Source organism: Ochotona curzoniae, unplaced genomic scaffold, assembly GCF_017591425.1.
Source record: "Ochotona curzoniae isolate NIBS_2020 unplaced genomic scaffold, NIBS_Ocur_1.0 contig_3819, whole genome shotgun sequence".
In the NCBI taxonomy this organism is placed as follows: domain Eukaryota; kingdom Metazoa; phylum Chordata; class Mammalia; order Lagomorpha; family Ochotonidae; genus Ochotona; species Ochotona curzoniae.
In genome coordinates, this window is record NW_024466004.1 from 42179452 (window position 1) to 42251540 (window position 72089).

Sequence of the window (72089 nt, forward strand, 5' to 3'; positions counted from 1 at the left end):
ATCTAATGATTCACTCCCCAAGTGACCGCAACGGCCTGTGCTGTGCCAATCTGAAGCCAGGAACCAGGAACCTCTTCCGGGTCTCCCACATGGGTGCAGGGTCCCAAAGCTTTGGGCTGTCCTCGACTGCTTTCCCAGGCCACAAGCAGGGAGCTGGATGGGAAGTGGAGCTGCTGGGATGAGAACCAGCACCCATATGGGATCCTGGTGCGTTCAAGGTGAGGACTTCAGCTGCTAGGCCGCGCTGCTGGGCCCAAATAATTTGTGAACATTTTTAAGTTACGGATTTTTATAGTATAGAACTTTAATATCATAATGAGTGATTAGGATAAAAGTGAAAAAATAGGAACACATGCAAGCGTGTTGCTTAAAAGCATGTTTACCTGAACCGTGTGGTGGTCATGATGAATCTATAGTTAGGAAGAAAAGTAGCTTTAAAAATATTTTATTATTATGACAATATTTCGGTTAAAATACTTAATAATGATATAAATATATAGTATATTACAAACTTCAGTAAGATCTATAGATGTAGCATATATGTATGTATATGTGTAATCTATACACATCAGGAACTGGTGATACATGCATGTGTATGGATTTATGCGGATATCTTCATATTGAACATAAATTCTTTTAGGGTGGCAGGATTTTAGATGATTGGTATGTGCACATTATTCTTCAAATTTTGGATGAGATACTAATTTTTCAGTATGGTAAAATTATTTTTAAAAGTGTATTGAAAAACTGTATTTTGCATTTATCACTTAAATATCTATAATAACATGCTAATTATTTCTCATTTTGATCAATGGATTATCTTTCTTTTTTTTATTACACTACAAAAACAGAATGACTAGACTCTATTTTTTCAGACTTTTATAAAAATGTCTTTACTGAGTCATGAAAAACTTGTGTGCCCTCTGTTGCTTGGAGATTTGTCCATTGGCCTATTATATTTATGTCTTGGTAAAAAAGTAATTTTTGATGTTATCCACTGTACAACTCTGTCACCATAAATTCCTCTATGGGAAGAGTTGCAAAAAAAGTTTTGATTTTGTCAACAAAAGTTATTCTTTCCCTGTTGGCAGGGAAATAAAACAATGTAATGTAACAGGCTTCTTTTTGTATGTTAAACTCATCAAAAATTGAGATATTCTTTAATTATTGGAAGCATTGCATTTTTGGACTCAATTTGGAGTACAAATGAGTTGGTTTGTACTGTTTGAATATGTACATTATGTTGGTTTCAGAAATGGATGAAGCAAAAAGCTTTAACATGGGTCATACAAAGAACATACAGAAAAACCGTTCACACATTCCTTTCATTGTTTCATTGATTGATAAGCCAAAGCACCATTATATGGAAATGCATTGATGAGCAAAAGAGGAAGTGATCTATGCCCTTATGGAGTTGCCATTTCACAGAGAGAGCTCTAATAATAAGATAACGGATCAATTCATTCTGTACTAAGTTAGAATATGACAAACTGAAAAAATGGGCAAGGCAGGATATAAAGTATTAGAGTCTATAAAAATCTTTCAGTTATAGCAATGATATATAAAATTTTGTTATTTTCAAGAATCCTAGTTAACTGTAACAAAATGGGTGGATAAATGAATGCCTGTATTTGATTTCTGTTTATAATGTGTGAATTTTGCTATTGTAGAACACTTTTTAAAATCTTTATTTTTATTGAAAAGTCAGATAATACAGAGAGAAGGAGAGACAGAGAGAAAGATCTTCCATTTTCCATTTCACTCCCCAAGTAGTCACAATGGCAAGAGCTGAGCTGGTCTGAACCCAGGAGCCAGGAGATCCTTTCAGGTCTGCCACGTGGATTCAGGTGTCCAAGGCTTTGGGTCATCCTTTACTGATTTCCTAGGCCACAAGCAAGGAGATGAATGGAAAGTACAGCAACTGGAACACGAATCAGTGCTCATACGGGGTCCTGGTGCTTGTTTGGCTTTGGAGAAGATTAGCCAATTAAGCCCATCACAATGAGCACTAGAAGTGCTTTCTTGGAGCAGTTATATGCCATGCAACTATCCCAGGTGCTACAGGTAGAATGGCCATATGAACAATGCATTTTCTAGTCTCACAGAGTCCATATAATAAAACAGAAAAAGCACATAGAACTATAATATTATGGAGAAGGAGAAGTAATGGGGTTGTACAGAAGGTATGAGAGTATGAGGCTGGCACCATTGACCTTGTTTATTTAAACTTGACTGGCAGGTCCAGCCTGGTAGACTAGAGGCTAAAGTCCTTGTCTTGTACGCACATAGCTCCCATATAGAAGGTATTTCTCTCTGTATCTCCGCCTTTTTAATAAAACTATATATACATATATGATCTCTTTTAAAAACAATAAAACTTTAAAAAACAGAAGCTGAAGGGCTTCTCTTGAAACTAGAGATAGGATGTATGTGGTCCAGGAGTATACTGCTCTGTCTCTGGAAGTTGTAACTCTCGCATCCACAGCCATAGAGGTGAAATTGAGTAGGACAGATATTGAAGGAGTTAACAAGCAAAGAGTCTGGAGAAGAAAGCAACTTCCCAGATTTCGGATTAGGAAAAATTCTTAAGACACCTGAATGTGTTTGAGTTTATGCTAGTGGCAATGGAAAGAGACCAAATGTCTGAGATTACAAAAAGTCTTTTGAACAGCTGAAATGGACACCACCATTGCTTTCAGTTCAGTTCTCCCAACTAGCTCCTGCTCTGCTTTTAGAAGAATCTCAGTTTCTACAGATTTTCACCACCCTGAAGCACTACATAGATCAGCTTTATTTTTCTTTTTTAAAGTAACATAAGCCTTGATCTCATGTTCCTTCCATTCTCTGATTAGCCCATCTGACTTTGCTCTCTGGACCAAACTTGTCAGCGATGATCACGTTTGTTCTTAATTCCTTCCCCTCTCGATATGGTTCAGTCTGATGAAATCGGGCACCTATTACCCACATTCATACTGAAACTTTGTTCTCCATGACCATCTATGACAGCATTCTGTTTCAACTTGGTAGGCTAGCCTTCAGTAATGATTCAGCTCATCAAGGAGTTTGACATTTTTATTAATCCCTCCTTGAAATAATTTCTTTTCTTGGCTCACTTAACATATTTTTCTACATTTATTGGACCATTCCAGTTTCTTTTGTAGATCACCATTCTGTTCTTCTGAGTATTTGTTAAAGTATCATTGTTACTTGAGGATTTTTCCTGGGCTCATATGCTTCTCACTCCCCACCTTTGTCCTGGACAATTGTTCCCACTCCTGATTTCATTGACTGACCATATGACATTAAAAAAAAAAACTTTATCTCAGTATCCTCAGCCCAGAATGTTTGAAACAGCCATTGTTGAGAATTGGAGAGAGTGCAAAGGAGAGAAAGATAGCATGACACCTTGTTAGTATAGTGCTTCCACCTGATTTTGATGACTGTCTTGAGCATTTGAATATTTGCAATGAACTTTAGTGTGACAAACACTGGATTTGTAATGTGAGTAAACAATAAGACAGTAGGAAAAGGAAATTGATGACAAGGTCAGCAGCACTGTGAAGATAGGACAATGATGCTTGCAGCGGATTGGTAAAGACAGTGAGGAGGTTTGACTTTTGAATTGTGGGTCTTGAAGAACAGTCTATTTGTAGAAATGAATACTAGTTGTGACATACTAGGAAGTTGTGATGTGAGAGTAGCTTCTCTGGATGTGTTCTTTCATAAGTGTAGGAGAAGGTGCCTGTTATGGGGGCACAGAGTGGTTGCAAACACAGGAAAGAGACTTGTTGGAGATGGAAATGACAAGCAACCGAGAAGCCAAGTTACTGGATGAGGCTGCTCATGCCCATGGCATCTTGTGTACTGGATATTGTTTGATTCTGAGTTGAGGACAGGGTGTTGAATGGATGAAGAATGACCAGGAGGTCTGAATATGACACAGATAAATTTGTTGCGTTACTAATACATAGCAGCAAAAATATTTTGCTGAACAATATACTGGTGAGAGGTTTTTTTCCCATTTGCACACATTCTCTCTATTTTGTTGTGTTTCTAACAGGATAAAGTCAGAAGAGTGTGATATTTTCTGGCCATCTTAAAATAGCTGTTATACAATTAAGCACTGCAATTCCAAGGGTCTTTGCACAAGATACCAGAAAGTGTAAATAGCTTACCAGAATCTATTTAGAATCAACGCTTAAAAATATAGACTGCAAAATATCCTTCACTTGTGTGTATGCTTTCCCAAACTTGTGAAATGACTAGGAAATAGTTTCTGTTTCAGAACTGAGCCACTGTGGTTAAAAAGCTACACTGCTGAGGGAGAGAAACATTGTAGAATACACTTTAATGAGCCATTAAGAGAATTCGGAAAGAAAGTTCTTTAACAATGCTGCCTCAAAAAAACAACAACTTAAAGTTTTATTTTTGGATAGAGAGTGAGGCAAGAACCTCTATTTGGAGGAGCAAGGTCAGTGTGTTTTCCTATTGATTACATATTCCTGTGCATGTTGGCAAGAAGCCAAGTTATCTTGAATTCCAGCCATTAGTCTTCTGCTTAAGAAGGGGAAAGGAGCAGGGCACCCAAGAAGCTGGGCAATGTTTACAGCTAGTGGTAATATTAGGCATAGCATTACAATTTCAGGAAAATCTGATACACAGAGGCAACCACAACCATGATAGCAAGCACTATGCTTTCAGTAGACTACAGAGGAATGTTAGGATATCTCATTCTCCTAATAAAGGTTTTATGTGAACTGAAATGTCTTCCTGCATATCCATTCCCATAACGCTGCCAAGAGAGAGAAAGGATTGAAACATAAATCTCATCTTATTACCAAACTTAAATTGTTCCCTCTGATTCTGTCTCAGTGTCTGACTCTCGGCTGGTTCCCCTGGCATAATGAATTTCTTAACCTAGAGTCTTGATAAAATCCTCCATAATTTATTTTTATCTTAGAAGTTGTCATAAAAATTCACTGACAAGGCACAGCCCAAGGAGGTATGGAATGAGCTACCTTGATCTGTTTGTATAGATAGAGATACACTATTGCTCTCAGATGAAACACAGTGACTTTCTTCTTTGTTCCTAAAAAAGTACATCTATCAATTTCAGTGAGGTTTCAGAGTGGGAAAATATGTAAAAGTCTTTTTGCGTTTAGGAGTTAGGAAATGGAGCCAGAATGAAAATTTACTTATCTCTGTTAGTATGCTTGTTTACTTCATTTTGTGCAAGAGTGATATTAACATTTAAACAACCAAAGAAATCATGTAGGAATGAGATCTTCATACACACACACACACACACACACACACACACACACACACACACACACACATATGCTAAGCTGGTACAGCTAGAGTACTATTTTTAGAGTAATAAGCTTAGTGGTTAAAGTGTCATGCACTGAAGATTAACTACTGGAGGAAATTAATCGTGAGACAAGCACAGGGTTATGAAGCAGAAATCTCATGCTCTCATTAGTGGAGTCAATCAAGAATTTTCAAGGCACAGTTTTTATCCCTGGCATAATCTTGGAGTCCCTATCTTAAACTTCAGGGAATTTGTCCACATTTGTTATATTTATATCTTCTCTTAATTAAAAGTCTCAAGCCTCGAAGGATACAAAATTAGAAAACATCTTGAGGTTCTCTGTCCTCATGCTTCTGTCTTTCCACTGGGTCTGTTTGGGTGTCTGTGTGCCTCTATTTCCTGTCACTCCTTGTAAAATATGTCAAAGACATTTTCATCACTGTGGTTGAGTAAGTCTGATGGGGGCGGGGAGAGGAAGAAGGAAAGAAAGAATGAGGAAGAAAGCCAGGACACAAAACAAAAATCAAACAATCAAGCTAGCAACAGTTCTTTCCCAGGAAATATCAGAGCAGAATAAAACGATGAAGAATTAAGCCAGAGAGAACATGACGGATCTGGGATGGAAAGGTGATTTCCTTGTTTTGCCTTGTGGCATGTGATAATATTTTTCCTTACTTGCTTTCAAAATGAAGTACCTGGTTTTGGGGAGATGTTATTTGCACTTTGACACTGACTAAACCTTTTTGGCCTTGAGAAGTAAATGAATAATTGTGAAGAAACTGCTGAATAAAGACATTGAAATTCTTTGCTGTGTTTAAATGTATGGCTCAGGGCAGTCATTTGGCATAGCAGCTGAGTGCCCACTTGGAATGCATTTCGTACCTTGAACTCCATGATTTGACCTGGCTACTGTGCTCTGCTTCTGATCCAGCTACCTTCTAATGTGACCTTGACAGGTGGCAGACAAAATTAAGGCTCAACACTTGGGTCCCTGCCTTCTAAAAGAGAAACCTGGATTGAGTTCTGGTCTCCTAGCTTCGGCCTGTCCCTGTCCTTGCATTTGGGGTGTGAATAAATACATGAAAGATCTCTGTCTCTGCCTTCCAAATGAAAATGAAAAAAAAAAATTGTAAAGCTCTTTTTCGAAGTAATTCATGTGGTAGAGTATAAAATCTAAAAAAAAATAGATGTGTGTGGCTTCTGGTCAGGGAGTAGCACAGGAGTGAGAGTGCAGTGTCAGGTACCTAGGATGGCAGGGACTGTGGTAAATTGCACAGGCTTCAGAGAGAAGCTGATTGGTATTGTCTGTTGTCAAAGAAGATAACAGAATGAGCAGAAAGAGGTAGTTAGGTGGGTACTCTAGAAAGCACAGCCCCTTCCCAGGCATTTAACTTAGCTTTAGATCAGACTTTGCTTATGTCTGTTGTCAGCTCCTTGTTTTGCTATCTGAGAGTCTCTGAACTGATTTCCCTGCTTCGGTACCCTTAAATTCATTCTTGGGTCTGCCTTTGTGGGGCCGTGGACTGAGGTTCTGTTCCAGATGCTGTTATCTTATAGCACAGTGCCTGGGATTGAGCTGCACTGCTTCTTCCCACCCATCTTCTTGCTGATGTGCACTCAGGGTGCAGAAGAATATAGTACAAGCACTCAAAGCTCTGCCAGCTATGTGGGGAACCTAGGTGGAGTTCCTGCTCCTGACTTCTGCCTGGCCTGTTACTGGCATCTGAAAAGTGAACCACTGAATAGAAGATTACCGTTCTGTCAGACACACACATGCTCTCTCTCTGCCCACCTCTTTCTCTTCTTTCTTACTATATACCTTTGAAAGAAATAAATAAACTTTAAAAATGCATTTTTTTTTCAGTTTTCATTCTCTCACGAGAGCCACTTAAACCATTGTACAAAGGTCTTCAAAATGTTCATGGAAAACACAAATTGTGGAAAAAAAAATGCATGGGTTTCAAGAAAAAAAATTGCACCGAAATAAATTTATCTTTTCGTTCCATTGTCCATGAACTGTCTAAGGTGCCCTTGTGTTTCCCAGATTAAATTTCTATAATAGCCTTTTCCTGCAGGAAGAAGAAATCTCAGGAAAGCAAAAAAGCTTCTAAGTTACCCCACTTCTGATGGCTCCTCAACTTTGTTAGAATTCCCTCTTTGTCTCTTAGCTCTCTCGTATTACACACACTAGACCATCTGTGCACCTGCTTTCTATCGAATTCCCCTTGCTTGTCTATTATGGCTGTTACCTTTCTTTTACATTACACATGCTTGACATTTCCTCCAGGAAGTCTATTCTGATCCTCCTCCCTTAAGCCCCACTGCAATTGCAGCCAAATGCCCATCACTTTGTGCTTGCAAAGGAGCTTGTCTACTATGTCCAAGTCACTACAAAGGACCAGTGAGCTGTCTAAGGAACCTGGAGGGCAGGCAAGAACTTAGGTGGCGGTAGGATTTTTGTTGCTTGTTTTTGTCTGAAGTCTCCCTTTACCGAGCACAGAGCAGGAATGCTGTGATACAGAAAATGAAAATGGAAACTTTTGGTTTATGGCTGTAGCTGTTATTTTCTGAATCTAGCATTATTTGCCATTCTTCCTTTTAGGCATATACTCTTGAAAATCTCACTGAAAATTAATAGCCACTACTCCAAAATGCCTTCAGGCCAAGTTTTCACTGTATAGTATAATAATTTCTCAATATTTCATAGCCAATTTCCCATTATTTGAAAATTCATAGCAATTTTTCATGAAGTTTTCTTCTGTCTGTTGTAAAACATTTGTAGCATACTGTTGAAAAAATTACTTGAAATGTGGAAATAAGCAAAACAGAATACCAGAAATTGCTTTTTTAATTTTACCGTTCTTTTTATATTTTTCATGACATGTTTCCATAAACATGAAGATTCCCCCTGCAACCCCCATGCCTCCACTCCACTGACTTCTTAATATTATTACAATGGTATAGTCCTTCTATACAGGTGACAGGTCCAACATGCCGCTACTTAGTGTATCATGGTCTCATACGTGTATGCATGATGGTTGATAGGGTAGTAGATATGCTTTTCCAACAGGTTTGATTTTGTATTAATTGGCCCATTTAAAATAACATACTGTCAGAGGCTAACTTGTAGATTTTTTTATCAGGTAGAAAAGATAACCATAAAAGATTTTGTCAGGTAGTTCTTTTGGATATTAAACAATTTCATATCTAACTCAACAATCTATTACATTGCTGTTACACATTCCCTTCAATGATCTGTGCACCAGCTTATCATCTTACTGCTAACCTCAGTAATGAATGAATGATACTAAACCTTTGGAATGTATTTACTCTGTCTTGAATCATGATTTGACCCTTTTAAAAATGATTCCTTAGCAATTGGTTGATAAAGACTAGTTATTTGGAAACTAAAATACAGTTATGAATTTATACCAGTAGTTGTTTTACACAGAAGAACCTTAGTTTTTTATTCTGAAAAATGGGAGAATTTTCTCTTGGGAATAGGGTAGGGTTTCATTATGTAGCATTAATTTGTAAAGCATGAATTTAAACAAAAATTTTGCACTATTCTTTGTTATGTAACAACAACAGAAACAATTGTTGTTTCTGTATCATGTTGCTGAGATTTTATGTGATTTTTAATTCAATGAAACTGCATTTTAATGACAGCCTCAAGAAGCAGAGGAAAATTCAAAGAATCCAAATTAGAAGTATAATCGAACTAATTAATTTTCAATACTTCTCAATTTCCACAGCCATTGAATATAGGAATAATTTAAATAAATGAATTCATGTGAACTAAATGTTTCCTTTTGAAGAGAATCTTCCAACCATTGGTTTATTTCCTAAATGCTAGCAACAGCCAGGGTTGGGCCAGGCCAAAACCAACTTAGTCTAGATGTTCCACCTCCCAAGTCACCACCTACTGCCTCAGCAGTTACTCAGCGTCTGGAAGTTGGAACCAAGAACAGACCTTCTCCAGCCAAGGCACTCAGTTGGGTGCCCCAATTGCCTTCCCTGTGGTTATTTAAAAGAAAAAATACTTCTTTTTATTTTTATTGAAAAGGTAAATGTAAGGCGAGAAGGATATACAGATAGAAAGATCTTTCATCTGATGATTCACTGCCCATGTGGCCACTATGCCAGAGCTGAGCTGATCTGAAGCCAGGAAGCCAGGAGCTTCTTCCAGGACTCCCATGCGGGTATGGGGTCTCAAGGCTTTGGGCTTTCCTCTACTGCTTTCCTGGGCCACAAGCAGGGAACTGGATAGGAAGTGGAGTAGCTGGGACACAAACCAGAGTGCATATGGAATCCTGGTACGTGGAAGGTGAGGATTTAGCCACTAGGCTACCATGCCAGGCCTGGATATGTGTTTTAAGTATAAAATATCTATGACTGAATTGCTTAAGTGATGACTTCCTGAAAACCTTACTTTTTCTAGTTAGAACTGTTTGGATTGTATTCATTATTTGTTTTTCTGAGAGATCTCTGATTTCTAGCAGAATACTTTTCAAAAACAAGCTACTTTCTAACCTTGACATAACTGTGCCTTTTTGAAGGGCTCATTCTTCCTTTCTTTTAAATACCTCCTTTAAACTTCTGCCTGGTGCCCCTTCCTCTTGTAAGTTAATGTCACTTGCTGTTGCAGCAGGGAAATGCTCCTGCTAGGGTTCTGTGTGCTCCATTTCCTACAATGCACTGAACTGTTTTTGAGTTACAGGTGATCTATGTCTGTCTATATCTATCACCTGATAGGTAAATTAAGTATAGGTAAATTATATGTATATGTTTCTGTTAAGTATAAATATATTGGTAGTTATATATTTACATAAACACATCTTTATTTATGTACCTATTTTATAAATGCATATGTGGAATTATATGTTAAAATACATATTAATAAATATATTACATTTATCGATTGTTGTTTTTCTCGAGCGTAGCACTGTGGAGTAATATCTGATATGAATTCTTGGTCTTCACATGGCACAACCACAGGGTGGCTCTGCAATTGATGATCCAAAGCAGGTCTGCTAGGTGTGAAGGGATTACCCCACGGGATCACAGGCCTGCCCTAAGGCCCTTTTGGGGGAAACAGATGAATGGCTATCCAATATGGACAAGAGAGCAAAAAGACAAGAGGGGAGATGCTGATGTGATGCCCAAACAGTGGTTCTGCCTAGAGGGAGTCACATAGTGGTTAGAGGTCAGCTGTTCCCTATGCAGTCCTCCTATTTGAGAACAATCAGATATTAACTAACACTATTAATGCTGTGGAAAATGGAAGCAACAGAATATGGAAAAGGATATAACCTTGGGAGAACTTTTCACACTTGCAGGAATGAACCTCATTTCCTCTTAGGCATCAGCTTAATTCTAGGATAACAAGATTCAAGTGCAATGACCCATAGTAAGGTCTGGGAATTGGAGACATGGTTTTCTTTTTGCTTTTTAACGGTTATTGCACTTTTTTTTTCAGAAGAAATAACTCTAAGGTAATATAAGACATTTTAAAAGTAGCAACTTACAGGATTTATATTTGAGTAATGAAGGGTTTGGGAGAAAACACATGGCCATGCAGAAGATGAGGAAGGGCTATGTACGTGTAATTTCATGCATAAAGATTATGCATTTATTTCTAATTTATTAATTCATTTTATTTGAAAGGTGAAAGAGAGAGAGGCAGAGACAGAGATGGACATGGATCTCTCCCATTCACTGGTAACTCTTCAAATGATTGTAGTAAACATTGCTGGGCCAGGTTAAATTCGGGAACCTGGAACTCAATCTGGGACTCCACGGCAGGTTACAGGGACCCAAGTATGTGAACTGCTTTTTCTTCTTTTTTTTTTATATATCTTAGCAATGTTTTGTTGTTGTTGTTGCTTTTCCTTATGATGCAGTCCCTCAGGTTCAAGAATTTCCCCTTATTCCCTCCCCACTGTTTTCCCTATATTATTACAATAACATAATCCTTCAACAACAGTCACAAGCCCACCATTTTGCTGTTGAAGTGTGTCATGACATTGTAGGTACAGACAGTGAGAGAAAGTCTAGCATCCTGTGGTCATTATCTGTTGTCTCTCAAGATTTGCAATCACTGGAAGTACTAATTTTCCTCAAGAAAAGCTGAGACTTGAACTCAAATACTCCAATATGGGATCCCGGTATTCCCATTACATCTTAACTGCTATGCCAAATGTACACCTGTCATGCACGGACATTTTATTCCCTTATTTTAAAAAAAATCTAAAATGAAGGTTGTATGATATATGATTGAGGAAATAGATATGTTTTATTGTGACATATCAAAAGCAAGAAATTGAGGTTTTAAGATGTTTGCTTTTTAAATACATTCCCAATAATGTCAAATGAGTCAAAATTTTATTTTATGCTATAAATTATTTTTTCAGTCAAATTTTCTCTAGATTAACTGCTTAATTTCAGTAAGTGGCTTAAATGAGTGTCTTCCTTTCTCTCTCATAGTTTTACTGCACAATGACAGGGTAAGCACATTTATTTATATTGTTCTGCTCTCTCATGAATGTGAAAAACCAAATTCATCACAGCAAATTGGTCCCCTAAGAGTCTTCTAGCCGTGAGGTAGAGGAATATATATTTCATTCCATCAGCATTCAAAATCGAGATAATTTAACTCACAAATAAACACCTGGCCACAGTTGGGATATCAGCTAAACATCTAACTCTCTTGGTATTTCCCTTTAAATATGAAATGTCTAAACAATAACCATTTATCAAGTTTTCTGGATATGCCAGATATGTCCTACATGTGGATGCTATGAAGTAGGACAACCAGGAGGATTGCTATAAGCTCAAGAATTCCATCATCTACTCTAGCCAACCCTGCGTGTACTAGAGGAATGTTTGCCACTGCCAGTGTGAATTAGTAATGCATTCCAGCAGGCATTACATGGAGGGCAGTTTTGGTGTCCCGTAGAGTGTGATGTGGAGTAACCTTGAAATTCTGCTCTTATTTTTTCATTGTCCCTGTTACTGTGTGCAGATACGATGCCTGCCTGTTCCTTTGATTGATTTCTGATGTGGAAGAGGGCATTTATTGTGGAGAGGACTTTTACAGTTTGAGACTCAAGGTCAGGCAAGTTGAGTTTTTGACATAATGTTCAGAAATATGCGATACATTTTGGGGGTAGGAGTTAATTTTCCCTGTGAAAATTAGGAAGCATTGGGATAATTGTACTATGGCTGTAAATTTCAATTTCCTCTTATTTAGATAAAAATATTCTTTGCTTCTGATACTACTCTTCTACAAGCTGTAAAGAGAGGGACAGAGAGAGAGAGAGAAAGAGAGAGAGAGCTCTTGCTGACGTGAGAAAAGAGCAGGCAGAGTTGATTTCCCTCCTCTGTGTGGGTACTCCGAAGTCATAGATACAGTCCTCTACTTGGAATCCAATTAGTGAAGATTTAGGGCTCTAATCTTCCCCTGGTGATCCTAAAAACATGACTGCTCTCTGTAGCAAGGGTTTTACATGGATTTTGTTGCTGGCAAGAGTGACAGCAGCATCAGATTATCTGTAACTACAGCAGAAGCTTCCCTCTTGCCCAGCTGGGATCTGCCACAGCTGAAACTACCTGCTGTCCATATTTGACTTCCTAGAAGCACTGTATTTGAGCCTACTGCCAAATGATTCCAGACCAGTGAGCTAATACCCTGTCTTGTTTCCTGAGGCTTTCTGCTTGATTTATATCAAAGGTGTGACTGGAAACCTCCCACCTAAGACTTTTTCTCCCCCTTTGGCTGCTAAGTGCTTTCAGTTTTCCGGGAGTGCCGCCTGCCTGAACTAGAACTGATGATCCTGTTATATTTTTTTTCAGGATTTAAAAAGATAAGAAAGTTAAGTCATTGAAACATTAGATGCTTTTAAATCCAAATTAGGATATTTTCAGTTAGCAAAAGGAAGCCATCCTTTGATTCAAGTAATCAGGATGACTGACCAAACATGAGAATGCTCTATCCATAACAGAGGCTGCTTTTCCTTACTCTAGGTGTGTACTTCAAAAATTTACAAGTTATGATTTCTGAGGTTACATGGTATTCTGATTTTTAAAAAACATGTGAGGCATCAATGGATAGAGGAAGGTGGATGATAATGCTTGAGATTCAGAGATAATTCAACACATGCAAATAAATAGACATGATACAGTGCATCAACCCACCGAAGAATAAAAAACACACACTATCTCAATAGATGAAGGTGCTTGAAAAAATATTCTTTCATGACTTAAAAAAAAAGAAGCTTAACTAACTTGGGTATACAAGGAATATACGTGAGCAAGATCACGGCAAACTCATAGCCAGCCTCATTGAATGAGAAAAAGATAGAAGCATGTCCGTTGAGATAGAACCAAATCAGCATGTCCACTTTCACCATTATCTTCATTATAGTTCTAGAAGTTTTTTTTTTTTTTTTTATTGTTGCTTACATTATATTATGTAGTACAGTTTTATAGGCGCTGGGGATCCCCCCCACCCCTCCCATACCCCTCCCCCCATGGTGGATTCCTCCACCTTGTTGCATAACCATAGTTCAAGTTCAGTTGAGATTCATTGCTTGCAAACACATGCCTAGCATAAAGTTCAGCGTCTTATGAACCATCAAGCAAGAGAAAGAAACCACAGGGATACCAAGAGGAAAGGAGAAAACAACAACAACAACAACCAAATATATATATATATATATATATATATATATGATTGGTATGACCCCAATCATAACAGAACCAGTAAGAGACTATTGATACAATCTACTTGTAAGAAGGCTTACCAAAGTTGCAAGATACAAAATCAATACACAAAAATTAGTAGCCTGTATGTGCATAAACAATGCCATGGCTGAAAAAGTACTTGTAAAGAAGTCCTATTCGCAATAGCTCCAAAACCAAAGTTAAATACCTTGGGATAAACTTAACCAAGAATGTGAAAAATCCCTATAGTAAAAATTGTAGAACAATAGAGAAAAAAATAAAAAAGACATCAAAAATAGAAAAATAGAAAAATTGCCAGTTTTCATGGATGGGAGGACTTAATATCATCAAAACATCCATATTACCTAGAGCAGTTTATAGCTGCAGTGTGATCACAACCAAAACACCCAGGGCGTTCTTTTCAAATCTAGAAGAAAACAATCCTAAAATTCATGTAGGAACACAAGAGGCCTCAAGTAGCTAACACAATCTTAAACAATAAAAATAAAGCTGGAGGCAACAAAATAACAGATTTCAAAACATATTGCAATGCAATTATAATCAGTACAGCCTAGTAACAGCACAAAAATAGACATGTGAACCAAAGGAACTGAGTCGAAATCCCAGAAATTAATATGTGCATCTACAACCAACTGATCGTGGATCAAAGAGCTAAACTCACCTCTTGGAGCAAGGACGGCTTTTCAACAAATGCTGTGGGGAAACTGAGTCTACATATGCAAACGCATAAAATAAAACTCACACCTTAAATGTTATTAAAAAAAAATCACTCACAGTGGATCCAGAAACTAAACCCAAGACGAAAAGTGATTGAATTACAGGAGGAAAACATAGGGGAAACACTTCAGGACATCGGGCTGGGCAGACTTCTTGGACAAAGATGCAGAAGCTCAGTTCATAAAAAAGCAAAAATGAGCCACTAAGTTACACCAAGCTAAGAAGCCTTGGCACAGTAACATAAACCCTCAATAAAGTGAAGAGGCACCAGGAAGATGGAAGAAAATGTGTAGTATGGGACTAATATTCAGTATACATAAGGAACTTAAGAAATTCAATAATAGTAATGTAAACAATCGAGAAACTGGGTAAGGGTATGAGTAGGCATTTTTCTTTTCTTTCTTTTTTCTTAAAGATTTATTTTTTTTAAATCTATTTATTTTCTAAGGTTATTTTCTTTTTGTTGGAAAGTCAGATACACAGAGGAAGAGGCAGAGAGGAAGAGTTTCTGTTTGGTGATTCTCTCCCCAAGTGGTTGCACCAGTCATAGCTGAGCCAAACTTAAGCCAGGAGCCAGGAGCCAGGAGCCACCTTTTCCGGGTCTCCGACATGGCTGCAGCGTCCCAAGGCTTTGGGCCACCCTCGACTGCTTTCTCAGGCCGCAAGCAGGGAGCTGGATGGGAAGCAGAACCACCAGGACACAAACCGGTGCCCTTATGGGGTCCTGGCGCATGCAAGATAGGGACTTTAGTCTGTAGGCTACTGCACTGGGCCCATGAACGGGCATTTTCAAAGGATAAAGTAAAAAGGACCAGAACACAGATGAAAAGATGCATAAGATGCACAGATGAAAAGATCACTAACCTTCAGGAAAATAAAATAAAATAAAAACTGTTAGTAGGTTTCGCTGCACCTTGGTAAAAATGACTGTCATCCAAAATTTAAAAAAAGAAAAGTAATAGATACTGGTGACGATGTGAAGAAAATGCTGCTCCAAAACATTGTTGGTGGTAATGTAAACTAGTATAAAGATTATGGCAGTGGGCCCAGTATGATAGCCTAATGGCTGAAGTCCTCACCTTGTGCCTGGATCCCATATCAGCTTAAGTTTGTATGCCAGCTATTCTACTTCCCATACAGCTCCCTGCGTATAGCCTGGAAAAGCAGTGGAGGGATGGTTCAAAGCCTTGGGCCCCAGCATCCACATGGGAGACCCAGAAGAAGTTCATAGCTTTTGGCCTCGGACTGGCTCACTTACAGCAATTGCAGCCACTTGGGGAGTGAACCAGCAGATGAAAGATACTTGTCTCTGTGTCTCCTTCTCTCTGTATATCTGCCTTTCCCATAAAAATAAAAGCAAATATCTTTTTTTTTAAGTTTATGGCAGACAGTGTGGAGTTTCATCAAAAATATGAAAATAGGTCTGCCATAATATCCAGGCATAACTTCACATCTTGAAATTTACCCAAAGGAAATAGAATCAGCGTGTGAAGAGTTATGGACAAACCCTTGTTTGAGGCAGCTTAGTTCACAGCAGTTAAGATGTGCAGTCAACCCAAGTGGTCATCTACTGATTACTGATTAAAGACAATGTGGTAAACTACTCACCCACAAAGAAAAAGCAGTAAAATCCTTTCTTTCACCAAGAGAATGAGGGGATTAATAATTTAAAAAAAAACTCTTTTTGAATGAATGAAAATAAAAACAAGTATCCAAACCCTGAGATGTACCGCAGACCCTAGCATGAGGGTTGCCTTCTCTCAGGGAGTACATGCCACATTTGTCCTTTCGGGTTTGACTTGTTTCATTGAACTCTAGTTGGGATCATTTGGTTGCAAATGGTAAAATTTCGTTCTTTTTAATGGCTGAGTAGCATTCCATGGAATAAACAATAATTTCTTTACCCACTCTTCTTTTGATGGGATTCTGGGTTGTTTTCATGTCTTTGCTATTGTAGATTGTGTTGCTGTAAATATAGGATGACAAATCTTTTTCTCAAATGTGGATCTCATTTCCTTTGGATATATTTCCAGAAGTGGGATAGCTGGGTCATATGGCAGATCAGTTTTCAGTTCTCTTAGCAGTCTCCATGATGACTTCCAACAGCGAAGGAGAGTACTTTCTTCCCACATTCCTGCCAGCAGGTGTTGTTAGGGGAGTTCTGAAGGGATGCCAACTCCACTGTAGTTAGGTGGGAACCTCAGTGTAACTTTCATTTATATTTTTCTGACTACTAGGAAGCCTGGGCATTTTTTCATATGTCCATTAGCCATTTGAATTTGTTCTTTTGAAAAATGTCTGTTCGTTTCCTTCACCCCTTTCTTCACAGGGTTGTTTGCTTTACAGTTGTTGAGTTTCTCAAATTCTTTGTACATCCTAGATATTTGTCCCCAATCTGTTGTATAGTGTGCAAAGGTTTTCTCTGATTCTTTTGGTTACGTCTTCATTTTGTGGATCATTTCTTTTGCTGTACAGAAACTTCTGAGCTTGATATAGTCCCATATGTTTATTTTGGCTTTGGAGACCATTATGCTTAGTAAAAAAAAAATTCCAGTCCAACAAAGACAACTATCACGTTTTCTGTGATTTGTCATAATTAACAGTTTGAGTACAAAAATGCAATGTGTATGTGTGAAGTTGACATATTCACATTTGTTTATTGCTTTTAGCCCTCATCTATACTCCTGGGAAACAATGATCTTTAAACTTAGTACTTTTTGAATCCTTTATTTAGTGGAAGATTAAGCTTGTGATTATAATGTAAATTGAAAGCATGTCCTTGCAAAAATTAAAAGAAAAAAAAAAGGCAGGAAGGAGAAGTGAGGACGTGGAGAGAAAAGAATCATTATGTTGTTAGAATTTTATATTATAAAATACATAAATACATTCCCAATGAATAAATACATGCTCTACTAAAGGGAGAGGAAGAAAAAAGGTGAGAGGAAGAAAAAAATTCTAAAATGTGGAGAAGGAGCTTGTCAAAATGAAACATGTGGGAGTTAGCTTCACTGTTTAGGACTTTGGAACACAGACCAATAGAGTTTGAGAGGTTCTGTGAAAAGAGGTTAGGTTTCACACTTGCAACACTCATTCCCTGAAGTGACAATAAAGTTATACTGCCTGTTTCCATATTTGCCTTTTCTAAAAATGTAATTCCCAACAAGTATTTGGTGATATGCATCCCTAGAGACAGGATTGAACTCATCAAATTTATTTCTAGTTATGACCTAGTAAACGAGGATTTCCAATCAATTAAGACTGGAATGATTTGATTCAGGCATGCAAGCCGAATAAAATATTGAATAAGGCAAAGACTCCATAGATTTGTACTTTACTACCGTATCGAGTCTAAAGGGACAGAAAACTCATAACTTCACTTTTAAGATAGGAAAAAATATTGATAACGAGAGAAGACTGAAACAAATGAGAAACTTCTACTGTAATAAAAAGGGGAAAGATATTAAGACACGTTTCTAACAAAAGGGAATGGAAAATATTCTGAAGGATGTAAATGAAGAACGTGAATAGTGAAAGAATTTGTCTCTGATGAGCGCTTCTTTTGTTTCGGAATGATATTGCTTAAGAGAATCTGAGAATGCAGCCTCCCTCTGGCCTTTGGGTTTTCAAACCTCTTCAATATTATGAATAGATTTTAGACAGTGGTGAGATTGGAAAGGTGCTGGAAGGACAAAACACTGAATCACTGAAAGGAGATGCTGAAAGAAGAGAGGTGTTTTGGAATCAAGATTGCAAAAGCTATAGAAAATGCTTAGTGCATAAACTAAAGAACGTTTCCTAGCCATGATTTGTATTCGCCCATTCCAAATGTGGGTAAGCTAGTCTGTTAGAGGCGAAGTGGGCATTTTCAGTAGTGGTGGTCATTTCTGTAGTCGTCCAGCACAAGAGGCCTCTGATCTCCACGCCGCTGCCTGCTAGCTGTGTGGCTTTAGTTGAGTTCCTTTGCCTTTTAAGCCACAGGACCCAGGAAATGGAAAACATTATTGTCCTTGTAAGATGTGTCTTACAGAATTCTTGACATAGCCTTAGCACAATGCCCAGTAGACTCTTAACAAGTGGGAGAAGTTACCATTGTATTGTTACTATTCTGATCACAGAAAAGGGACCTGCCCAGATGCAGTCTGGTTCTTACTACTTCCTTTGATGCATGCTTGAGGTAAACAGTTTCTGAATATTTGTTCCCTGGGATGTCTCTGGGATCATAAGCTTAAATCTGCTCTCTGTGGTGACTGTGATGCTTGAGAGGGTAGATAAGAGAAATTTGTGATTGATTGGAAATATGATGTGCTAAACTAAAGTTCTTATGAATTCTTTGCTTATGCCAGCAGACCAGTTTGAGCTATTTGTTGGAATAATAACCTGTGACAAGAAGGCCTTTCACTTCTTCACAGTGAGTACCTTTACCCAGAACCCCTTAACTATGTAGATGGGAGAAGCAGTATCCGATAGCTGCTGTGTTGGAAAGGCAAGGCTCCCACTCAAGACCAAAGCCTGCCCCCGTCATGCTCTGAGGCTCCCTTGAGCGGTTATCTTTGCAAGTCACACTGCCTTTGATATGTCAATTTCTCTGGTATAAAATGAGGAGTTTAACTTCTACTTAGGAGTGTTTGGGGATAAAGTTTTAATGGCACAGGGTAAGCTCTTGACGGGAGCCTGCTCCCTCACTGCTTCCCATCAAGATACAGAACAACAGATCCCTGCAAATCATTTACTAAGGAAAGCAGTCCTGTGGCAGCTCATTGACATTTTTTTCTCAGGATTTCATAATACTTATTGGGCTTATGTGTCAGTACAGTTTCTGATAACGTGACTCGTGTTTTAAGGAGGAAGGGTTCTTAAACTCTAGTGAAGAAGTAACAACAGTTTGGATGTGGGAGTCTCTATTTTATTGTGATTGAGTTGGAAAAAGAATGAGATTATTTTATTAAACCCTACCTTTAGGAGGTTGAGAAAATATAAATCCTAAAAGCAATTTACAGTTTTCATGGCATTGAGCATTTCCTTTTTTCTTCATCATGACAGTGAAAGACTTTTGCAGGCTCTACACTGTTGTTCAATTTGAAGTTGACAGTTCGGATGTTTTTGTGTCTCCTGCTTTGAAGGAATTCTTGACCTACTTCAGAATTAGTTTTTCCAGCAAACCCAAGCTTTAGTGATTATCTAAGCCATAAATCTATCTTCAGATGACTCCTCCAAGATAAAAATATATCTTGACTAGGTTTCATCTATCTCAGTTGCTATTCTATTTGCTTTTTTTTAAACAATACAGGAAGCAAAAATAAATTATTTAAAATATTCCATCAGTTTTTATGTTGATGTTTTATTTTGTGTTTGTGTTTTTAAGAAAGCATACTATATTATATCATTCCTGTCATCATATTCTTGTTTTCATTGTGTCATAGCAGATTTTCCTACCTGAATGCTAAAACCCGACAAACCCAAATTTATAAATTTATAGTGAATTCTTATCCTTGTGTGTGTATGTATTTTTATAATATTTATTTTATTTAATCTGAAAGGCTGAGTTGCAGAGATGAGGAAAGACAAAGAGAAAGATCTTCCGTCAGCTGGTTCATTCCCCAATTTGATGGAACACCTGGAGCTAAACCCAACCAAAGACAATAGCCAGGAGCTTCATCTGGGGCTCACACACTGGTACAGGAGACAAGGGCTTGAACTTTTCTCTGCTGCTTTCCCATGCCACAAACAGGCAGCTGGATCAGAAGCAGAACAGCTGGGACACAAACTAATGACGATTTTGGATGCTGGCATCTCAGGTGAAATAGTTTGCTATGCTGTTGCATTGCCCTCTATCTTTGTGTATATAATGTAAAGTAGGAATATACTTATGGTTAATAGTTATGGGGATTATTATAAGTTGTATTTGAGAAGCGTGAGAGGAGAGAGAGAGAGAGAAAGAATAATCCACTTCCCATCCTGCAGTTGACTCTCCAGAGGTTCACAATATCTGAGCTGAATTCCAAGTCGAGTCCCAACACAATGCAGGTATACCATATGTGTGGCAGGAAACCAGTTTATTTGAGTTAACTCCGTTGCCTCCCAGGTATCACATTAACAGGTGTCAAGACAGAACCTTCTATCAACTGCAGTACTCTGATATAGGGTACAGACTTTAAAAATATTTATTTATTTATTTAAAAGTTAGAGAGGAAATAGAGGGAGAGGGAGAAGCCAGGTCAAAACTAGAACCTAAAAGTCCATCTGAATCTCCCACCTGCGAGGCAATGAGCCAGCCTTTGGGTCATCTTCTGTTGCTTTCTTAGGTGGTGCTTAGCAGGAGGTTTGATAGGAAGTGGAGCATCTGGGACTCAGCCTGGCACTCACTCAGACATTATAGGTGGTGGCATAATCTATTGTGTCGGCCTCAGGATACAGATATTTTTACAATTTTCCACAAGTCACAAGTTCATTGACTCATTTACCATGCCAAAGCAAGTAAATAGAATCATTAGTGAAAGGTACAATAACTTTACTACTGTGTTTAAGAAACATCTATTCATGCCACATTCATATATATATGCATATATATTTAAATCTAATTATCTGTATCTATATCTATATATATCTAGTAAAAGTTATGGGAAAGGACAATTCACATGTTACTCTTTCTACATATGCTGTAATACAACATAAATGGTGTAGAATAACGACAAAATAATTCTCAAATACAGACTTAAGCAACTGAAAGTTTGTACTACATGAAGGAAGCACTGATCCAGTGGTTAGTGAGATCAGGAATGACATTTGAAGGTGCTTGGATACAGACATCTCAACCAGCATCTCAATAGCGAGGATAAAAGCCTTCTTTAGCTGCAAAAGAGCGAAATGATTTGCCTCAAGTCTCAGTTAAAAACTTGTGACTTCTTAACTTCCAGGCAACTGAAAATTGCATGTATTTCCTCAATATCAATTTATCTACTGAATATATAAATTTGGAGTGCTGCAACTTATACTTTCACTTCTATTAGCTGCACTCATGTAGCTATCCTTTATAGGAAAAAAAAAATGATAACTCAGCATATGTAAAGATAAAAGAGAATTCTGAAGCGTCTGCCCTCCCCCAATTCCTAAAAAATTTATTGACCAGTAGAACGATGACTATGTCACGGAGTTCAGTTTCTTCCCAGTTCAGATATGATTCCTTGGAAATCCTTCCTAATGTGAGACCAGTATGGGTTTAGAAGTCCCAAAAGCTGAGGCTTTTATCAATTCTCTCGGGGGTTTATCTCTCAGAGTAGATGTTAGCATTCTGTATAGTTTCAGAAACCCAAAGTGAATTCATTTATTGCTGTTACTTTTGAGAGTTTGTTGCCTAAATGTAATTCTTTCTTCACAAATAGCCGCCTCCCCCATCAGCTGTTCATCTAGCTCTGGTTTTACATTATGTTGTTAGTTGTATATCCGTATGGAGTAGGGACATTGTCTCTTGCTAATAGCACTATTTACCTTCTAGTGAATTCTGAACCCCTCCCAAATAGTTTTTAGATAGGAAAGTTATTTCAGATTTTCGGTGGAAAAGCAGCAATTTGTGTAATGAAAGTATACATTTGACGTAGAAAATGTAGCCCAACTTTACCATGGTATTTGTCCAACGTATATACTTAATTTTTACACCTGTAGATTTAAAAGTTTGAATTCAATCTTTACTAGATTTGAAATTATTTCCATTATTAGTGTTTTGCTTGAGTAAAATATTTTTATATTTAACTTAGAAAGATTAAAATTAATTTCTACTTAAGAATCATTTTTTAAATGTCCCCATCTGCGTATGAATGTAGAATGACCTCACTTGCCCACCTTTCCAGGTTTGCTTGCTCCTTGCATTCTAGCCCAGTGGCTTTTGATGCATCCTAGACTAGCTCCTTTTGCTTCAAGTGTCAGCTTACAGTTCCTTCCTGTTTCATTGTTTTATTTTTTCGCCCTCTTTATTTACAAGCTATTTCCACTTATAACTAATAGTATTATTTTTTGTTTCCCTTTTAAGATTACAAAAAGCTTGGTAAGGGAACAGGAATTACACACTAGTTTCAATGTATCTTAAAAAAAAAAACAAAACTTGATTGTTTTTGTGAGGCAGAGAGATAGAGTGAAGTAAGGAGTTATGGACAGACAGAATGACCCATCTACTGCGGGACTTCTCCTAATGCGCACCCACATCATCTGGGGTTGGATTAAGTGAGTTCTGGGAATCAGAAACTCAACCCCATCTTACCCTATGGGTGATAGGATCCAGATGCTTGAACTGTGTTATACTGCTTCTCAGGGTGAAATTAGCAAGTTCGCAATAGGAAAGAAATTAAGATTCAAAGCAAAGCATTGTTGTATGGGATTCAAGAATCTCAAGTTTCTTTTTTTTTTTAAGATTCATTTTATTTTTATTGGAGAATCAGATATACAGAGAGGAGAAAAGACATAGAGGAATATCATCTGTCTGAAGATTCACGCCTCAAGTGGCTAGAATGGCTGGAGCTGAGCCAACCCGAAACCAGGAGCCAGGAGCCTCTTCGGGTCTCCCATGCAGGTGCGGGGTCCCAAGGCTTTGAGCTGTCCTTGACTGCTTTCCCAGGCCACAAGCAGGGCGCTGGATGGGAAGTGGAGTAGCGGGGGTACGAACAGTGACCTTATGGGATCCCAGCACGTGCAAGGTGAAGACTTTAACCACTAGGCTGCAGCACTGGGTCCTCAACTTGTTTCTTAACTATTAGACCAATGCCCATTGCCTATGTACTGTTTTGTTGTTTAATAGTACCATACATTATTTTTTTTCCTAGCATGTACTCTAAAATTTCAGAAATGAATTATATATAAATCAATACATTAATTCATAAATCAATGTTTTGAAAAATTCCCCATTCATAGTGAAATTCCATTGTGAGATATGTTTATTATTGAATTCAAATACTTATTGATGAGTGTATTATCCAGTGTATCACAATGTTTTCTACATGGGGAAGCTGAGATCCAGACAGAAGAAATAACTTTTCAAAGACCAGATAGTAATAAGTGGCTCATCTCACGCTCATGGTCTTATCTCTTGATGCCTGTGCATGTCCCATTATACTTGTTTTGAATCTGTCAGAATTTGTTACTCTGTTCTAGTTGCAGTAAAAGAATCATTATGGAATTGACAAGAGACTTTCGTTTTCTGTCCTTATCCTTTGCCCTTTTTTATGCTTTGTATTCGTAAAGATATATGATAATGTGATCTCTTTTCCAATATTTTTATTAGGCCCTGTTTGTTAATGGTACTTTCTGTTGTAATGAGGACCTGGTTACATTTTTTGAAATTGAATTTGGTGTTCTGAGAGCTCTTACTTATTAAATTGCCTCCCCTAAACTTCTCTCTCTTTACTTTCTGGTCCCAATTTCCTTAGCCTCAATGTAGCTGCATTTATCAAACTGAAAAAAGAAATGAACCAGAAAGAGGCTGTACATCTCCAAAATTATAGGTAGAGTAGGTAAAAGAGGCATGGGTGTATAATGTCCGGAGACTGCTTACAAGACATATGTAGCATCAGTGTTGCAGACCACTTATGGCACCATTTAGTGTTTCAAATCATTTTGAGACTGGAACAATAACTTGTAAAATAAACAGAGTGATTGAATTTATTTGTTGAGGTAAAGGGAAGACAAAAAATGAAGGAGTGTTGAGGGTTGTCATCTTAAGGACTATCCCCTTCCCATTTGTTGTTTTAAAACGTGTGTAAAAGTGTATAAAATATTTAAATATCTAGAGATATTTAATGCCTTTTATAATCACTTTTAATAAGGTACATTTTGGTTTGATTTGATCACCAGGGAAATTGCTCTTACTGCATTATTTGGACATAGCCTAATAGAAGAAAGCACAAAGCTTCCTGGTGTATATAGCAATGTTGTAAGGCTTGATGAGAATGAAGAGAATCTAAATTAAGCAATAACAGTTGGGAAGCAGGACATTTCCTGGGGATTAATGACGGGCTGGGTGGAGCTGATGGACCATGGCTATTTTGTGCGCCATTAACCTCAGTTGATCATTAATTCCCAAGAAATACCTGATGGTGAGGTCATTACTATAATTATCACCTTAAATGGACAGAAGCTTGGTAGGCTCCAGAGTGGGGAATTTAGAAGAATGGTAATTATTTCATGTAAGGTAAGAGTTTTATAGATCAAAGGGCAACAAGGTTTACTGAGGCATTTCTCAGTTTATAACTGGGAATAAAGCAGAAAGCACTGGCCTGTTAATGAGGACTGAGCAGAGGAGTGGGATAAAGGGATATGTTGGAAACGCACATGGTAAAGGGTGTAACTCTTTGTTCAAACTCAGTTCTTGTAAACTGATGGGGTATTGAGAATGTTTCTGGTATTCCAAGAGCTCCAATAATGGCAAAATTGGGTAGTGTTTAAGGGATTGAGGAGTCCATTGCCTCATTCACAATGGATTAGTTCATGAAGAAATTAATGGTGATCAGGTTGGGTAGGAGGGAGTGAATGACTTGGATTCACACGGAGTGTGGCCTTGGGTACTGTGATTCTTTGGGCTTCAGCATCTCTATCTCTGAAGATGAAGTGGTCAGTCCAGATGCCTCTAAAGACTTCTCCATCTCTGGAGATGATCGGATGTATATTAGATGTCAAAGTCATTTTTGGAGTAAGGCCTACAGAGTTTTGAACTAGTAAGATTAATTAACTGGCAAAGAAACTAAGAGCTTCTTCTAGAAAAAAAAAACAGCTTTATGCAGTGAAATATTTTAATTTTGATAGTATTTACTTGTTTTTGAGTTATATTTATTTTAGGCTGCAAGCTTCTAGTAAAACCAAAATCATTCAAATGGAAATTCCATAGAGTTTTAATTGAAAATTGAATGAGTCCTAACAGGCAGCTGATTCTCTGTTTTCTTGTGAGAATCAGTAGTAATAGAGGGCAGCTCTACCTCCAGTGATATTTCAAAGCTATGAAATTCTGTAAAAAAAAAAAATGGAATTTGAATTGAGAGATCAAACTCAGGCACAGGAGTGAAACCAGGCTACAAAGTGTGTCCTGTTGACTTTTATTCTTGCCCTTAAAACTACTCATTTTTACTTCCCCACCCCCATTGAGACTTCGGCATTTGTTACACATGTTCTGTGTGCCAGGAACTATGCCATGCATTGAGACACTAGAGGTGAATAAGGCAGTTTCTGACTTCTGGGGACTCACACTTTCATAAATATTGATGTGATCTGAAGAAAGGAAGGACAGTGAATGTGGTATAAGGGAAGCAGATGCGCAGAAGAGGAAGTAATCCATCTATCCCAGAGGTAGAGCTCAGACAACATATGATAGACGATCCAGTATGTGCACTTTAAAGGATGATGGAGATTTTGTTCTATCAAGTGACAGGAGGTAGGGCTTTCTCCACAAAAACAAAGAATTAAGCACATTTAGAAGCACTAGTTGATTCGGTATGAAAGAAAGTGATCAGAGACTAAATGTGGCTGGAGTTTGGGTTTTTGAAAGGCTTTTTGAATATCATGAGTACGGACGTCATACTTTTAGAGAAGGGTAATGTAAGTAAATATTACTTATAGTAAGGACTTTATATGTGTAACTCAGTGAAAGAAAGAATTAATAATTATGTCAGGACTACTGTAAAATAGTCAGCCAGCAAAGGATAAACATATTAAGATTAGGCTTTCATCTTTATAAGATCAGAATGGAAACTAATTGGCAAGCAGATAGAAAAAAAATGTGACTGGAGGTGTTCTTTCTTCTAGGAGGTTCTAGAAGAAAGTTTAGGCTCACCTGATAGCAGTAAACCTACAGATGAAGGGAAGACATGATACATAGTTAACAAGCAAAGAATATAAACTAGTGCTGCAGGTAGTTTGTAAAAAATAACAGTATGGCTTGATATAGAAGAGCAGGACAGACCAATAGTCTAGTTGTCCTCTCTCCTGAGAGAAGGGGGCTTTCCTCTTGTTGCCCCCTTTATCTTTATCTAGTCTTTATCTAGTTTCTCTTATTCCCTCAATTGCACATTACCTCCTCCACAACTCTGCTCATGCCATGTTGGTCATGGTTAAGTAGTAAAGGACATGGAGGTATTCAGAACCAGCACTGGTTTGAGTAACTGAATGGTGCCAGTAAACAAAATGAAGGATAGAAATATTGAAAGTTGAGATGAAAAAGAGATAGGAAAATAGCTTTTCTGTTTATCCCTTGTTCCTCAGATTCCAGTGATGGAAATAGTCCATATCTGTATGAAAATATTCCATATCTATATGGAGATCTTTGGGAGGAATTTGGACATCAGCTAGCATTATGCTTACAGAAAAGCTGCTTAAAGTAATGTGCTAGATGAGTTTCAATGAGGAGAGCATATAGCATGAAGAGGAAAGACTGGTGAAGTGTCTGATTTTGAATGGTGTGAGAAGAATCCCCACAAAGCTATCAAAAAAGAGGACAGGGAGGGACTGGTAGCAAGGCAGCAGCAGACATCGGAGGAAGTGCTGTTCATATAGCAAGCCAGCCAAGTTTAAGCCATCAGCAGTGATGTGGTACAGATCCACAGCAGGAAGGTGCCTAAACGTTGGCTATGGATCAAAGAATGTGCTTCATGCACACTGCTGGCAAAACAGATTTAAAATCTGAACCCAGTGTCTTTTACTCCAAACTTCAGTGTAACAAGCTTCTCACTAATTTATCCCTGCTGCTTGCATCATACGATGGATATCCCAAATGCCAGGGGTGAGTCTTGAATATCTAGAAAAGCCACTGGCTCAGAATAGAATCTGGTCTCTCCTGATCTTCCCTCCACTGCTTGAAGGTGTTTTCTGACTGAATAATAAATTTTACCTTGGCCTAAAATGCATCAGTGATAGGTTTCCTTCCTGAATTTAATGTCTTTATATTTCAAGCTTGTGCACATCTGCTACTCGTATCGATTGTGTTCCTCTGTTTGTAATTCATTAGGTCTTTGGGGGCACTTAGTAGATTACACATAGTGCTAAATGCTGGATGGTACATCATATGCAAAACAGGCATGATTCTTGACCTAAAGGGATCTATAATCTCATGTTCTCATTTGGGAGTAGCTACGTCCTCGTTGTATGCTGTAATCTCAGAGTATCTCGTTTTTTTGTTTATTATTATTATTATTATTATTTTTATTGGAAAGGCGGCCATACAGAGAGGAGAGACAGAGAGGAAGATCTTCCGTCTGATGATTTACTCCCCAAGTGTCCACAACGGCCGATGCTATGCCAATCCGAAGCCAGGAGGCTCTTCCGGGTCTCCCACGCGGGTGCAGGGTCCCAAAGCTTTGGGCCGTCCTCGACTGCTTTCCCGAGCCACAGGCAGGGAGCTGGAAGGCAAGCTGGGCTGCCGGGATAGAACCGGTGCCCATATGGGATCCTGGGCGTGCAAGGCGAGGACCTTAACCACTGTGCCACCGCGCCGGGCCCGAGTATCTCGTTTTAATTCTTGCTATGACATTTGTTTTATATTTAGGACATTAGTTAGTGACTGGTCAAAATTGGCTATAAAGTAACATCATTTGAAATAACATTTTCAGTTATAACTGTGAAAAACAATATCAGAGCTAAAATGTGTTGGTAAGTATTATATTACAATTGTCTGAAGTTTAAAACAATTGTCTTATTTTGCAGATCAAAGGTGATATAGTTCACTGGTAGTATGTTTTTAAACTTATCAAAATGATTTTTAAAAATAATGCACTCTTTTTTGTGTTCCCAGGCATAGAAGTATACCCTGTTGTCCTTAATAGTGATCAAGAAGTTTTAAAAAGAAATTTGATGAGTGGTTCAAATAGTGACTAAGGGGATAAAGAGTTTGTTCTATTTCCTATTACCTTTGGAAATGTCTCCAGAATTCTCTGTTTTCTTATCAATAAAATCATAGTGTTGAACTCTGTAACTCTTAAAATCTCTTCTGATTCTCAAAAGCTATGATTCAATAGCAATCTAACATCCACAAAAATAGGAATCAATAAATATATTATTCTCCTCTTGATCATATATTGTTAGACTTCATTCAAGATAATTGTGTATACTCCACAACACAGGTGCTATGAGTTCCTAAGTAAATGCATGTGTTTTTTCAATGAATGAATGAATGTGTCAGAATTGAGAAACCCTTTCAGACATACTTCAAGAGGCAATTGCAATTCTGTCTCCAACCTGGCCTTTGAATATACCTACTTGACTGACTTCCAACTCTTAGTCAAATCAACAATTCATTTTCCATGCTTTTAGTTCTGGAATAAAGCAATTTTCATCTCTTCTTTTACTGGCTTTCTTAAACTTGACTGAGCCTTGAATACAACGTTTTCCATATTTTCCTCATCTTTAGGTGATCCTGCAGCAATTATTCTAAAGTTCCAGCTCTCATTTATTGCTTCTAGCATATTCTAGCTGATTACCTTGACCTTCATTTTTTTAAAATTAAAATATATTTTTTTCAAATGGAAAGTCAGATATACAGAGAGGAGGAGAGACAGAGAGGAAGATCTTCTGTCTACTGATTTACTCCCCAAATTGCTGTAAGGGCTGGAACTGAGCCAATCCAAATCCAGGAACCTGGAGTTTCTTCCGGGTCTCCCACGCTTATGCAGGGTCCCAAGGCTTTGTGCTGTCCCGTACTGCTTTCCCAGGTCACAAGCAGGGAGCTGGATGGGAAGCAGGGCCACTGGGGTCAGAATAGGTGACCATATGGGATCCCAGCACGCGCAAGACAATGACTTTAACCTTTTCTGTTTCTGTTTCCACTTCCTCAATGAAAGGCAAGTGTTTCCTCTTTTGTAAGGTGTCCTGAGAACTCTGGAGATTTTTATCCCCTGTTCCCTTTTTTGTGAGTAATGGTTGATCAAAATCCTCATTCATTTAAATGTTCTTTGTTTTCTTGCAGTACCACTTTGTAGTTTTCAGAATTTTAGTCTATTTTTCTTGGATTGGCCTCTCTGTGTTTCAGAATTTCTTACAGTATGATGAATGAGATTGTCTTTTTAGTATTATTTCTGAAAATGTCCTTAATTTACTATTGTTTTTGAAAGATATTTTTGCAGTTTAGAGAGTTTCAGGTTGTTGCTCTCTTTCTTTTCTTTCACTATTCTAAAGACGTTGCTTATTGTCTTCTTGATTTCACCATTGAAAAGAAGGAAACGGTTGCCATTCATTTGTGCTTCTGTATGTAATTTGTCTTTTTCTTCCATTCATTTCTAAGCTGTCTTTTTTTTTATTCCTGGTTTTAAATATTTAGCTTATTATTTGTTGAGTTTTCATTAAATTGGGGAATATTTAGTTACTATTTTTTTTTTTTGGAATTATCTTACCAAGAAATGTGCAAATGTGAATTCCTGACTGTCACCATCACAGTTGGAGAAGAGTCTTTTAGAATAGTTAGGTCGACTCTTCCAAGCTTATTCAGAGTTGCAAGGCAGTAAAGTCTGAGAGAGGACATGAAACTTGACGACCTTAGCCATGACCTTTAATAACGCAGGTGGAGGCATTTCTCTGGGACATCAGAGAGAATACAAACCATTAAAGTTAACAGTGGATGAACTCATTCCATTCCTTTGAATAACATTATATCTGTGTTTGTCTGTTCAATGTAATGATAACTTAGTGAAGGAGAATTAATTCCGCATATTATCTACATAAATGATAATGAGGAAAATCAGTTTCCTCTAAGGAAGTTTCATTAAATTTGGGTATAAGCCAATCTCCTTTGAGAGAATGAACAGGCTGTACTTGCATCTTCCAGAAGCAGATTCGGAAGGTTTCAGAGGACCCCTGTCACTGAAATTTCCTTCCCGTCTGGAAAAGCAGACTACCCATTTGTGACCAGCAGGTACAAAATGCATTTCTCTCCCGCATACCAACAATGTGTCTGCTGAGATGATTTTAATTCATATGATTTGTGCCCAAATTATTTGATCTGTGGGTATTATTTGATCTCCTTAAGGTATTTCAAGTAATGAAAACAGCAACAAACTTATGAATAGTGAATTAATAAGTGCTTGATGTCAATACAGAGGAATATTTTGCAATTTTTTTATACATGAAGGTTAAAGCAATGCCTTTTAGATTAATTCCCAGTTTTGAAAGCCTGTCCTTGTTAAATCACACCAAGTATTGACATTGGGTATAATGCCAGTGATTCTTGGCAGCAAAATTTAGAATATATAATTTTCTTGTAGGTTTGAAATGTAATTAATTTTTGCAAGTCGTTAGCTGAGCAAACAATTTTATAATCCCAAATATGACAAAACAAATTGACTAAAAATGCTTCTTTAGATTGAAGACCAAATTATATCAAAGCAAATTGCATCCAAATTGTTTTATTCAAAAAATGTTAGTGATCCTAAAAATCTCATACATGTATATACAGCATTCCTATAACATATGTCAACAACTCAAATCAGAAGGGAGAGCCATTATCAAATAATGGTTTTAATTGCTGCTGTGATATACATTTCTGTATCTCTCCAATATTAATACGTCAAAATCCTTATCCCAAGTTGAGGGTTTTAAGAGATGGGATCTTTTGGAGCAGCATTAGTGCAATTATTAAAGGGAACCTTGGAGCTCCTATGCCTTTTCTGCCATGTGAAGAAACAGACAATACTATCTGTGATCCAGAACATTGGACCTAGGGAGATAGTGAACTTTGAAGAACCTTGGTCTTGGACTTGTCAACCTGCAGTATTGTAGGAAGTAAATTCCTACTGTTGATAAGTTACCTGGAAATTGATAATGTAGTTTGTTACATTATTTTTTAAAGAGATTTAATTATTTGAATGAGTTAGGAAGAAGGAAGGGAGAGACGATGACAGACAGAGAAATCTTTCATTCACTGGTTCATTCTCCAGATGGCCCGAGTGACCACGGCTGGGCCAAGCTGAAGCCAGGAGCCTGGAGCTGGGAGCTTCCTTCAGGTCTCTCACACAGGGCACTGCTCTCTGCCTCTTTTCCCAAGCCATTACCAGGCAGCTGGATTTGAAGCGGAGTAACTAGGACAAGAACTGGAACCTGTGTGGGATGCTGACATTATACTTGTTGGCTGGCTTGATCTGTCATATCACAATGTCAGCCCCTAGTTTGTTATATTCCTTTCCTTTCAATTCTATAAACAGACTTTCAATTACTCCATTCTTCCATCTGTCTATATTATATAGAATATGTGTGTGTAATCTTATTTTTAAAAAATATTTATTTGAAAGAATTATAAATAAATATTTGGAAATACGAATAAATACAGGGAGAGAAGAGAGGCAGAGAGACAGAGATGTCCAATTTTCTGTTTCTTTCCCTAAATAGTCATAAAGGTAGTTATTCCAAAGAGAAGCCAGTATCTTCCTCTAGAACTCCAAGTGCGTGCAGGGGACAAACACTTAGGCCATCCTCTGCTGCTTTCCTGGGCCACAAGCAGGGAGCTGAATTGTTCACGGAGCAGCTGCCACCTGAAACCAGCACCCATATGGGATGCTGTTGTTACAGATAGTGGATTAACTGACTGTATCACAGCACCAGTGCCAAGTTCATTCCTTATAACTGTTAACAACACAGTGGTTATGAATCAGTGTGAGTTTCCATGTTAGTACCTAATTGAAAGGGCTTTTAGGTTAAGATAATTAAATCAAGGGGTTAAGTGAACCATTGAATTGCAGTTAAGACAGCATTGTTACTAGAATCTCTGCTTTTTAAATACTAAAGCTACTGGGGCAACATTTAAGTATTTTTACCACAGATTTGTTTAAAATGCTTTGCTTAATATTTGGAAGTAAATAGTTTTCTTTTCTTTTTTTTAAGATTTATTTATTTTTATTGGAAGGTCAGATACACAGAGAGGAGGAGAGACAGAGAGGAAGATCTTCCATCCGATGATTCACTCCGCAAGTGTCCACAACGGCCAGTGCTGTGCCAATCCAAAGCCAGGAGCCAGGAACCTCTTCCAGATCTCCCACGCAGGTGCAGGGTCCCAAGGCTTTTGGCTGTCCTCAACTGCTTTCCCAGGCCACAAGCAGGGAGCTGGATGGGAAGTGGAGCTGCTGGGATTAGAACAAATGCCCATATGGGATCCTGGTGCATTCAGGGTGAGGACTTTAGCCACTAGGCCATGCCGCCGGGCCCAGAAGTAAATAATTTTCAAAAATTGTTTACTCTTCATTTTTCTGCTTTATATTGTTACAATTGATTCATTCAATCTGCTAAGAACATCATAATCAAAGAGCCTCAAACTTCACATCTTCAGAATTTCTTGAAATTACAAAATGGTAGAGCCCCACATGAATACAACCTTGTTGTATTCCAGAATAAATAATACAGCAATGGATTGCAAGTTTCTTTGGGACTTTAATTATTCACGAAGTGAGTAATTGAACTAGTCTCACATGTAGATATTCGATTTAATTATTGTCTTTTTTAAAAAGATTTATTTTTATTATTATTATTTTTATTGGAAAGGCGGATATACAGAGAGGAAAGACAGAGAGGAAGATCTTCCGTCCGATGATTCACTCCCCAAGTGAGCGCAATGGGCCGACACTATGCCCATCCGAAGCCAGGAGCCTCTTCCGGGTCTCCCACGCAGGTGCAGGGTCCCAAAGCTTTGGGCCGTCCTGGACTGCTTTCCCGGGCCACAGGCAGGGAGTTGGAAGGGAAGCGGGGCTGCCGGGATTAGAACCGGCACCCATATGGGATCCTGGGCATGCAAGGCGAGGACCTTAACCACTGTGCCACCGCGCCAGGCCCCGATTTAATAATTGTTACATGCTTAAATGTTTATGGTGATTAGGTAACGTGAGAAATTCACTAATAGGACTTAAGGAAGATAAAATAAATGTGGAAGATGATCTGAACCAGGATTTAGTGGACCAAAACTACGAGAATGTTTGGTCCACTAAACCCTGAACAAAAAATTTTTGTTTCATAGTGAAAAGGTTTCATTAATGCCCACATGGAAATAATATGGCAGAAAGAAGAACAAAAAGATGTTAATTACATATATATATATATATATATATATATACATATCTATGTTTTTGTTGAGAACAATACAAAAATGAATGATATCATATTTGAGAACTATAGGGCCAAAACATTTTAGTTTTATTGAGACTTAACTAACTAAGCTGATACAGATTAGAAGAACATCATTGTTCTTCATGTTATTCAGCATGTAGTAATGTCCTTGATTTCCTTTAAAGTCTTCATAATCACTATCATCTTTCATAAATGTTAAGCTTGTACAATTAGGTCTTTTATTGCTAGAGTCTGATGGGCCAAGTCCATCTAAATCATGGGGTTAGCAATCTATGAACATTTAGAGAGAAGCAGGAATTATTTTTTACTACCACCTACTCACTGCAGGTGGAGCATCAGCACTGAGCTGCCACACACTGAGAGGCCCTGGATAAGACTCTGAAACACAATGATGATGATGATGTCAGCAGTGAATGCTATGGAACAGTTGCTACTCACTCATTCAATAAACATTTATTGAACATCTTCTATGTATTAGTCATACTTCCAATTTCTGAGTTTGTAGCAAGGAAACCCCATAAGATTCACATTCTAATGAGAAGAGAAATTATAAGTAAGTGTATTTAATGTGCATTAAATGATATATAAAGGCTTCGGAGAAAAAGGAATGGGGCTTAGCTTTTATATAGGATAATTAGAAAAGGGATCCTTGATCAGGTAATGTAGGAGACTTACTTTATTGACAAAGTAAGGCAAAAAGCCTTGAGCAAATCTAAGAGATGCTATTTTCACACCAAGGTAAAAGCTGGTTACAAGATGCCAAGCGAGCATGTACTTGGCTTGTCAGAGGAACAGAGTACCGATGCAGTTTGAAAGAGGTGAATGAAGCAAGATGAGGTCAGAGAAATCAAGGGAGGTGGTGGAGGTGCTAGGTCAGAGTATCAAGCCTCATGGGTCACTGGTAGGACTTTGGCCTTTTGAGTAGAGGCATGACAAGGTCTGATTTAGCTTTTAACACCATCACCTCACTTACTGAGCATTGAACAGAGTCTGTGGAGGCCAGGAAGCAAGCAGAGAAACTAGTCAGAAGGCTTGCAAAAACCTAGGCTACAGTAAATGATAGAGTGATAACGATCAGAAATGAGAGAAGCAGGATTCTGAAGTAAAAGCCAATGAGATTCGCTGATAGATTGGATATGGGATTCAGGAAAAAAAAAAGGAAATGTCAAGGACACTCCAAGGTCTTTTGCCCTGTGCATCTGGGAGGATGGAACTGCTTTATCCTGACATGAGGATAAGAGATTGGATGAGAAATTTGATTTATTATCATACTGAGTTTGAGATACTTATTAAACCTCCAAGATATATGTCAAAGTGGATGGAATGAAGGAGTTTGGAGTCGAAGGGAGAAGTTCAGTCGATCTGTGTCTGCTTGAAGATGCAGGATGAGACCGTCAAGGCAGTGAGTGACAACAGAACTGTGAGAACTGATTCTTGGCTATTTTAATATGTGAATGTCAAAGAAAAAAAAAGATGAGGAAGAAATAGCCAAGGACCTGGAGGAGTGACTAGGAAAGTCATAGTGAAGAATTGAATGAGTGCTGACATCCAAAGAAATGTGAATAAAACACCTCAAAAAAGGCAAGCATTTAAAAAAGTTCTGGTTTTGTTGGGCTCACCTTCTGATTTCACCCTTATTTAATGGAAAAAGCAGGATTCTGCATTCTTCCTGAAGCCAAGACTTCCTTAGCTCTCTTAAATAAATGGCTGGATGGAGCATTTGTTAGGAACCAAGCTTCAGACACAATCTCCCAGCAGGGCAAGGCACAGGTCTTAGCAACTTCTTATCCTTATTTCATGCAATAGTATGTCAGGCACTAGACCATTTTGATCAATGCACAAATTTTGTGTGCTTCTAATTTCATTAACGAGAGCCGACTTTCATATCTATCATACAAATTGACAGGATGTTAGTTTCACTGAAGGGAAGGATATTTTAACAAGTAGTATGCACATAATCTGATGCGCTAGAAAAAATTATTTGATGTCAATGAGGACATCAATGGGAGAAATAAATATGGTGACCCCTCCCAGAATGTTACACTCTGTGGTTAGAATAGGAACTGACTACCTTTGGACCTTGCACCTTTGAGAGGACTTAGCTTCTTGAACCTAGAATTAAGGCTTAAATTAGAGCATTTTAATCCACATGTTATTGTGATGACAAGCTTAACTTGCAGACATTATGATATTAAGCAATTTCAGAGGGGCACAGTTTTCATGGCTACAAAGGGGGTATTATTTACCTTTATGTTCTTGATTTTCATCAAGGTTCTAAATTTCTATCCACAAGATAGAGCTCCTGAATACCAAAGTTTTCACTAGAAATAGTAATGCAAGCTGTAGGCATGATTATATTAATCAATATTGCTTGTATTTAAATTCAAAAGAAAGAGAATTCATTTCTTGTTGGGGTGTGCATGGTAACCTTTAAGAGGGAACCAGGCCTTGCAAAGCCGTAAGAAAATTCCAAAGTATAGAGATATGAGTTGTATATTAACATCATGGAATCAAACTTTTTATTGTGATGTTACTCACTAGGAAATAACCTGGCATGATGATTTAAAATTTTCTTCTTCTTTTTTTTTTTTTTTTTTTGCATGTCACTGCTTTACCTTTTATGCAACAGTTTGGACTTCTGCTGGGATTTGATGAGATTGTTGATATATTATCTTACTAATTATGTTAGATTCCTCCAAAGTAATAGGACAAATGGGTTTCATCTAGAAAGACATTTATTATAAGTCATTGGCTAATGTGACTATGGAGGCTGAGTAAAGCTGCCCGAGTGCAACCTGGCCAAGATATCAAGCTGAAGGTGTAATTTAAAGGACTGGGAGCTGTCAGAGTCCAAAGGACGGTGGCAGAGTCCAAAGCAGCCTGGTGGCCTGAAAACAAGAGTGCCAACAGCAGGAGTATGTCTTGATGTCTCAGATCAAACAATCAGGCAGAACACAAATCCAATCTTCGATAGTCCTTTTTTTTTTTTTTTTTGAAGCCCTCGATGGGTTGAGTGATGGCTAATCTCCTGGAGGAGGGCATGCCTTTTACTCAGTTTACTGATCCTAATCCTGATGCATCTGCACAGACACAGTGAGACAAAAAGTATTAATTAGATTTTGGGGCATCCCCCGTGATCCAACCAGTTTGACACATAAAAATTAGGTATCACACTAAAGGCAGCATTAACCTCCCCCTGTTAAGACAGCACAGTGTCTCTTTAATCACTGTCATGAGAAGTTAGAGTCCTAGGAATTGAGATTGCTCATGTTTTAGTCTGGGAAGTTAATATATTTCTCACAGGCATATCCTTGAGAAGTGTCTAGAATAGTGCTCGTGACAGTGTTTTGCAAAGCAAGAACACCACATAGATGGATCACAAGTGTCATTATTCAATGTCATCAAACGCAAGAATGCTAAGGAAAAGACAAAAGTAATGGTATAATTTCCTCAGGGGGTCATTGCTTGTGGTCATATGATCCAGTTTGGTTGAAAGATCTTTTGCTTGTTAACACGACAGCTTTGAAAGGATTTGAGATCTGTCGTTCACATCACACGTGTCTATCTGTTTCTGAAAGCTGTGCTGAACAGCTTGGCTAGCAACTGACCCAACAGAATGCAAAACAAGGATGCAACTGCAGAGTTGTTCTTGATTGAACCAACTGTATTGTATTAGTTTTAATTTACTGAAAACATGAAAACTGTTAAGTTCTTGGGTCTCTTGTTATGACAAGAATATAGCCAAATTGAATACACATTTCAACTGTGCCAGAACAATCTAAGAGCTTCTCTTCAGAAACCTGTCAGGTTAAGCAATCCTTCCTTGGGCCTGGTGTGGTAGCCTAGTGGCTAAACTTGCATGCACTGGTATCCCATATGGCTGCTGGTTCATGTCCTGGCAGCTCCACTTCCCATACAGTTGACTGCTTGTGGCCTGGGAAAGCAGTCTAGGATGGCCCAAAACCTTGGGATCCTGCAGTCAGATGGGAGACTTGGAAGAAGCTGCTGGCTCCTGGCTTCAGATGGGCTCAGCTCCTGTCATTGTGGCCACATGGGGAATTATCAGTGGGCAGAGGATCTTCTCTGTCTCTCCTCTTCTCTGTACATCTAACTTTCCAAAATAAATAAATCTTTAAAAAAGATTCCTTCCTCAACAAAGGGTATTTTCTTTTGGGGAATGGGGATTCTAGTGTAATACTGGGTAGTTTGATCTCTAGGATTGCACTTTGATTTGAAGGGCATGTGAAAAATCAATAATATTTTTTACTATTATGTTTTGAATGTATATAGGAAATTTCAATTTGTAGCTCAAAAATTTAATATTCAGTTCAACCTGTTCAGAGGGATCTCAAAGCCATGACTAATCTGTGAGGAGACTACGCATGACAACAGACCCCACATTTTCCATGACTGCTAATTTCAGAAGTGCCTAGGAGGGCCAAACTCATATGTATGTGTGTGTTTATGTATTTACATGTATATACATATACATGTATATATATACACACACACTTGGGTGTGCACACACAGTTGTTTTGTTTTGCTTTCAATGTATCACATTAGCATTTTCTATATTATAACTAATTATTTTAGTTGGAATAATTTCAAAGAAACAAGTGAAGCCAATTAGAAACAGATTGAATCATGGTACACTGCAATTGTAAGTGGAGGTGGGGTGTGTCTGAGAAGCTGATAGGCTTCAGAATGCACTCTGCTCACACTTCACTGATCAAGCCACTCTGTGCTGAAGGTTTTTCACCCCAAACAATGCAGTTTGTCTACCAGGATCGCTTCCGGTGTCTCCTAGTTCTTTTTCTTTCAAAGCAAGACATGCTGCTTGCTAGTTCAGATATAATCCATGACCCCATTGAGCTATTTGAATTCCATTTTGAGTCTTCTGGTCAATGCCATGTGGCCTCAAAATGAATGTTTGATGAAAGAGATGCGGAAGGACTAAATCACTGGCGCCACATCCTATCCCTTCCTATTGATCACTGGCATCAGCTGTAGCTCGTGCTAAGATGGGAAAGAGGAGTACTCCTCACACTTCAATACATATTTCAACACTTAGCCATCTTGTTCAGCTTTGCACTCTTCCTCAGTATGTCTAAAGTGAGACATTCTGCAGTGTTTGCAAGCTCCCCAGTACTGTTAATGTTCCTGCAACAGAGGCCACACGTCGAGCACCAAAGAATTAGTGGATATGCTGCCTTGGAAAGCTTCCTAAACATTTCAATTAGACTCAGATTCTGGGGATAGGACCTGACCTTATAAAATGTATAATAAAGAAACGTTGTCTTTCAACAGCGTTTCCTTGGCCTGTCCCCTGGGATCTGACAGATTATGGTTTAGTCATATTTATCAAATACTCTCTGGAAAACATATTGCTATAAAAACCGGTTAAGCATTTGTGACCAAATAGAATGACTGAAGTACTATAATTGTCTACAAAGTGATACACGAGAAATTCACTGGAGCTATCTGGGTGTGCAGGATCTTACAGCCTCTTTCATCCATCAAAGGTTCTCTTCCGAAGATGTCAGCCAGGAGGTTATCTGTATCATAAACACTATGCAAAGCTTTTTGGATCCTTTCTCTGGGACAGGTTGCCTCCATTGACTGTGTTATCAATCAGGGCATAAACCACAGCCTTAATGTTATCTGCGACTCAGAAGTTCACCCTGCATACTAACTGCTGGGGAATTAGGAGTCATGAGATCATTCTAACAGAGAGTATTGTGCTGTGAAGATTATGGAATCTTATTAGAAAAGGCTGTGCCCCAGATTTGTAGCAGTTAAAAATCAGAGTATTTCCTTCAGATACCTTAAGGGAGATGAAAAAATGTTGGAACCTGTTTATATTTGTTCATACATCCTCCCAGGATGCAGAGCCAGCAGCAGGAGCTGCAGCAGCCCTCTCTTATTAGTATGAATTTCCCCTCTGGGGCGTTATTTAAAAAATATTTGTACATATTTCAAATCCCTCAATCTGGTTTGTGGCAAATGGCTGTTTAAGCAGCTTCTTAATTATTTCATTCAAGTTTTTTTTTTTTTTTTTTTTTTTTTTTTGCAGAAGGGTTGTTGTAGATATTTGGCACACAGCTTACATTTTGGAGGCCTTTAACTACCTCTTCAATAGATTCCAGGAAAAGGAAAAAAAAATCAAGGGGTGTTAAATTATTGGTACTTCTGTGTAGTTTGCACAAACAGAATTGACTGTGGACCTCAGCAAGGGAAAGAAATACTTGCACAGCTGCATCGTAATAATTTTTATGTGTGCTAAAATTATGTTCTTGCTATTTTGTCATAATAGTCCAGATTGAAACTTTGGAAGAGTGACATGGTTATAATAGCAGTAAATGGAGTCACTTTGCTGATCTCAGGTAATAAATTATCTAATAAACTTGTGGATGAAATGCAAGCAACATCTTTTAAAATCAATGGCAAGAAAATAGAAACAAACTCAAATGTTGTTTTGTAGTATCATCAAGTGGGATTATTCATTGGAGGAGACAAATTACTCCCGTGCCAACGTTGGACTTAAAGGAAATTTTGATTTGAGTGTTTATGTCCAATATTTGTCCCTACACTTACATGTTATGGTGGGCAGCTAGAAAAATGTGCTGTGAGCGTGGGGAATGCAAGACAATGGAATTTACGGACTATGAACAACACTTGCATCATCCTGAAGCATGAGGTGGCCCGTACTCATGCTCACCCAATGGAGACTGATTTGGAGGAGCTGGGCTGGACACTTGGGAACAACCTCAGTCTTGTCTCTGGTGCTCTAGTGAGCTACGTGCCTGTTTGCATCTGTGTGTGTGTGTATAATAAACCAACATTGAAAACGCAAATAACAAGTTGTAAGCATGATTTTAACGCTACTGAGCTGTCCTACACCAGATTGTACAAGACACAACCAAACAGGAAATGTGGTGCTGAAGTTTACACATTCTCTGTCATTTAACTTCTCATTGTAAATTGTGCGTAGGTGTGATGGTTGTGAAGATGCGTGAGCATTAAATTTAGGAATACATGCAAGATTTTAGTGATTGTAATGTAAAAACTTGAATTCCTCTAATTGTGGTTATTGTGAGTGATCCTCTCAACAGATTAATGGTACTTTCTTGTAAGTTAAATTTTCAGGATAAAATGTGAAATAACTTGTGTGTGTGTGTGTGTGTGTGCATGCGCGTGTGTGTGTGTGTGTGTACTTAATCATGTTTGTAGTGAAATGGAATTAGAAGATGTTTATTCATTTTCATAGAAAAATTTAAGTTTGTGCAATTTTCATGATATGCATCCATGAGATTTTTGGAGGCCTCATACATATGTGGGTGTCAGAAACTTTTTGCCAAAATGTATTTGTTATTTGCATTGTCTTTGAAGTTTTGAATGCTCCCTTATACGTATACTTGTTTGCATGTGTTACATTACCTGAGCCCTTTGGAAACTCTGCTGTCTAGAATGAGTGTTTATGTGATTTTGATTCATTAGTTTGGGAGAAAGGAAATATGAGGGCTGGCACAACCACACCCATACCCACTCACACCCACACCCATACACACATACACACACACAACACACAAAAATAATTACAATACAACAAGTTTTTGCAAGAAATCCCAGAATCTCCACCCTTTGGAAGGTGCTTTGTGGACACCGATTTGGCATCGAAAATAATGATGATGTATCTAAACAATCCAAACAGCTTTATAGAAATTAGCTTTATACAAAGTACTAAATTATTGTTGAAATGATAGTGTTCACCTAAACTCATTTTAGAGGAATGAAATGAATATCACAACTCCAAACTGGCGACAGAGAATTCTTTACAAAGATTTATTTTTATTTTTTTTTTATTGGAAAGGTGGATATACAGAGAGGAGAGGCAGAGAGGAAGATCTTCCATCCAATGATTCACTCCCCAAGTGAGCACAACAGCCGATGCTATGCCGAGCCAAAGCCAGGAGCCTCTTCCGGGTCTCCCACGCAGGTGCAGGGTCCCAAAGCTTTGGGCCATCCTCCACTGCTTTCTTGGGCCACAGGCAGGGAGCTGGAAGGGAAGCGGGGCTGCCGGGATAGAACTGGTGCCCATATGGGATCCTGGGCGTGCAAGGCGAGGACCTTAACCACTGCGCCACCGCGCCGGGCCCGCGATAGAGCATTCTTCTAGACCCAGTAAGAGATGCAAGTATATTCTAAGTCATTCATGTCTTCAGATAGCTCACCATTTCATTGAAAGCTTAATAAAGCAAAAACATAGAAAACAAGAAGCAGACCTTGGCTGCTACATAATGCAATTTCCACAAGTAAGCAATCTTGGCAGAGAATTTATGGGAATCCGCAATGTCATACAATGATCAGTGGCTGAACTGAACTGATAATCCAGGCAATTTAATTCCAGAGTTTGTGTTCTTGAGCTTATACAGTATTTGTGACCTATTGGAGAATTCCTTTAAATTTGTTTTTAAACTCTGTTGTTCCTTCTTTCCTTCATTTTGTATCTCAAGATTGGCTACCACTATATGCAGTTCTTTTTGTTAGTGGGATGGGAGGATACAGGCTGGAATCAGCCAATTATCTAGCAAATTACTTTCTGTCGTGAAATATACTGAGAAGTAAAATGGACTATGAAAATATATGGTAGGAGTGGCATACAATCCAGATCAAGGGTGAGGGAAGGGATCATTGAGGAAGTGAGCACTGATGGGTGAGTGGGAGTAAATGTGGGCAGAAAGAAGAGCTGAGCTAAGGCCTTGATGCAGCAGGAAGTCACAGGGCACCAAGGAAAGTCTGAGAAAAGACCCACGATGTCCCTGGCACAGACAGAGACAGGCCATGAGCTGGAGAGACTCGTCAGAAAAACTGCCAGCCAGAGTGTGAAGGTCATGTCACAGTCGAGTGAGCATTCCTATGATCAGTGAGCTCTAGCTACTTATTGATATGTGTTTTATCTCTATACATATAATAAAGGATGTGTAAAGAGGGGACAGCTCAGGTTTCAGTATATAAGTGCCCACTTAGAATTTAGATGGGAACTCTACCAGATGATTTAAAGCAGGGGTGGGCATCTTTTTTTGACAAGGTGCTTCCTACTGCACTGATCTATAGGGGAGGACCACATCCCATCAGCGAAGAGGTGGGAGCTGATGTTTTTCAGGATGTCAGAGATCAGCTTCAGCGTCCTCTGGTACTGGGACTGTCTGGCTCCTATCGTCTGGAAGCTGACTCACTTTTGAAGTCTTGTATAATGAGGTTTACTTTCAGACGGCTTTGCTCTTTTTCTTTCCGTGGGTTTAGCGGATCATTCTGTCAATGTTCAAATGAAAAGAAATCCGCAGCTCAGAAGCTTTCATCTCTAATCTATCAGAAGTTAGGATGACCCTTGGATTTCCTCTTGTAATTGGGTTTTCTTTCCCTGGGTGCCTAGATCTGTGCTCTAAGCATTGCCGTTTCTCCTAGCAGTAAGGTGATAAATGGTAGCTCTCTTCCTGGGCAAGGTGAATTACATTAAATATCTAGACTCTGAGCATAGGGAAAATCAGGCCACTCAGCTGAAAAGGAAGGGACAGAAGAAAAGAGATTTTTTTCCCCCATCTTTCCTAGGTGAAATTTTGAAAAAGCTACCTTTTTTGGGGGTAAAATTAGAGGGATAAAAGAAAATCCAATCTAAGTGGAGGCAGGGTGAGTTGTAAGGGTAAGAATAAACTTTGTTATTTAAAGAGGGTCGTCAGAGAGTGGCCTGCAAACCAGCTGCTGATGGGCTGGGTGTGGAGAGGCTGCCGGGGAAAGAGCCCTGAATTGTGCTGAAGCTTTACTGTAATGACTCCCTGACACTGTTTAGAGTCTCTTCCTGGGATCAGGAGGACCAAGTGACAGCTCCTTTTTTTGCCTGGCTTTGCAGAACTGAGAGCATACCATTCTCTCTCCTATGTCCCCTGCCCTGACTTCCTGTTCTTACAAAAGATGAAAAGTAGAATCCATGTTTGCCATTTCTTGAAGACAACAGCCCGATCAGGACAATAAAAGCAAAATTCACTGAATACTGCTCTAGCAGCAGCCCTAGCCCATTTTGGTGAGAAAGCCTGGGCAGAGGTGGCGGCTACGAGTGTGCTGGGTGAAATCTAAGGCAAAGTTGGTGCAGGACCTCTGAATGCTGCTGCAGGGGGCAGAAGAACCCCATTAATGATGCCCAGCCCCTAGAGTCAGCAGATAAAAAGCAGGCAGCTAAGCAGACAAGAGCAATTCAGAGACAAGTACCTAAGCTCTTGGAGAGGCAGGGCTGTGCCTGCGGTCTCTTCGGATTTCTAGAGTTTGCACTGACCAGACCTCAGAGAGTCAAACAATGGAGACAGCTGGGAACCACCAGCGCCATGGAGCAAATAGAGGTGCGGATCACACACGATTGTTCTTTTTTGTCTAGGATGGCCTGAAAGACGTCTTATTTCTCCATCCTGGCAGAGCTAATCAGCGTCTTTATATTGGAAACCAACAGTGGATGTTTCACTTTCCTCAAAAAAGCTTTCTTTGGAAAGACTTGACTACCTTAATTATAGATTGCTGTTGTTTCTGAGCTGCTCCAAATAAGCAGCCTGTTGGGGTTCTTCATGGTAAAGCATGCCAAAAAAGTGGTTTGTCACAAACAAACCACCCATCTTGGTTGGGGTTTCCCATTTTGTATCCTGTTGAACACTAATCCTTCTGGGTGCCTACCCCCTTAAAAACAAAGAAATGGTTTTTGGCCAAATATTCAAGGGAACACTATGACCCAGATCCTTTTGTCAAAGAGCCTGCTGTATAAGGCATATAAAACTCTGGACTTCAGATACTGGCTGGGCTCTGCTTAGCTCAGTGTCTTCTGAGCAGGACAGTCTCATTGTTACGCAGCAAGTATTTCGCACACATTGGAAAATGTTGTTATGTGGGTGTGTGATCTGGAAGAGTCAATGGGAAATTTAATTCATGTGGGGCAGAGCATGGAAACACAAGAAGTTAACATTGTCTTAGGACTGTCCTGAAAGATGTCCGGAGCACAGGGCTACAGCAATGGCTGCGCTTCTTTATGGATTTGGAGCTACAGTCAGATTAAGATGAATTTAAGAGCATCAGTCGCCTTGTGGGTAAAAGCAGCTCATATGCATCGCTTTACTTTCCTGGATTGCATTTCTTTACCTACACTCTTGTACTCCTTTTCTCAGAAGGGTGAGCAGAAAAGTATGTCTTGGTTAATGAAGTCTCGTGGGGTTTTGTAGTAGTTAAGTGTTGTTATTTGCAAGCATAATGCTTCCTTCCTGTTTCCACTAGCAAGGCCCAGAGAGGTCAAATGGCATTCTTTGCATTTACAGATTCAGAAAGCAGTACATAGGAGATCAAGACACAGCGGGAAAAGGGGAGCAGGTAGCAGGACTTCTAGCTGAATGTGTCCTTTCTCATGATCTTCTAAAATGAGATGTCATACGTACAGCTCACAAGGTAGGTCCTTAGCTGGAGGGAAATATAGCTAAGCTAGCTTCTAGCTCAATTTACTAGCTTTGTAAGTCATCTGGATTCTGTTTTCCTAACGTGCTCAAAGCCACTGGAAAATAAGTGGAGGCGATTATCCACTAGGTGGAGCTATAGTCTTTGCTCTCTTTGGAGGTTTTTCCCCAAGTTACCAAGTATTTGACTTGGATGGGAACTCAGAGTACATGTCCTCCTTTTCTCAGTTTTTTTTTCTGGGAGCAACGGCACCTTGACTGAGAAACGAATGGAAAACGGGCATGTTTTCAGGCTGGAATGCGAGTTACAATGCCCGAGCATGTCATGCGAAAGGCAGCAGATATCTGCGTCATTTTGCTTTAGTTCCCTTGAGTTGCTTCACTCATGGCAGTGGGAAGTTGCTTAGTCTATTATTTCATCTCTTACTGGGTTTATTTATCTATTAAACAGCTAATTTTGTTTGGTGTGAAATCTGTATCAATTACTTAAGCAATCACTTGGGACCAAAAATCTCTAGTATTAACTGCTCCCATTTTTGCTGTCTTAATTTTTTTATTTGGCTCAATACCTTGCAAGGGAAAGTGTCATGTTTTGCGATGGGAATGTGCGATGCCACAGGAGTTGTGTTATTAGATTATCCGATGCTTCTGCCGCCCTTTGGGATCCTGAATGTCCTTGACCTTTTCAATCCCTTCAAGATCTGCCATTTCTCTCAAAGCAGTGATCTTCAAACAGGACTATGTCAGCGGTCACCGGGAGGGCTTGTTGAAACTTCTATTGGTGGATTCCATTCCCAAGATTTCTCCTTCTATGCCATGGGGCTGAGGGTGGCAGCAGGGGGAAACCAGATCAACACATGGTGGGGCCTGTCGCTCCTCTGCGTCATTTTTTTTTTTTATTACCAAGCCTGTCCCACTGGTGAATGGTGGGGACACTGGACGCATCCAGCACCTCCTTGTTAATAGCTTAGAGGTCAACAGTGGCCAAGAATTGGCAAGTGATTCTGTCATGTTAAAAAATGACCTTCAATACCATGCTCGCTGCCTGGTAAATATTCAGACATATTTACTGAATGAGTAAATACTCTGGGGAAAACACTTATAGCCCAAAGAAAGGACATCTCACCAGTCAAAAGCCTTTCCATTTACCAGACGTGATGATGAGGAAACCATTTTGTGAATGAAACACACTCAGAACTATTAGGTTCATTGTGATTTACAGCTATGCACTGATTGATACAACATATCCTTTTACAACAAATCATAAAATTGCCTCTATCTGACCACTTTTTTTTATTTTTAAAAATGCTGGCTTTTCATGGTTCAATCCAACAAAACTTCCATATTTTAAATTAGGCGCATATGTTTAATGTAACTATTTTTCCAATGTTTTTAATTTTGAGGATCTGCATTCCTAATTGTCTTTCTCTCACCACAAATACAAATGCTGAGGGACTATTTTAAAAGAAGCCTGATGCTGGCACTGTAAAAATGCAATTTTATTCCCAGTCCAAATGATTTTTTGTCACTCTTTTCTCATTGGAAGAATAATTCTCCTCTATTTGGAAGCAACTGGAAGATTTTCCCTGCTGAGCTGGGTCTCAGTGCTTCTTGTGGAATATTGCGGTGTTGAAATTCTCTGTACATAAATGCCTTTCCTCACTGTTCCCACCCTGGAAACAGCGTCCATTCTCTACTATTCTGAGCCCAAATGCACATGGATCTTCATCTCAGTTTTCTGCGATACCTCCCATGGCATGCCCATTTCTGCTGCATTACAACTCACATAAGCATATGTCACAGAGATTAGGTTTATAAACTGTACTTGACTCCCATTGAATCAGCTTATGCAAGGAGCAATATTAAAGTTGTAAACCGATTGGTTGCTGAATCTTAACACTTTTGGTGCCCGGATTTTAACAAGATACTTTTAGGAGAGGCATTGACGCATAATAAGTCGTTATTCAATAAATACTTTAAGAAAGTATATGAGGGGTTGTTGTAGTGGCTTAACAGTTTATCCCCCACATTACAGTGCCACAGTCTGATATGGGTGCTTGTTTGTGTCCTGGCTGCTCCACTTCTAATCCGTGTCCATGCTTATGGCCTCGGAAGGCAACAGATGCTGGCTCAAACCCATGGATCCCTGCATCCACATGGATTCCTAGAAAATTCCTGGCTCCTGGCTTTGGATCAGCTCAGCTCTGGTCATTTGGGGAGTGAATCAACAGATAAAGGATCTCTCTGTCTCCCTCCCTCGCTCCCTCCCTCCCTCCCTCCTTCTCTCTGTAGTGCATAGGAGCTGGGCACCATGGTGTAGTAGATGTGGCACTGCCCTGCCATAGAGCATGGATACTGCCTTCTCTGTTTCTTATCCAGTTCCCTAATAATGTGCCTGAAAAAGTAACAGGGGTAATTCAAGCCCTTAGGCTGCTGTACCCAACACAAGAGCGAGAGACGAGGACTAAGCTTCCTGGTCTCCTGGTTTCTGACTGGCCTAGCTCTGCCCATTGGAACCATTTGGGGAGTGAACCAGGAGGAAATGCATGCGCTCTCTCTCTCTCCTCACCCCGTCTGTGTGTGTGCATGTATGTGTGTGTGTGTGTGTGTGTGTGTGTGTGTGTGTGTGTGTGTATAACTCTTTCAAACAGATCAATGCATCTTTTAAGACAGCTTGTGTTTCCATGAATTATTGGAGCCCTTATATGTAACAATTGCTAAAGGATGAATTAAGAATACAAACTTTCACTTCTTAATGTAGTTTCTTTGGGGGAAGGTTGCTGGAGAGCCCCTCCATTTGTCAACTCCAAAACACTGGGAACAGACAGGGGGCCTAATCTAGAATCCTGTAACCCAATCAAGTCTCCCACAAGAGTTGCAGGTATTCAACCATCATCTCTTGTCCCAAAGTACATATTAATTGAAAGCTGGAATCCAGAGAGAAACTAGACTCAAATCCAGGCATTTTGATATGGAAATCAGGCATTCCAAGAAGCATCTTAGCCAATGGGCCAGTCATTCACCATGAAACTTGCATTTTAAACCAAACCTTTATTTGCTCACCAGATCATTATGGATGTGAGGGATAGGGCCCGTTTACTTTTCCCTGATATTTACCGCACTACACAGCGTTTGTGAACTTGGGCAAAGTTTTCCAGAGACAACTCCCCAGGAATCTTTACCAGATGTCATGGGTCTCTGGGCTGCACCACTTGCAGGCAGCATGAGTGTGGTTCCATGAGTGTTTATGGGAATTTCTTCTGCAGCAAAGGACCAAGCCATCCATTTGTGGATCAGAAACAATGAGATGCTAACTTCACTTTCTAATTCCTACAGATGTTCCTACTTTCGAATTCCTATGGTTTCTAGGTAAATTGTGGGGGGTTGATTAGCTGTGGCTTACCAGAATCTCATAGTGGCAAAATGGGAGCATGGTCTCAGGGTTCCTACCCTCATTTGGATAATTTGTACATGTTGACAGTGTACATCCTGGTTAGGTATATCCTATTTCATTTCATTGTTTTATCAGTCATGTTTGGAGAAAAAAAGAATAAACACTTGGAAGATTTGTGCTTTTTTTGTCTTTCATTAAAGTGTTCAACTCTGTAGTCTGATAAACACTAAACAGATATTCAGACCTTAACATTGAGCTTTATGAAGAAGTTATATTTTTGCCTATCAATTTTTTCATCTTTTTCATGTATCATATTTATATATTGGGATATTTATTTCAAGATGTCATGTTCAGAATCTGGTTAGGTTAACATCATGTTTTGATTACTTAAAAACAAAATTACCTCCTTTATATTTTGGTATGACTAATTGTGCAGAAAAGTAAGTAGCATCTTTTTTATTCTGCTACAGAATTGATCATTTAATAATAAAGATTTTGAGGATGGTAAGACTATGCGCTATACAGGTGTTGTCTAAATGTGTGCAAAAGCTGCGGGTTGCTATAGTCAAGAGAAAGTCAGAATAAGCAAAGAAACAGAATCCTGCAGAGGCTGATACTGTTTATCTGCCCTGTTAGGTTTTGTCCTTAGTGTGTATCTGAGACGATGGCTAGGATATGTACTACACATAGAAATGAAAAGTCTTTATTTTCTACTCCATATCCTTCAATTCTAATTCTGTCTTATTACTGTGGCAAGTGTGAGTGGAAATTAATTAAAATAAGACACAAAATAAAATCATCCATTTTAGTCCATTTCTCTGTCAAAGATTTTCTGCTCTTAGAAACGATGCCTTCCCTGGAATTACTGTTGGAGTGGTAGTATTTAATGGTTTTCTGCTCCTACAGAGAATTTTGGTACAAGGTCTGTTTCCTTAATTACTTGTAGTGAATATAGGCATTTGGAAAGAAAGTAGGGAGGTTGTCTTCCCATTACTTCTTTGTCCATTTACATTCTCCTGATCATAGCCTGAACTCAAAGGTGGTTCAATAAGGTAATAGAACATAATAGAACATATATTAGCAACCATGTTTGGGCTGTTCTGATGGACTTAAAAACAAGGAAAAAGACATTTGACCTTTCCCATCTATACTCTGAATTTTGTGGCCTAAAAAATGGAATTAAGGTAAATGGTTCAGCAAAGGAAGGTACTAATAGAGTTATTATAGCCTTGGCCTGTAATAACCTTTAATCATCTTTGTAAGACATTGAATGACTCTAATCAAGATATTGGTGCTATGTAAACATCATTCCTTCTGTACAGGAGAAACTTGGAGTCCTGTGTATTCAGCAGGTTTCTCAATGCTGCTGAAGTAGAATGAATGGTCAAGATGGAACTTGGAAGGTCCTCTGTGTTTTGAAACCTAGACATTTAGGCGGCATTTTTCTCCGTAGATGCATGTAAGGAGCAAGGTGTTCTCTGGATTTATGGTGAGATCGAAATAGACTTCATTGTCTGAAATATATTTTCCTAGCAAAGGACTTTCAACATGAGGACAAATGCTAAATATTTCTGAATCCTAGTTGTACATATAATGTATAACATTAGTGTTTAGCTTCATAAAATGTTCATTTTTGGTGCCAAATTTAACTAGTTTAGTTTACACTTAATGGTTGAACATTTTAGCATGGCACACTACTCAAATTTTTGCCATAACATTATGGAAAATTTTTTCCTGCTGTATCATCAACAGTAAGATGTTAAACGATTTTTATTTTTTATTTTATTTATTTATTTATTTCGCTATACCATCTTATGTAAGGAAGAGTATTTTAAGCTTTGAATCATGATTCTTCATGAACTTCTGGAGCATTGTCATAGGAAGACTCCAAAGACACAGTTCTTAAAAGTCAACTTCTATTATAAATTGTCCCAATCGATGGTATGCTGAATAGATTGTCATTACCATGAGTCTTACCTTGAATCACGGAAATGTACTAGCATTTTTGTTTCCTGAGCATTTTTCTATGTCTGTTATCTCTAATACCTTAACCCGATTGAGATGCTTTAAGCAAAGATGTCATAGAAAAATTGAGCATGTTGAAATAACATAAGAAGTGCTTAATAAGCTATTTTGCATAGACCATCCAAACTATTTACTTAACTGTATTCTAAGTTCACCATTATAACCTATTATAGTATTCATTCCCTTGGCTAGATTGTCTCTACTTGGGTTTGGACTTTCTGAAGTTTATTCATGAGCTTTAGGAAGTCACTCAGGTAAGTTAGTAGATGGTGACATTCATTCTAAGCTGGTTTCCAGTCATTCCCCTGGAAAGCCCAAGTCTGGATCATGAACAAGTTGGGAAAGAGCAGAGGATTGTTTAGGATGATGCCAGCATTAGCCATTCCATGTAGCAACTGCTCATGGGATGCCTCTTTAGTTGCAATATCACAGCATGTTTTCTGACAGTATATTCCCTAGAAATCTGATTTCCAAGCCCCCTTTGTCCTTGGGTGGTTTAATGCTGCACACATTCTCTGATTTGTTTTGTTGGAGTCTGGATCCTTGCCATTCCCATGATAAAGGCAGTGGGGAATGTCTCACCTATCTTGGTAATTTGAGCTTTTGTCCCATTTTCCAGGCAAGATTTCAAACTTTTAATTACCCACTTAGTAAAACCCAGATGTCCCATTTCAAAGACCAATTCCCATTAGGGAATTTTCATTTCCAAGCAATAGTTGGATGAAATCCTAGCGTTTTACTACATCCCATTTCCAGTACTCTAGCATAGCCTTTTGTCCCTCTGAGTAAATAGAACCATACACTTTTAATTCTGAAAACCTATTTTGGATAGAATTTGGAGTATACTGCAATTTACTGCATTGAATCTTGTCTAAGCCCTAACTTGTTCTTTTCAAAATATTTCTTAGTATGCAGTTGGTTCATAAACCTCCCTTGGTGCTAAGAGGATAAGTGACTTTCAATTTGAAAATACATTACAAAGTGTTTCATCTCTTATAGTTTAAGGAATATTGTGGTCAAGGTCTTACAACATTCACCTGACAGTGATTTTGATAAAAGGATTCATCACAGGGCTGGAAAAGAGCCAGATTGAGATGGCTCTTGGACCGATTTACAGTGGCCATGGGTACTGGCAGTAGAGTCTGGGTCTTGTGTGACCTTGTTTATCCAGGATATTACCACAGCTGTGCTAACTGAACATCTCAGCTTCAATTGCTTATCTTCATGGACCAATATTGCTGTTCTAATCATCTGTTGATGGCATTCTGCCTCAAATAGCTGCATTCTAGTTTGAAGAAACATATTGAAAATCTAACTGGTTGTATTAATGTGTAACATAATGAAGTGAGGATTTAGCTTTGATAAATTATTTATAATTCAAACTAAAGGGCGACTGATTAAAACTGCTGTGTCAGTGTGGCCTTTTACAACATAAGAATGTAGTATCATGCTTGAAAAGGGCAATTTCTGCCTGGGATATAGATTGTGAGTCTGTATGAGCAAGAAATGAGATTTCTCAAATATTTTTTAACAAATTAAGAAAATGAAAGTTTTTAATGTATTGCTAAAGGAAGCTCAATTATTAGCACCATAACAGAGTCTCGACCTTCCGAATACACTGTTTTAAAAATAGATGAAAAAGTGATCATTTTGATTTTGATCATTTCATGAAGAGATAGGGAATGTGTTCCAATTTGCAAGTAGGGCTCTCTCTTGCCTGAAACAAAAAGAAACTTGACAGAAACCTGAAAATTCTTGTGTTTTAATTTCCACATTGACAAGAATTATGATATAGACATGTAAAACAAAAGCATCTTTAGTTGGCGTGGGAGCTTGAGTCAATAGCCTAATGTCATGGCTTTTCTGGAAAATTAAGATTTAACATTAAAGGGATGATAGTCAGTTTCTCACTTTCGTTCCAGGTAGAGCCATCCTGATTCTTCTGATCTCAGGCTTTTCCTGCCTTCCTTTTTACTGAATGTGTTTGTTCTGGAATAGTGCCTTTTTAAGATAACAATATTAGCCTTGCCATTCAGTCTAGTTGATAACCTGGCTCCATTTGGCCAGATCATGAAGGAATTCATAATTTGTCAAACAAATGCAGTGGTTTGGAAACCGTATTTTCTGTTATGGTATTTTATTTGCAGTATGTTTTCTGCAATGTATATTTTCTTAAAATAATTGATGACCTGTGTGGAAAGTTATTTTTTATGTTAATTTGAACTGCTTTTGTACACAAAACATATTATTGAAGTTGTTGAGTGGAAAGTTATATATGACATTATACACATATAGTGAATATCCACATGTTTCTTCTGAGGAAAAGGCGCTTTGCTCATCAGTTAGCATCAGTAAGACATATGTGCTTAGAAATTGCCTATCGATGCAAGAAAATGCAAACAATGTTAACACTGGCATTTTTGGTAGGATGTACCAGCTTCTGAAATTAGCTCTATTCTGCCACAGGTACTGAACACTATGTGATCAGATGTTGTGATCCTGGCTGCTATTAAGGAACAAAATATTCAGTTCTTATTGGCACCCTCCCCCAACATACAGAGGCGACGGACCAGCATTAGCTAACATGTGCTCTATTCCTAATGCATTTCTTTAATTGTCCAATTTGTTTCATGTTACCAGGTGGTTTTGATTAATGATCCAAAACAACTGAATTTGTGTACAGAAGACAGAAAGAATTATAACTCAGATGGTCGCTTTTAGGTCAGTACAAGTTACAATGGAAATACATAATCTTGTTACTGATGCAACATTAATCCCTACCATATTGAGGGGGATGAAGTACCTAATTAAAATTCCAACGTTTCGTTCCCCCTTTTAATCTTCCTACATACTAGCAAATATCTACAGTACCGTGAAGGAAATATTTTTCATTTCCCAGACTCTGTGCATATTCATCAAAAACAGCCTCAGTGCCACCAGGCATGTGAGGTGCAAGTAAAAATCTTTGAGTTCACTTGTTCTTCTCTTGCCTTCTCAGGAATGGAAAGCAGCAGGCACTTACTGGCCCAGCATCAGAACTTCTGGAGCTTGAAGTATGTGGCCCTCACCCCATATCTGTCATTTGTAAGGTATTTTACTTTCTAAAGTTTTTAAATTTTCTTTACTCACAACAAAATCAATGCTGACTATATGCTAAAAAAAAAAAGTAGAGTAAGTGCTTTACAAATATTTACTCTTTTCCCTTCCTTCCTTTTGTCTCTTTTCCACTTATGTGTCTTAAGAATCTTATGTGTCATATATCCAAATTAAAAAAAAAAAACAATTTATCCTAACACTGCATACGGTCAAGCAGTACATGAGCTTCATCTTGGGGTGCATGTGTGTTTTACACAGTGCAGAAGATGTCTATGTGAGAAATATTTGAAAATTCTGACGGGCTTTCTGGGAGGCAAAGAGTGTCACGGGTTCCTGCACTTCTACCTTTCTCATATTCATCTCTTCATATAATTTTAGTTGCAATTTTAAAAAGCTTCATAGTTAAAAGAAGTTAGAGAACATTTCCTCCAATAGCCCTGTCTCCTAGAAATCACAGAGCATGTTGAAGATTCTACATCCTTGGAGTTTTCAGGATGGTGATTCCTTAAAAGCTTGAAAGTAGAATTACAAGATGATCTGGAAATTTCTGTTCTGTAATCCCAGATGAATCCGAAGCAGGAACTCAAACAGGGTAGGTGTCTGAACAGCCATATTCATAGCAGCATGATCTACAGTTGTCAGAAGTTACAGAGAACCCAAGAATGAATATATTAAAAACTTGTGTTTGCATATGTATATGTATATATATGCATATATGTGTGTACATATATATATAGAGTGACTAATTAACATTAAAAAGAAGTAAATCATAATGGATACTATGGTGTGAGTAATTCGGAAGACATTGGGCTAAGTGAAATGAGGCAGTCAGAAATGGAAAGATACTGCGTGGTTTTATTTGCATGTATATCTAGAGTTGTCAGATTCATTAAAACAGAATATACAATTGTAATTCCTAGGACTTGAGGGAAAGAGTAATGAAGAGTTATTTTTTATGGGTGAAAAGTTTTAATTTGGGAACATGGAACATTTCTTAAGACGACTAGTGGCGATGGTTGCACAACAAAGTGCATGCCACTGAATTGCACATTTAAATGATTAAGATCATAATTTTTAAAGTTTTTAAAGTTTTATTGGTGAGTCAGAGAGAAAAATGCAAGTAAGCTTCCATTTACTGATTGACTTTCTAAATATTTGCAACATCTGGATCTGGGCCAGGCTGAATCCAGGAACCATAAACTTACTCTAGATCTCCCACACGGATGATGGAGATCCAAGCATTTGAGCTCTCACCTGCTGTTTCCCAGGTGTTCATTTGCAGGAAGCTGGAACCGGGAGCAGAGCTGGGGCATGAGACAAAGACACGGTGACACACGATGCAGGGGTCCCATATCATCTTAGCTGATTGAGTCATCACATCAGGTTTTCAAAGATGGATTTTATGAGATATATATCATATTACAACCACAAGACAAGAAATTTAAAAAATTGTAGAAAAGAAAAATAAGCTATGTTTGAAAATAGTATGTGTTAGCGTGTTTGAAAATAAAACATTTTGGGATCAAGAGCAAAAACTTCCTCAAGAGTTTAAGCTTGGGAAAAGATACAGAGAATTCTCATACACAGATTTGTGTTCTCAAAATCTTTTTTTTATGTAAAAAAATTTTTTTTCAAGATTTATTTATTTATTGGAAAGTCAGATATACAGAGAGGAGGAGAGACAGTGAGGAAGATCTTCCATCCGATGATTCACTCCCCAAGTGAGTACAACGGCCAGTATTGCGCCGATCTGAAGCCAGGATCCAGGAACTTCTTCCAGGTCTCCCACACGGGTGCAGGGTCCCAAAGCTTTGGACTGTTCTCAACTGCTTTCCCAGGCCACAAGCAGGGAGCTGGATGGGAAGTGGAGCTGCCGGGATTAGAACCGGCGCCCATATGGGATCCTGGTGTGTTCAAGGTGAGGACTTTAGCCGCTAGGCCACGCCGCCGCCGCCGGGCCCCTCAAAGTCTTTTTAAGGTAAGTCTACAGATAATTAAATGTGAGAAGTGGAAGAACAGAGAAACTAATATGCTTTTTTTAAAGGCTTATTTTTATTGTAAAGTCAGATATACAGAGAGGAGGAGGGACAGAGGAAGATTTTCCGAGCGATGATTCACTCCTCATGTGGTCACAATGGACGGAGCTGCACCTATCCGAAGCCAGGAGCTTCTTCCTGGTCTCACGTGGGTTCAGGGTCCCAAGACTTTGGATATGCAGGAAGCTGGGTGGGAATGCGGCTGCCGGGATTAGAACCAGTGCCCATGTGGGATCCAGCGCATGAAGGTGAGGCTTTCAGCAGCTAGGCTATCGTGCTGGGCCCAAAAATAATACATTTTTAAGAATGTCTGTTCTGTGTTCTCTTTGAGTCATGTGTGTAAGGGGTGGAGCTTTTTCATTTTGAGAAATTCTGTGTAAAGTATATTCTAAAGACCTTTACATTTGTTATTATAAACATAGCAGGATGAATTAAAAAGAATTCCTTTTTCTATTTCTTTGTAACAAAACATACACCAAATCATAAGCATGCTGTTTTTGTTAGGGGAACAAAGGCTCCTAGGGTATGATATTCAAATGCCTCCACCTGGCATGAAATAAGTTAAAGTTGCCTAAATCTTATTTAATACTTGCTTCAGGAAGGTGTTATCAAATTTCAAATACAGGAAAGAGCTGTTCTGCTGAGTCTATTCTTAGAAGTGCCATGGCTCACATTGGCAGAGGAATTTGAATGTGTAAATGAGGATGGATGATGGGCCTTGGTCCCTCAGGCTCAAGGCTTCGTGCAATACTGAGTACACAGTAGGTGCACTCAAATTATATTTGTTGAACAAATGGATCAATGATCGAATTGGTTTCTGAAGGTTAAGAAGTGTTATTATCAAAGAGCTGAGCTGCAATGAATTGTGTATCCGGAGTGCACTTTAATATTTTCACTGACATCTAAGAGTTAGGGGAGGTACCCCAGGGTGTAAAGAGTGCTAGCACTCAGGAGAGAAAGGGGTGTTTTATTGTACTTTCATGAAGGTCAGTCCTGGGGAGTATTAATTGTGAGGGAGACTAAAGAACATTTGGGCTGAATGTCAGGGGAAGTTTTTGAAGAATAGAGTGGGTTAAACGACATAACAGAGCCCGTGTGAAAACCCAAGGGGACGGTTGGAAGTCTCGATGGGTGAACAATTTACAAGGAGACTAGACTAAGTCCTGGAGAAGTGGGAGTGGACTCCCTTGGGGAGATATGTACTGAGAGAAAGTTTTCAGGTTTTCATCTTGTCTGTCTGTTTTGTACTACTGCTCTGGAGTTTTCTAAAATGCGAGCAAAAGCTTGCTTGTATGGTTTCTAATGTGGAAAATATTACAGTGATTTAAAGCTGAAAGGGACTTGTGTATTTCACAAATGATACTGGGTTCAGGTAATGAGGCTAACGTGCTAGGATAGGGTAAGATCCTGGGAGAGTGAGCAAGAGGCAGATGATTCATTCTGAAGTGCTTTGAAATGGTGTATTTATCCACTATTCATATGATTAAATATGAATGCCTACTACAAAGGAATAGAGTCCAACTCTAATTAGAAAATAGTGAATTCTTTTCAGGTCCATGGTTCTCAGAAAATTAAATTTGAGGACAGTGATGCCACATAGCTTAAAAGTACTCAAACTCTCTAATGTCCCCTGGAGCTAAAAATCCTTTAAAATCGGGCTACATAATGAAGCCTTTGTTATAGCTCAAATTTGCTTATATAATATAGAGTGCTTTGTGGTGCATGTTTTGTAAGCTAATTTAAAAGTGTTGTTCACATCCAGGAAGTGAAATTGCAGGTCACTCCATAGAATCCAATAAGGAATTTGTTGTAAAATGAAAACAGTTTTAACAACACCAACAACAAAAAAATCATCTCAACCTCATTGCAAATCCTGGGTCTTCAGTTTCCTCATGCCATTATCTAAATTCACACGTCATTTTCAGAAAGCCCTTAGAAGAAGTGATATCTCCCTTCCACCTTTAATACTCAAATCACTTAATAAAGGCATGTGGTAGTTTCCCTACAATAGAATTTGTTGACACAGAATTATATATCATCAGTTTTATAGATAAAGGTGAGTAGAAGCACATATGGGAATTGTGTGTGTTGGGGAGGAGGGGCAAGGAGAGATAAAAAATAGAAAGATAGGAGGAAGGAATAAAGAAGGGAGAATATTCTTTTGGATTTATTAAAGTGTTTCTGCTGTAGATTCATGACCTAACATTTTTTCCATTGGATGAATAACCTATGCTGAAAATCTTTTAGGAGATCAGTTGTGCCGTGATCTAACATTAATAAACAGGATTAAGCATTTTAAGGACATGATATGGATAAAAGAGAGAGATTATTGGCAATTGTAGGTCATGATAATCTAATTGGAATAGAGGCTACATTAAATGTCTAAAATTAATGTTACGGCATTTCTGAATTTCTAGGTCAATTTCACCATGGGAGGTAGACAGAGAAGTTATAGTAGTTAGAAAAGAGTTAAAATGTTTAAGCCCTCTTGCAGTTCTGATTACTTTCAGGACATTGTCCCAAATTATCTCAATGGAAAGTCAAATTATATATTTCAATCATATAGTTCTCTTCTAGTAACTGCTGGAGATAATGCTGACCCTACACCAGGAACCCAATTTAAAACCTAAAAGCTAAAGCAGGTGTATCCTGATGGACGTGTCCCTGGCTTCAAGGAAGGGTCTACTACACCTCTTTGTAAGATCCAGCAGCCAAAGAAAGGACGGTGGTTTTCAAAGACGTCCCAGTGTAGTCTCTTCAGTTTGTCACTATTGATTTGAATACAAGCTGCCTTAAATAGAAATGAAAATTGTACTCAAAACCAGTATTTGTTGGATTAAAATAGTCACGAATGCAAGCATACTTTATCTTAGGTGATTTGAGCTTTGTGATTATTCACACATAATAAATGGCCTGTGCTTGCTAACTTTTAGTCTCTTTTCCTTTTGCTTATCACCTTTAGTTATCAATAATCAAATAATCCAATATCAATATCAATAAGAAATATTATCATTCTGTGAGCGATGGAAGTATATTTGATAGTCCCTTACCTGGCTTTGACCTGTATACCAAATAAACTTCCTGAGGGTGCAAGTGACAGTAGATTAACTATTGAGGTTTCCCACAGTTTTGCCTATGGACGAAGTGTGGCACCTTCAATTGATTATACTCATTCTTAATATCAGCAATTTCCATAAGTAATTCAGCTATTTCTAAGATTACTCTGGCTGGCCCATTTCTAAAGGTTTGGTGACTCCGTTTTTACTTATGAGCCATGATACAATATTTTAGATATTTTAGGTGCTCCTAGATTGTCAAGTTTCCATTTAACATTATAGATACATGATATTATGAGTACACTTAGCCATGATGAACTCTAAGAAGTTTGGGCTTCACTTAGAACACAACTTAAAATGACTTAACACCAATTATACATTACACAGAATAATAGTATTCCATATTTTATCTTGTGTGTAAAAAAAGACTCATGGCAGAGTTTTCTATGTAGCAATACACACACACACACACACACACATACACACACTCACACACTTACCCACACTCACACACTGACACCATGCCAAGGAGGAGCTTTGATAACCAAAGGAATGGATCTTGTTTTTTTGTTTTGTTTTTGTTTTTTTTTGTGAACAGAAAAGTAGGACGCAAATTTACATTGAATATTTGAGCTTCACAAGATGGGGACAGAAACCTCGTTTTATTTAAGGTTGAGAAATGATACTGGCATTCCTCCCAACGTGCTTGGCAACATGTTCAGTATGATAGAACCAATAGGCATCTTCCCAGAAGCCTCTGCTTTTCTGCCCCTGCCCACCTCCTTCAGAGCAAACACAGTGACATGCACAGAAATGTGAATATGCAACACAGTGAATATGCAACAGAAATGTGAAACCCAGAGTGACATTTTTTAACCTAGTTTTTAGGCTGAGTAGTGTATTTGAGTTTTTGCATAATTGATTCCATCCTAAACAATGGATTTACCACATCTACAAAGCAAACTGAAGGACCAGCCCTTCCCTATTTCTACTCCCTAAACAGGTTTCTGATCCCATTGTGACAGGTACCACTTGTGCTACCTGGGGAATAGTCTTTGGTCTTCCTTTAGAGTCAACATGAACCATTAGAGGAAAATCAAACTGAATATACAAGCTCAGAGACATCTGACTGTCATAAAAGGCTCCCGTCTCACTTTCATGCTCCTGGGAAGCCCCGGCTTTCAGTACTCTGGTATCTTGTCTTACAGAGCTCACACAAAGTCGGTGTGGTCTGAGAAGGCTGCTGACAGGACTGTGCATTGGCTGTGACTCCAGGCTGTCTTTACATAAGGGCCCATCTATACTCCACTGCCCATCTGCAATTAGCACTCGCTGGCTGTATGGAATTTATCTCTCCAGATTTCTTAGCTGTAATCATAGTTTCTCATTTACAATCAAACACTGCACTCTTTTTGGAGCTACTTTGTATACTTGGCAATCGACTAAGGTGATCGTATGTCCCTTTTTCTTTTCTCTTGTTTAAAATCGGGACAGGTCTTTGTTTTTGCTGAAGTTGGTCGTTTTTCCTTGTTACTGATGTGCAGCCTCTTTTGTGCTGACCGCCAAGAAAATTCTGGAGTGCTGCCCTGTTTGCCTCCAGAGACTGATGCAAAGTCTTCAAAGTGGAGTCAGTGGGTTTTTTCAAAATAGAGTTTACCAAAAAGAAGACATCTTCATGCTTTGGAAGACCTTGTTCTCCACTGCAAAAGTTTCAAACATTGACAGCCTGGACTTGGCCTCACTAAGGATTTACAAATGTACTTGAAACCACTTGAGAAAAAAAAAAAAAGGTTAGCAAGGACAACAATGATTCTAAGAGTTAGTTGCCCATTTGGCACCAATAGAAAATGGTTGAAAATCTTCATTCTCGAATAAAAGGAGGACTGCCAATGAAACTCTTAAATATATCTTGAGGATATGATATTAGATTTTCCACTATTGCCAATACCTACAGTGCCATGATACACTTAAATAGCAGAATGTTGGATTTGTGACAGTTGCTGAAGGACTATACTGTTGTAATGATATGGGGGAAATCAGTGTGGGGCAGGGAGGATGGGGAGCGATAATGGGGGCGTGGAGGGAGGAATACGTACATTTGAAAAACTGTATCATGGAAAATAATAAGAAAAGTAAGAGAAAGAACATGCATTAGGCAATGTAACAGGTTCTACTGCCTGTGAGCACAGTTGAGAGACTCCATGATTATACCTTTCAATACTTCATTCCTATTCACACAACAAACCAGCTTAAATTCCTAGTAATTTAGATTCAGTTAAATTCCCTTATTTGAACACACACAAACACAAAATATTTATAGTTGCATGTTCTTTGGGAAAATGGATTCTTTTTGGTTTTGTTTTTTGGCCAGTGCTTGAAAAAGGTGTGATTATGACGCAATCTGTTTAACCAAAAGTACCCACAAAACTGTATTTTTCTCCATCATGAAAAAGAATATCTAGTTTCATATAATAAGCTTTGCTTTACATAAATTCTCTCAGCTATTTCTCTCATAATCAGTGCAAAAAAAGACCCATGTTCTATTGATTTTGCCTCCTGAACCCACATTACAACTAATTTATTCAATAGCTGATTTACCTAATCATGGAGATAGAAATAGGCATGTCATCCACTCCTCTTTTGCAGACTGTTTGAATACATTCTGCATTTATTTGGTGCTTGGCTGAGGTTTCAATGAGTCATTTAATAGCCCCTCTTCACAGCAAGTTAAGTTGGGACCAGCTGGCATCCACAACTCACAGGGTTGTTAACCATTCTGACCAGGATCAGAAGCCACACGTTAGCCTTCCTGTAGGGCATTACGCAGTTCTGTTCCAGCTATCATGGCAGGAGTGCCATGAAAATCTGTGCCTTAGGTAATGAAATGGCCATGAGAACTGTAAGAGCTTCAGAAAATAGATGTCAGTGTCTATTCTAATGGCTGGAAGGGCTATTGATAAAGCTGTTTGAGGCCGATTACAATCATAGACTGAGCGACTCCATGCCATTCATGAGGCCTTTCGGGGTTTCAAAGAACTGCAGCTGCCTTAATCCACATAGAGGTCATTTTGTATGAAAGGTCAGTGGCCCTTAAGATTGCAAAAGAGATGACACAGTGCTTATGGGGAAATGATTCCACTTAAACCCTGTATGCTGTATTTTTAAGAACTGTTTCATTTGAGGACATCACCATTCTATTCCGTTTTCTAATGAACTTAATTTTTCCTAACATACGTCATTAATTATTTATTGTATTTACCTGTTGAGGTGTGCCTGCTAGTACACAAACTACTTGGAATTCCCAACCCTCAATTTTTGCCCTCTTTCATCTACCTAACACATGAGAAACACTCAAGAAAATAGTGGAATTAAGTATATGTGTGAATGCTCACTTTTGAAGTAAAAAACAGAATTGCATTACAAGTAAAGAAATGTGAGAATTTCTTTTAATCCAATAAGCAACACGGTTAACATTGTAGGAGGATGAATACAGGATTGAATTGCACAAGTGTGCACACATAAAGTTAGTATTCATCAAAGCTACCCCCCTCACTTATTTGTGCGAATTGTTCAAAAAGTGCACATTCCAAACTCTCCGCTTCTGCCTTGATTTTAACACTACCTGATTAGTCTAAGTCACTTGTTTTTAGCCAGGTTTGTTCTGCTTTCTCTTTTCCCAGGTGTGTTTGCTTGCCATTACTGAGCTGGGGATGTTACTTATATCTAGCAGGAAGATATCAGAGATGATGTTAAATTTCTGACTGCGTGAGATAGCCATTGCTCCCTGGACTGCCAAAAAGTTGTGCAACTCAAAAGTAAGTGATTCCTTTTTTCCACTTGTTTCCTTTGATCACAGTGCTGGGTTTGCTTGTTTTTCCATTGTTTTAAAGAAATACTTGAAGCAGGTTACTTCTGAGGAGAAGAGGTATAATTTAGCTCCCAGTTTTGGAGGCTGAAAGTCCAGACATCATGTTACAGGCTATGGAACAGGTGCCATGGCAGATGGAAGAAAAGGCTTCAAATCCAGGCAGGTAGCTGAGACTAGACGGAACTGGGCTCAGATTTGTGTAGTAATCATGTTTTCATAACTGCGGTTCCCCTAAGAAACACTTGCCATCCTTTCTGCAGACACACTCACAGCATTGTACATTACCTCCCAAAGGTTGCACTATCTCAACATTAGCACCCTGGGCAGCATGGCTCTAAAAATCTCTGAAATCTCTGAAAGATCATATTTCACCCATACCAAAATAATAGTACGTTGTCTGTGAAGTCTTGCAGTAAAGTCTCCTTCCTCTGCCTTTTTATTCTCCATGACAAGATGAATTCCCTTGTTGCAGTTAACATCTCTGCATCCTCTCTCTGCATCTCCAATCTACCAATGGCTGGTGCCAGCAGTCATTCATGAAAGGACAACGAGAAGTGTTTTCTCACTGCCTGTGTGTGCTGCACCTGGCCTCCTTGACCTACCAGCAGCTTTGCTGTGCCCTAGACTCAGAGGTCAGTTTCTGTCCATCATCTGTCGTTCAACGTTTCGCTGACTTGGTCGGGAAAAATAGTTTGGGCTCTAATTTCTCTAAATGTAAGAGTTCAAATTGAGTTCAAGAAACCTGTTCAGAAACCATTATCTTCATCGACATTTTCCTCCTTCTTGCCCTGCCCTAACCTGAAAGTCTTGCTCCCTCCCCAGTTCCATTTGTAACAATGTGTGATGGGAGATGCTGGGAGTGAACAGAGTGGAGGGAAGAATTGTCTGCAAAGCAGCATCTTGCCTGTGCCTTTCAAAACTGCCCATTGTGTTCCTTGCTTCTAGGAGTGAGAATCCACTTTTTCCCATTAAGGTTTTGGTTTTTTTCCAGATTTTTAGGAAGGCTGTTAATTTTTATCTAATGAGTTTTTTTTTCATATTCTTCAGTGTTGCCATAAAGTTTAATTTACTTAAGTCCCTCATGCTTTTCAGCAAATATATTTCAGGGAGTTTTGTGCTTGAGTTGCTATTATAAATAAATTCTAAAAATCATGTATTCGAACTTTCTGCTGATTATATTATCTATATATCCATAAAGCTAAACAGCAGTACAATATATATGCAACCATCTTTAAATTATTTCATTAATGATGATAATGTTTTCAGTTAATGTTCTTGCATTTCCTAGGTGACTTCTCGCATTATCTGAAAAGAATGTTCTATTACTATGCTAGCCTGCTTGTGCCAGCTACTGTTGTGCTAGGCACTGTTGTGCAAAAATAGAATGAAAGCATACTTTATTTAAGCACATGTCTCAACATGAGCAGGTGGCTTGGAGCCTTTATGAAAGTTCGAACAAAGTGATTCTTCCTCAGAGCAAATGCAGCCTCATTCTGGAGTTCACAGTGTGTTGAGCAGATAGCTGGCTGACCTGGAGCCATGGAAGGGAGCAATCTGCTCAGATGTGGTAGGTGATCCCACTGAGGCCCTTTAATCTTTCTTCATTTTTTGTTTCATGAGTTTTAAAGCAATTTTATTCACTTATTCTGGCTTTTACCTGATATGCATAGAACACAAAATTTTCCGTTGCTGATTCACTACCCAAATTCCTGCAGCAGCTGGGATTGGGCCAGGACAAAGCCAGGATCTGAGAGCCCAGTCCAGGCCCCCACCACCCCATGGATGGCAGGGATGCAAGTACTAGAACCATCCACCTGTTTCTACCCAACTGAAAAATTATCAGGAAGCTACAATGAAACAAAACTGAGCCTGACAATCTTGTGTGTGATGTATGTACCTCAAGTGGCATTTTAAAATTGATGCCAGCCATCTGTCTGTATTTAAGTTTTGTGCATTGCTCAAAACTTAAAGAACAAATTTAAATTTTTTGCTGACTTGAGAATATATATTTATGTATATGTGTATGTGTATATATATATATCCCATATGTAAATATATATGAGGCTTTCCCCCACACTAATCAAGTTTAAAGCTTAAACTTGAACCTCTTATTCATTGAAGCAGGTGAGGAACTGATGCAGAGGATCAAGTAACTTCTTCAAGGTCACACAGGTTATGAATAGTGGAGGTTAAATTTGAATTCAAGAAGTCTCTCTATACCTATATTCTGAAGTACCATGATTTCTGTTTCCTAAAGCTGAAACTAATCAATACTGATGAATTTCGGGCATGAAAGAAGATATTCATATACATTATATGTAGGGGTTGAAAACTTCAAATGCAACTTAATAATTATAAACATTTAGTACCAAGAGTATATTTATTCTTAAAATTGTCAGTTTCTGTTATCTTAACTAATGTGCAGAAATGCTATATATTTTGGATCTGTGTATTTGTTTATTTATATTGAAAGTCAGATTTACAGAGAGGAGAGACAGAAAGATCTTCCATTTACTGGTTCACTCCCTAAGGTGCCACAACCACTCGAACTGAGCTGATCCAAAGCAAGGAGCCAGGAACACCCTGTAGTGCAGGATTTCAAGGCTTTGGGCCATTCTTTTTTTTTTTTTAAAGATTTATTTTTATTATTTTTTCATTGGAAAGGCGGATATACAGAGAGGAGAGACAGAGAGGAAGATCTTCCGTCCGATGATTCACTCCCCAAGTGAGCGCGACGGGCCGATACTATGCCGGTCCGAAGCCAGGAGCCTCTTCCGGGTCTCCCACGCGGGTGCAGGGTCCCAAAGCTTTGGGCCGTCCTCGACTGCTTTCCCAGGCCACAGGCAGGGAGCTGGAAGGGAAGCGGGGCTGCCGGGATTAGAACCGGCGCCCATATGGGATCCCGGGCGTGCTAGGTGAGGACCTTAACCACTTGCGCCACCGCGCCGGGCCCAAGGCTTTGGGCCATTCTTACATCTCCTTTTAATGTGTTCAGTCTATAATTTGATATCACTCTCTCTGTTGTTAACTGTGAAAGTACAACATTTTATTTGCCAGAGTCAAATTATATACACTTGTAGGTAAGCTGCTTGTTGGCATGTTTGTTTCATCAGCAGTGTGCTGCTGGTGATGAACAGGAGGCGGGTATGAGTAGGAGATGGTGTCTTTCCCCCTTTTTTAAGAAAACGGTGATTTATTTAAAAGTCAGTTGCAGAGGGAAGTAGGGAGATAAGGATTTTGCAGCTGATTGTTCACGTTCTATATGGCTGCAACAGCCACAGTTGGGTCTGGCCAAAGCCGAACATTCATCCTTGTCACCCACATAAGTGGCAGATGCCCAAACACTTGGCTCAATTTCCAATTCTTTTCCCAGGCCATTAGCAGGGAACTTGACTGGAGATGAACACAAATTGGCACTCCTCTGAGAAGCTGACATTGCAGGAGACTGCTTTCCGTGTTATGCAGCAATACCTGCCCCACTTGGCACTTTCAGCGTGCAGATTTCTGCGTTGTTAGATTTTTATTGTGAATCTGTGCTGAATTAGAAAATAATTAAAAGGAGTTATTCTTATTTCTACAGTTTTTTAAAACACCTTATTATTTTAATTGGTACATAAGTTTTGCAAATTAGCTGTAGCTCTGTCCTCATCTATTGAGATGATTTTTTTTGTAATTGGCTGATGAATTCTAAATGCCATTGGAATAGATTTTCCTATTGTTAAATGATTATAGTAGTAAGATAAAGAGTTTCATTTTTCTTTTGCAGAGTTCAATGGTCCATCAATATTGGTTAAAGTTTATTGCTACCATACTGAAAATTTCAGATCTATTTTCATATAAAATATTTGTGATAATTTTGCTAAGTTTGGTTGTAGCACTGTGCTGGCTTCATAAAATAATTTTGGTAGTTTCCCATTTTTTTCCAATATGCTCTCCCAAACTTCATGTGGCGATGAAATTAGTTATTACTTAAAAGTGTGAAGGTAATTGCTAGTAAAATAATTTTTTGCAATCACTCATATTAAGTTAAAATTTTGTCTTTTCAGAATTTCTCCTGCTTCCTGAATTGTTAGTAATTTACAGTTTTCCTCAAATTTAGTTCAACTTTAAACTTTTCACCTACATTGTACAAAAATATTCTTGGATTTATAATTTTTGTTTTATATTCTACAGTATTTTAACTTTTGTTTATGTTTTATTTTTGTTGATCATATTTTTAGATTTTTTTCCCATTTTGAACTGTTAAAATTAGAATGTTTGCTTTAATGTACATGTTTGAAACATTTTATTGACATTACTCAATGTGCCTACTTAAACGTTTTAAGGATATATGCTTGTGTTTTATTTAAACATTTTTTGCTTCAGATTTTTCTTATAGATACTGTGTTAATTTATTTTTGTTTATACACAATTGATCATCCATAAAGTTAATACTATGTGATTAATTATTGTTCCTATTTCATGTAATGTGGCTATTTAATGAATATGTAAATATGGTGATTACTTTTAGAACAAGACACATATATGGTTACACAGAAATAACTTGGTTTTTTCCTTATAGAATCAGCATTAAATGGAGTTGGTAGATGAAGTGAAATAGCTCATTTTGTTAAGTAAATCATCTGAGTACCTTCATAAAATACCTGACCTGAACATAGCTCCGCGGCAGTAACTCGGAATGACCTGTTCCAATTTTTTTCATTCATCCGCTTGTATAGACAGGTAGACAAATTTGGCATACAGTTTATAAAATGCTGCTATGTTGGAAATAACTCAAATTTCTGGTGAGGGAAATGTCATGATACACTACAGACAAACAATATAGCAAAAGAGCTCTGGAAATATTTTCATCTTGGGAAATTTTTAAGGCTTTACTAAGTCCTGGTGCTTGAGTCCAGGGGTGTCTCCAAAGGCAAGGCAGCCCAGTGGTCACCATCTCCTTCTGGTAATGAGAATACTCCTACTTACCTTTCGGGGTTCTTGTATTGAGTAGATGTAAACTATGTGTGAATCATTTTTAGAACTCTCTAAACCCATTTCAAATATTGAAAAGTTATAAGTCTAATTTTAGCACGATGATGTGACTATATATTATTTTGCAAAAGAGATCCTATGGCTCTTAATTTCCAACTCATAACATCACTGACATTTGTCAGTCATATTTGTGGCACGTTTCTGTCATTCAGCACTGTAATTAAGTTTATGACACAGGAATTCAATTCCATAAACATTTGTCTAGTGCTTGTTCTGTTCAAGACTAGAGCTTGGGTGAAAAAAACACAGCGGCAAGGCAAACGAGGCCCCTACCTCAAGAGCGATATGTTCTATCCACCAGAGTCACTGCCTGATGCTTTGACCCCAGTGGTCTTGATTAGCAAACACCATATGTCCAGCACTGGCCTCTAAGTTCAATTTGCCTGGGGCATCATTCCTCTGAGTTACATGAAAGTTTACTGCTGTCATCCACTTAACTTGTGTTACTTTTATGTGAAATCAGATGTGAGAACAGGAAGAATTTGGAAAGAACTCTTGGCCCTTCAGTGATCCAAAGTGGAAACACTTACATTTTATTAAAAATGAAGGGGTTTAACAAAGCATTTTAAAATATAAATAATATGGCTGCTCAGCAGGTCATGGACATGCCTTCAGAGGAATGTGCTGAAGGACTCTCTTTGGGGTAAAGATCAAAGATCAGCCGTTCTCAGAATAAAGGGTGCAGTATTTTTCATCTGAACCTGTTCAGTATCACAAATAAACAAGAATATTGTGTGCATGGATCGATGGTGGCTCTCCGGATATGAAAGGTAAGGATACACATGGTTTCTACATGGGAAAAGAATGCAAAGGGAATATAATAAACTTTCAAATTTGGGGAGTTAGGACACGGACTTTCAAAAGTATTTATATTCGATCCTCCAGGATTTTGTAAATTAGCATTTCCTTTCTATTTGTGACATATTTCATTTTTTAAGCAAATCAAGGATGTTTGCATCAAAATGCATTCATATTTGTCACTAATGATGGTTTTTTATTACCATTGTTTGTTACCTTTTATATCAAAATATTTAGAAAACCTTTTTAAATGAGTTTGTGAAAATCACAATTTTCACATAGTCTTCTAAATAGCCCTGTACAGTAAAATATCGTTTGGTATTTTTGAAAAAAAATGCACAAAGTCAGAAAATATGGTGAAGGAATTACTAGGTAAGACATAGAAAAAGCTTGGTACTGTTTCTGAGCTGTGCTGAACAAAATGTTCTGACAACAAATAAGGAAATTTGCTTTATACTATTTTCAGCCATCTATAAACACATGCTGCCTATGTGATATAATCTGCAATAAATAGAGTTGATAAGTAGGTGGGTGGGAAGTTTAGCAGAGCTACTCATTCTGCCTATATTATGCAAATTGTGAGTGTACCAGCGTTGGGCAGAGTTGTCTGAGATACTAACTGATGTTAAACACCCCAAAGCATTTCATTGTCAAATGAGTTTTAACTGTTAGCAGGATTTTCACAATACGTTTAATATACAGCAAATCTTAATTTGCAAGAAATAAGTATATGTGCATTTCTCCCAATTTGTTAATATACATGTACTTATCTAATCTTTCTAGCTTTTTTCCAGAAACATGTTACATTGAGCGTTAGTAACAGACATACAATTCTCGAATTACAGATTTATTGCCAGTTTTACCTTCTTTCTACAGGGTTGTTCTAGTAGTGATCCCAGGTGCAATCACAAAGCGGAAGTCACAGAGCACTTGGCACCATCATTTCATACATCTGATTAAATAGAATGTTGATGTGAAGTCGCTCAGCGGTATCTGGAGCATAAGAGAATGTGACATATTCCACACTACTCTGTGCTAGTGCTGAAAAACGGGTGTTAAGGATCTTCCAACATGAGTAAGTTTAACGAAAACACCAGGTTAGCAAGAGGCAAACAATTGGAAGCCTCATACTTAGTGAAATTAGCCAACCTCAAAAGACAAATGCCGTATGCTTTCCTTGATTTGTGTTAATTAATATGTGGAGTATAAAAAATGTAATATATAAGCAGACTAGACACTTGGAGATTCGGTTAGTATTTACAGCCTTGATCTGTTCTCTCTTCTAGTAAGTAGTAAGTTTTTCTACTTACTATTTGTTGAATTATTTATTTGATGGAGGGCTAAACTTGTGATTATAAAGTAAATTGAAAGTTTGTAATTGTAAAAACTAGAGAAAAAGGAAGGAAGGAGGAGGTGAGTGAGAACATGGACAGGAGGGAGGTTAAGGTGAGAATTATCATTATGCTGTTAAACCTGTGCATATGAAATACACAAAATCACTTTATATAATTTAAAGTAAAAAGCAGGAAGCTTTCTAACGTGAGAAACCTGGAAGAAATTAGAAACATTTAAGTAGATAGTAGCAGATTTGTTTCAAAGCTATCTTTGAACATTTGAAAGTATGGTATTTTAGGAGCCACAGTTATGTGAACAAGTAAAACTTGATCTAATTAATAGACATAACCGTGTTGCAGTTTGTTTGGCTCAACTGAAGGAGACTGTTTCTCATAGAACTGCCCAAGAATTATTTTTATATCCTTGGAAGATTTAAATTCAAAGACTACTCCACAAGATTATTTTAAATGGAAATAATTGGAGTGTGCTTTTAACTTAGAGATTTTGTGCTTTCTAAAAACTTTATGTTGAAATGAGAATCTATGTGAAGCATATATTTTCCATGACTCAATTCAGAAGCAATATAATGAAACCTGGTATTGTTCCAATACATGCTTTTGAAGTTTTTTTAGGCCGACTCTGCATGTTTTGGTAAATAGCTTAGATAGTGGTATATATCTAAGTGACTTATTTACTCACCAAAAAAAAAAAAAATGAACCAACACATAACTTCTAATTTGTTAAACACTTTATTAGTGATAGAGAAGAAACAAAATCTGACTATATAGCCAAAACATTGGCATGCATAGACAATAGAATTCTGTTATTTATATATATATTAAATTCAGCTATCTTCTAATCATATTAGTAAATTCACCTTGTCTTACAACTGACAAATAATAAATGTTTTATTAATGCAACTAATGTAGTGTCAGATACATTTATACATCCTGGTGGATATATTTATACATACATATATATTTATACAGATATATTTATACATCTTTGAAGTTAGAATTACTATTGCGGTAACTCTTATTATTACAAGTATCATACTCAGTTTGTAAGAAGTAAAGTAACATGAGGAGTCACTGCCAATTTTTAGTGAATTACAGAAATTTCTAGTTCATAAAATTTTTTTCTGGTTTTTGGGGTAATGAAAATTTTCCTTCTCCTAGTTTCCCTTGCATTTGGATGTGGACATATTTCACAGGGCTCTTGTCTCTGAAAGATTGAGTACCTATGTGAGATATTATGGAAAAATCATGGCCAATATTGATGCCTTATTGTCATTTTTCATAGGTTTTTACTGTACCTCCAATGATGCGATTTTGATATGATAGTCCTAGATAATTGAGCTAATTGAGGAAGCTATTTTTAAAAGATTTATTTTATTTTTATTGGAAAGGCAGATATACAGAGAGGAGGAGAGATAGAAAAGAAGATCTTCTGTCCGATGGCTCACTCCCCAAGTGACCACAATGGCTGATACTGAGCCAACCCGAAGCCAGGGGCCAGGAGCTCCTCTGGATCTTCCACACAGGTGCAGGGTCCCAAGGCCTTGGACTGTCCTTGACTGTTTTCCCAGGCCACAGGCAGGGAGCTGGATGGGAAGTGGGGCTGCTGGGATTAGAACTGGTGCCCATATGGGATGTCGACGTGTGCAAGATGAGGACTTTAAACACAATGCTATCACGCCAGGCCCAAGCAAGCATTTCAAAAAACCATCAACTGGTTCACCAATGGCCTGTGAGGGAGATCTGTTTAAAGATTTATGTCAAGTTGGAGCATCCTAATTTAGGATTTTCCCTTCAGCCAACAAAATGGTCTTCTCTGTGTAAATATAAGACATTGAAGTTATCAATCTGGACTGTCTTTATTGCACAGTAGCTTAAGTCATTGCTGCAATATCAGAGCATCAGTTTAAGTTCTACTTCCACTCCAGCTCTGATTGATTTGGCATTTTGCCAAAGTGCCTATAAATGCATTGAAGATGGCTTGAGAATTTTGGCACCTGCCCTTATGTGATTCCCATTGAAATATCCAATTCTCTGACCAGGTTTGTTAGTTTTCTATTGTTACTATACCACATTGCCATAATTTTATTGTTTTAGAACATTCAAGAT